Raw genomic sequence first — 72,089 nt, 5'->3', positions numbered from 1 at the left:
TTCCACCGAAATTGTTGAAATTTGGTATTTAGTCTTTACTCCAGAATTTTGTCGATATAGGTCCGTGCCTTCATATACACGCAGAGAAGAGATATTGTTGGAGCACTCATATTCTAAGAAAAATAGTGTATTGTAAAAATCTGAAAACACATATTGTTGGCCCAACAATATATTTTGTGTCAATATGGTTCCAGACACAAAACATATGGTTGAAACAACAAAATATATTTTCAGATTTTTAAAATACTATTTTGTTCTTAAAATATGATACATATGTTCTTAAAATATGATTGCTCCTACAATATCTTTTTTCTGCGTGTAGCGCCCATTGTACAGTGTCTCCCGATTTTCCATATTTTGAACGTTATGGCCAAAATAATCGATCGAAATGTACGAAATTTGTAGTTTAGTCTTCGTTGGGTGTATTCAACTTTTCCCTCTAAATTTGTCGGTATATATCCACGCCTTCATATAACCCCCATAGAACAATACCTCCTGATTTTCGGTATTTTGAAGGTTGTGGCAAAAATAATCCACCTAAATGGCTAAAATTTGGTATTTTGGCTTCGTTGGAGGTAGAAAAATTTTCATATGAAATTTGTCGGCATAGGTCCACGCCTTCATATAGCCCCCATAAAACGGTACGTCTTCGTTTGGGGTATAAAACTTTCCTCAGAATTTCGTCGGTATAGATCCATGCCTTCATATAGCCCCCATAGAACGGTACCTCCCGATTATCGGTATTTGGTATTTAGTCTTCGTTGGTGGTATACAATATTCCACCTGCAATTTTTAGGTATAGGTCCACGCCTTAATATAGCCCCAATAGAGCGGTACCTTCCGAGTTTCGTAATTCTGAAGGTTGTGGCGTCAATATCCCACCGAATTGACTGAAATTTTTTATTTGGTCTTCCATGGGGTTATAAAATATTCCAGAAGAGAATTGTTAGTATAGGTTCACGTCTTCCTATATCCCCCATAGAAGCGTACATCTTGATTTTCGGTATTTTGAAGGTTTTAGCCGCGTTAACTTACCGAAATATCGGAAGTATGGTATTTAGTCTCAATTGAGTCTAAAAACTTTCCGCCAGAAACTTGTCAGTATAGATCGAAGTTTTGATATAACCCCCTGAATTTCGGTATTTTGAAATTGCTGAAATTTGGTATTTAGTCTTCTTCTTAAACGAAAGGAAACTAATTGTTCCATTTTACTTCAATACAACTCTTGGTGGAGGGTATAACAAGTTCGGCCCGGCTGAACTTAACGCCGTTCTTAATTGTTCAATATTTAAATGGAATAAAAGTTATTTTAGTTATTAATAGGCAAGAGTTCATTCATTCTCGCTACAGGAAATCATTTTTGAGAAAAAAACTCAAAACCCTAATGGACACATCCTGATTTCAGGTGTTCAAATGTTTGTCTTTTTTCGTTAGTCATACAATTTCTGCAAAGTATTGTTGATAAAGGTTTCTGTTTAAAAAATTTCCATATCACGAAAGTTCAGTAAATTAACATTCGGAGATTCAATGATTTGAAAAGCAACCTACATTCCTACCAAAAACTCAAGAGAAATATTCACAGAATTTATGAAAGAAAAAATATAAAAGAATATTTTTTATTTAAATAATAATTGCAAATTGTATTTTTGTTTAATTCTCGTTAATTATACACAGAGAAAGGCAATGGAAAAATACAATTCGCATTATTCGAATCGAACAGGAAGTTTAATTATATGTACATAAGTGAATACAAACACTTGTCTGCACATGAATAAATTCACTTGTACAAAGTTTGGAATATTCAGACAGTAGAACCTCTCAATTTGCAGCATATTCAGCATTGTCCCATTAGGGAAAGCTTTGTTTTAAACGAGAAGGTTTCACTGTACCTTCTTGTATCATACTGTGTACATTTGTACGTATGTAGGTCTTACTGTGAACCTTTTTTTATTCGTTTTAAATTTCCCTCGTTGGTCGTTTTTTATGGTTTCAATAGGCATTTAATGAATTTGAACAAAATCAATGTTGAATTTTATATGAGTTGTTGTTGATGAAAATGACAAAGAGGGAAAAATGCTAAACAATAAAATCGATTCGTTGGAAACATATCGATTGGAAGTGAATGACTAGTCGCCTGATGGACTGACTGGCTGAAACGTAGTGAAACCAAAAATTAAGAATGCATTTACATCCCAAAAAAGGTTAAACACGACAAATGAGGAGATTTTTTTTGTTTGGAGTTGTTTTTTTTTTTTTTTGCTTTTTGGGTAAAAACTCACACACAATGAACACGGTGGTGCACTAGCTCATTCAGATTTCTGTTGAAAAATGTCAATATTTACATAAATTAGCTGTTAAACGCTAAATAAGGCTTAACAACATAAAAACAACAGCAACGATGAATAGAAGCATAAACAAGCCAATGCTGATGGCAATTTATGCGCATGCACGCACGTTTCCAAAACGTCAACGAAATGAATTAACATACCACATTTAAAAGTCATGCAAGAAGCTTTTCAGGCCCAACTGCTGTGTCACTAATTTTATGGGTCTGGTAACGACAAAATGAACCAAAAACTGTCCAGTGACCCAACATAACGTCCGCGCCCAAATGTCTACACAAGTGAAAATTTCAACAAATTTCAATTTCGTTGATTAGGTTTAGCAGATTTATAAGTTATGTACGTGATTGTAGAATAAAGGCATATAAAATTTGTGCATTTGTTTGACGGGGTAGGGGTTATTGGAAGTATTTGCATTGGTTTGAGGCGCGAAGTCAGAGAGTCAGAGGTACAGACAACGTATCAGGGTATGAAAAAATAACAGCTTTCCAAGTTACCAACACCTGTTAGTAGCGATGACGACGATACTACAGAATCCATCCATAATACCATCTGAATGTTTACCGCCCAGGCTGAAAATAATATGTTATACAAGCCGCTGCTTTGTCAGTAGAGCTGTTTAAGGCTGAAGGCGACACTCGGATATAGAAAATGTATCAGCTGTTTAGCACCGTCTGGCAGGAGGAATTTTCTTGACACATACGGTGACATTTTTAGGGGAAAAATTTTGTAAATATACCAAAACACGAATCTAGGTTGAACATTTTTGGTAAAGAAGTTTTTTGATCAATGGGAACTTTATATGTCGAATAACAGGCCTTTTGGTCAAAATTGTTCCTAAAATAATCAAAAACGTGGTCCTATGTTGACAACTTTTGGGGGAGAAGTTTCGTGACTGCAGGGAACACCAAATGTCAAACTACGGGTAGTTACTTAAAAATTAGCTAAACAACTGAAAATTGGAAAGTACAGTTATATGGGGGTTAGTCCAAAACAAGGACCTATGTTCACAATTTTTAGTGAAGAAGTTTTGTGACCACTAACAATCTCAAGAGTCAAATGACAGGTAGTTCGGTAAAAAACGATAGCTAAATTTTTAGATATACCGAAAATCTGGAGGTTCCGTTATATGTAGGCTGTACCAAAAAAATGGACCCATATTGCATAGGACCAATATTTTTTCCGATCATTTTTCACAACTTCCGACGTGAATAATCACGGCAAGAGTGCATCGATCAAATTTATTCGTGGTATGTTGATAAAGGATCATCTTATAGCACTATGAAAAAGTGGTATAATGACTTCAATCGTGGCCGACACTCGCAAAAACAAAAACGAAGGTCTTGAGGGTAGCCCAAATGGTATAATGACTTCAATCGTGGCCGACACTCGCCAAAAAAAAAAACGAAGGTCTTGAGGGTAGCCCAAAATCGGCCGTTGTGACAGAAAAAAATTAATCCGTGCGTGAACGGATAATTCAAGATCGCAATGTTATATACCGTGAGATAGAGGCATCCTTGGCCATTCTTTCTACCAACTAACATTTGATATTAAATGAACACCTGGCCGCAAAAATGAATTTTTCTCGTTAGATCCAGCACAATTGGACAATCGCTCAAAAAGAGGCTCTTGTGGATTGGTGCAAAGAAATTGTGAATAAAAACGGTCTTTGTGGTTCGAACGACGTTTATAAGATTGTCACAGACGACGAACTTGGATATATGCTTAGGAACCCAAAACAGGAATCAACCATTTAGGTGTTCGAAAGCAAACCAAATCCAACGGATGTTCTTCATGTAAAAAGCACTTCGAAGCAAATGGTCGCCTGTTTCTACACCAAAACTGACCGTGTTAATTCTGAGTGTTGCACTACAATTTGTTTGCCATAGAAATTCCTGCGCTTGTTTGACAAAACGTAGAAATGATGGGCCATCCGCCGTACAGCCCTGACTGGGGATCCAATGACTTCATTTGATTTCAGCCGATCAAGAAAAAAGGTGTGGTCAACGATTTTCATCGCCGACGAAGCTGTTGCAGCTTTTAAAAACCATGTTTTGGTGGTGTCTCAAACGAAGTGGAAAAAGTGCTTGAACAATTGGTTTGAACACATGAAAAAGTGTATAAATCATTCTGGAGACTACTTAAGAAAACAATAATTTTTTTTTGATGGTAAATATTGGCGTTTGTGTCCAAACAAATATATGTTTGTAAAATTTTGTAACACATCTCAATTTTATTTGTTTGGGTATCAACATACATATGTTAGAACATATTTTTTATGGTTGGAGAGAGGATTTTTGTCAAAGAGAGTAACAACAGGGCTCTCGCGGCTGTGGAATGCTGTTTTATAATAAAGAGCTGTGCGTATGGTGTAATAGGAGACACAATAAACAACGTAGCAAGCGAATAGGAAAAGAAAAAAATGGTATTAATAATGTTGTTATTTTTTCAGTTCTCTAAATACAATCGTTGCGTAAAGACAGTAAAGTGAGTGAATAAATCAGTGTCTTGTCTTTTCTTAAAGAATTTGTGATTTTTAGTAAATTTAATGCCCAATACATTTTATAATTGAATCAAAAAGGTGAATGAAAATATTTTATTGGACAAGGAAGAAACCGCATTTAATATTGCTAATTACATCAATACATTTTTCATATATATACATACATACATATGTATATCGTCTGCTCCGTCGGAAAAGGTCGTAAGTCCCTCTCAATAAATTTTTCAGGAGGAAGAAAAAACATTCCAGCGCTTTCTGTATTAAAGATTTTATTATCGTGGTAAAGGCAGTATTCTTCGTTTATTTATTCCGCTTCAATACCTGTACTTTGTTTGATAAAGTTCCGTCGCGTTTGGGTGTAAAGTTTTCTATTTTTGTTGGGACTTACGACCTTTTCCTACAATTTACGGACGTTTTTAAAATAAAATATTTATACTTTACAAAACAATGTGGAAAGGGTATTATAAGTTTGTTTTGTCCAATATTCGTGTAACATCGCGAAGTATTCGTCGTAGATCCCCTCCCCTTGCCATTTTTTCATATCTTGACGAGATAAAGCTATCTAGCTATGTGTGTCCGTCCATCCATTAACAATTGTAATAAAACTCCAGGCCTCAATTTTGGACCGACCGTCACTAAATTTTGTGGAGAGGTCGTGTTCGGACCAGAACTGACCCCATTAGATGTTGGTTATGATCGAAAGGTGTGAAATGGACCAAACACACATTTTTTACCCGACTTTGTAGCTGTCCTGTAGATCGCAGTAATATTCCGATCGGAATAAGCTTGCAATTTTGCATGGTGATGAGATAATTATTAGCGGGTTTAATGGACCAAAACTGTTGGGTGAAATCTTATGTATATATAAAATACAATGTGTGTATGTTCCGCATAGACTCAAAAACGGCTGAACCGATTTTTTTTTGAAAATTTCAGAGAATATACAAGGAACAACCGGAGTGAAAATAGGCTCCATATTTTTTTGAATTTGGAAGGGGCGGGGCAGGCCCTATTTTTTTTTTAAAAACCTTTTTTGCTAATGTTATGAAAATTTCGGTCAGAAAATTAATTTGCGAGGCAACTGTTGTTGAATCTCCGACCCTAAGTACTTATTCCATGTAATTTTCAGATTATGCACAGGGATGTCCCTTGGTGGAAGTAGGCTATATATTTTGTTGAATTTCGGAGGAAAGGGTTACACCTGTGCCCTATTTATTAAATGCGCTATATACATATATAAAACTTACGAACGATTCTGTTTCCCCAATCCTGGCTACATATTTTAGCAATAAGACCCGACCACCCCCACTTTCTTAAATATGCTACAAATCAATGGAAATACCAGATGTTATGCAAACCGAAGCTTTGGTCTTATTGGAAAGCAAGTGTTTAAATTAGAAGGCAACATATCGATAGCTATAGTTTCATCAGGTATATAAGATACATTTTAAGAAGGTGGACACCGTCGGCATGCCTCATGTCATCAGTTATTTGGCGGTATGTTAAAATTGCATATCGTTACCAATATTTCTGAAGATTTTTATACCCTCCACCATAATATGGATCATAATATGATCAGAGTAAAATTCTAAGTCGGTATAACCATGACCGTCTGTCCGTCTTTTGAAATTAAGATACAGCTCGCAATTTTTAAGATAGATCTTCGTGATTTGGTATAGAAGTTTCTTCTACTTCTGGGATGTTTGGTATTGACGCCTTCATATAGCCCCCATAGAACGGTACCTCCCGATTTCCGGTATTTTGAAGGTGTGGCCTCAATATTACTCAGAAATGGCTGAAATTTGGTATTTATTCTTCGTTTGGGGTTTTTTGTTTTTGTCTTGCAATCCATGTAGAATCTTCAGCATGTAATGTCTTCCTGGGCTTAGGAAGTTTATCATCAGAGCTTTCAGAATCACCGTGAAAACCATAGAAAACTAGACCCATGACACACCATCGTCTAATTCCATTGCAAATTTATACTGCTCTTTGTTAGCAAAAACCATGATGTCTTCTTAGTTTAATGAAATTTCAATCAATTATTATTTTAGAATCATTTAATAATATAAACATTGCACTTACCCGTCCGTTAGAAGGTATTACTTTATTCAATTTAGAATACAAACTAATCTCGTTATGTGAATAAATGTCCCTAGAGAAACCACAAATTACCAGTTAATAAAGTTAAGAAATCATACGACAGTAAAACAGTAAAAATCTTGTTTTTTACAATTTTTTCAATATATGAGGTATTTAAACACATACAGCATGCCAATTTGTATCAATGAAAAGGTAAGAAGTCCATATTTCATAATCAGTTCGCTTATAGGGGAAAATAGATTTCAAATGTAAATTTTCGTTGCAATATAGAAATTATCACATCTTTGTTCAAAAGTTCGGTCCAAAGGCCCCGCCAAATTTCATCCGATTATCATCCAAAGGTGTAGGCTAGTTCTTTACATTGTACCCCAACCATGGATGACGGTAAACATTATATCTGAACAACATTAGCTGTAGTAATCTTTTAAATTATACATTTTCCTGTGGACTTACGACCTTTTCGTACTCAAATTTGTACGTTTTGTGGACTTACGACCTTTTCCGACAAGGGCAAAACATGTAGAAAAACGCGACATATTACCATTTTCTTTGTATCATACGACGTGTTTTGACGTGTACTATCATCCTGTAACAAAAACGCGATTTCCAAAAAAAGTGGACTTACGACCTTTTCCGACGGAGCAGACGATATATATTTCAAATATGGATATACCTATTTATTACATTATGTAATTATTTGATTCCAGATGCCGATTTCCCGCTGATGATTTTAACTTTGAGGAAAATGTGTTTTATTTCACAACTAAATATCACCAATATTTTTGAAAATTTAACATAGCGCGACTTGTGATTGTATATTATACAAATTAAATGTTTATGGATAAAATGAAATGTTTTTGGACGTGGCAAAAAATATTGGCCTCAAAAGTTAGTTTGCGTGGAAGCTGTGGCTATATTTATGTTAGAAAATGGGTAAAAATGGGTTGAAGCCAACGTGTCTTTTTTTGTTTTCTCTCGATTTGTGAGTAAACCACACTTCTCACGATTTTCCTGTCAAAGTAAAAGTAGAAGCCAACTAAATAATGATAATCTCACTAATGTATAACTTTTCAAAATTTCATCAGCGTCTACCAATAAATGACGCTGACATTTTGAAGCCAAATTTACAGTGTTTTTTGACATTTTCTTCTAGTCGCGTTCCGCAAACTGATTTTTCAAAAAGGCTTTAATAGCATTATAGTACTTGCGATTTTGAGCTTTTTGATACGTATATCGTGAATGTAGCCTCCACAGCTTCACAGAAATATGTATCGAAATTAAGAAATTTTGTGTGAATATTTTTCTAAAAATCATATTATTCGGGCCTAATTTTTACAATTGTCATTCGATTTCCTCGTACTTGATTGCACATTTTAGTTTTTTACGTTCCGGATCTAATAAATCATTCTCCGTGAAAATCCATCCACTAAAACGCGAGTTACAGGAAAATCCAAAGTAGAAAAATCACCTAAAATTGTTTTTGGAAATATCGCGTATTTTATCGCGTTTTCTGCGGTTCGTTTCCACTGCAATGAAACAACTAATACAGCATCTTTGTTTTAGCGGAAACAGAGATTTGAAAACTTCACTGATAAGGGAGCTACATTCATTTTATCCCAAAAAATAGTGTGTGATGCTACATCCACGGTTCTTCGTTGACCGCCTTGAAATAGATATATATGGATGTAGATTTTTATGGTGGACACTGAAATCGGATGCGGACAAAAAGCATACGCACTCCGCGCAAGTTAGCGACGTTATATAGGTTTTTAGGCACTAAGATGCAGCCGATGCTACATCTTAGCCTCCAAATTAAATTTCGAAAACTATATTCAAATTAAAAGATACGGTATTACTGTACATGAAAATCATATGCGGACAAACTGATTTTGATAATTACGCGATTTACACGTATTTAAAAATGCATATAAATAAAAATGGGTTATTTGACCCCTATTTCCATTTCAGAAGCTTTGACATATATCCCCATCAACCCAATTAGCTTCCCTAATGTGAAAGCTTTAATATGAATGTCAATAAAGCAAAATCCGTCTATTTTGTTGGGAGATTTAAGCAAAATGAAGGAAGTATTCCTATAAATTTTTACAATATTTTCTACTACATAATGCATGTGAAAAATATTTTTTTAAACAAAAAATTATTTCTTTGACCGAAATATGTGCTTATTTTGGCTGTAACATCCAAACTATAACACCAATCTGTATGATTGTAGTCTCATTTGATTTGCCGTGAAGTTTGGATCTACAACAAATTTTTTTTTGTAATTTTATGGCCACTAAAGTGGCCTTAATTTATAAAAAAGTGGACTTATATTCAATAATTTATCAATTTTTTGTACATTCCGCGAATTCTGTGTAACATTTTGCAGGTATTATGCAATCTACTCGCTGAAGTAACTTCGAGAGAACTTTTTTGTAATAATTGTGCTCATTAAAATAATTAGCGTTTTTATAATATTTTCTTTCTTAAAAAGCGAAATAAAAGCGCCATAACTTTTGTCCGCAACAACCAAAAATTGGCTCGCGACCAGATTCGTACGCGGAATTTTTTTCTTAACCTACATATCAAAAATCGTTGATGTAGCGCGAAAAAAATTTATCCTTTTTTTCTGAAATGGAATATGAAATAATTGACAATATTCCTGATATAAATAAATTATTTCATTCAGCTATTTTATTAAAGTCTGTTATGTATTTCTTTGGAATTTTTTATGTACCTATCTATGTGTTTGTTGTTGCTTTGCTTTTTTTCTATGCCTTTCAATAAACCACCACCAATTATAAATGTGTGTTTGAGATAGCCAATGAGCGCTTACTGAGAGCAAGTGAGCATACATTTCAATGTGATTCACATTGAAATTGACGTTCCCTTGCTCTCAGAAAGCGCCCCATGGTGCATGTATTGGTTTTTTGTGGCTTTTGGGTTTGTATTTGTTTGTACTCAAACATATAATTTGTTTGCAACCAAACATATATTTGTTTGCAGGACCCAAACATATGTTATGTTTGGGACTGATTGCAAACAAATATATGTTTGCTGCAAAATATGTTTGGGACATATGTTAGAGAAGCGTTTTTTTCCTCCGTATATACATCTGCACTGCAAATGTAAAAAAGTACTTGGCGTGTTTTCGACAGATTGTTACAGATCAACCTATGTTAACTGTCAATATGGGTGCTGCACATTGGTACAGAATCGTTTCTTCCTGACTAAAATTCTAGAGCTTCTGCACGGATAGAGATTAAAAAATTTGGTTGTCCTACAGGAAACATCTTATGCTGTAAAAAATTAGAACTATCCGAGCATTTAACATTTTGTGTAGGGTGTTCCCTAAGGAGTGAACCGATATTGTCCACATTCGAACCTGATCTATGTCTGTATGAAGTATTTCGAGAAACATATTTTAGGCCAAATCGTTTTCTCAGGAATTATGCCCGTAAAATAAATTTTACCAGCGCAAAACGCGAGGATAAGCGTTTGCAAAAAAGTTAAAGCTATTTGAGGGTTGGGCTTAAGCGGAACTTTGCCGAAAAATTTAGTTAAATTATGTGTGGGAGGTATCCGAAGGAGCGGCTTAAACTTATCTAAATTTGGATTAAACATTATGAGAAACTAAAACAAATCGGTTGATGCCTTCTAGATCGTGCACATCAATTATAAGGACCGATATGGTTCATATTAGAACTTGATCAACGTTTGGACGAAATATTACCAAGACAAAATTTTGGTCCCAATCGGTTGATCCTTTCGAGAGTTATCGTGAGCTCCAGCCAACTAAGCATACAGACGGACGGACATTGCTTAATCGACTCCAAATTGTCTGAAACGGATTTTGCCCAAATATAACAGGGGTCTAAAACCACTATTTTGGCCGTATGAAAGTGTATATGGGAAATGTTGCCAATTATTTCATATTCCATTTCCAAAAAATTGATTTTTTTCTTTTCGCGCTACATTAACGATTTTTGGTACATAGGTTAAGAAAAAATTCCCAGTACAAATCCGCTCGAGGGCAAATTTTTGGTTGTTGCGGACAAATGTTATCGCGGTTTTACTTCTGCTTTTAAGAAAAAATTATTTTAAAAACGCTAATATTTTATTGAGCACAATTGTCACTAAAAAGTTATCTCGAAGTGACGTCATTAAGTAGATTGCATAATATTTGTAAAATGTTACTAAGCATTCGCGGAATTTACAAAAAATTGACAAAATCTTAAATGTAATCCGAATTTTTTTTAAAATATAGGTCCATTTACCCTTCAAAAAATACAAAAAAAAACAATTTTAAATAAAGACTCCACGGGGAATCAAATGAGACCAAACTTATAATCATCATTATAGCCAAAATAAACACATATCTGTGTTACAAAAAACAAATTTTGGTTTGGAATAATAGTTTTCACATGCATTCTGGATTTGAAAATATTGGAAAAATTCTATAGGAGTACTTCTTTTATTTTTCTTGAAACCCCCAAGAAAATGGGCGGATGTTGTTTTTTCTACATTCACATAGAAGGTTTCCCATTGAGGAAAGTTATCGGGTTGATGAAATAAATCATTAGACTTCTTAAACGGAAACAGAGTTCAAATAAACCGCTTAAACGTATATGCATTATTAAAATATGCGTAAATCTCGTAATTATCAAAATCGTTTTGTCCGCATGTGATTTCATGTACAGAAGACCATATCTTTTTATTTGTATACATTTTTCGAAATATAACTTGGACGCTTAGATGTAGCACCGGCTGCATCTAAGCATTAAAAAACCTATAAAACATCTCTAATTTAAGGTTTCAGCGTCACCACGAAAGTCTACTTCGATATATATCTATTTCAAGGCGATCAATCAGGAACCGTGGATGTAGCATCACACACTATTTTTTGGGATAAAATTAATGTAGCTCCCTTATCAGTGAAGTTTTTAAATCTCTGTTTCCACAAAAACGAAGATGCTGCACTAGTTTTTTCATTGCAGTGGAAACGGCCACCAGAATACGCAATAAAATGCGCGATATTTTCGAAAACAATTTTAGGTGATTTTCCTACCTTGGAATTTCTCGTATCTCGCGTTTTAGTAGATGGCATTTCACTAGTAAAGATTTATTAGATCCGCAACGTAAAAATCTAAAATTTGCAATCAAGTACGAGTAAATCTTAAAAATTAGGCTCGAAAAATATGATTTTTAGAAAAATGTTCGCACAAAATTTTCGTATTTGGATGCAGATTTCTGTGAAGCTGTGTAGGCTACATTCACGACACATATATCAAATAACTCAGAATCGCGAGTTCTACAATCATATATACGAAACAAATCTGTTTGCGGAACGAAATTAGAAGAATATTTCAAAAAACACTTTTAATCTGGCTTCAAAATGTCAGCATCATTTAATGGTAGATGCAGATCAAATTTTGAGAAGTTATACACTAGTGAGATGATCTTTATTTAGTTGCCTTCTACTTTTACTTTGACAGGAAAATCGTGAAAAGTGTGTTTGAATCACAAATCGAGAGAAAACAAAAAAGACAAGTTGGCTTCAACCCATTTTTACCCATTATTTAACATAAATATAGCCACAGCTTCCAAGCAAATCAACTTTGAAGGACAATATTTTTTGCCAAGTCTAAAAACATTTCATTTTATCCAAAACCATTTTAATTGTAAAATATAAAACCACCATTCGCGAGCTATAAAAGGTTAAACCTTGGCTTCAACGATGTTAAATTTTCAAAAATATTGCCCATATACCCTCGTTAGACTACAGGCTGAAATTGTGTGGTATGCAGATGCTATATCAAAACGTGGGCCCATTAACACAATTTTGATAGTATAGGTGTGTGATCAAGGGGCAAAAAATGGCTAATTCGTTGAGAAAGTTAGCTCAAAACACCTTAAATCGGTCGGTACTGTTATACGGGGCTACCATATCTAAGTCCACAATATTTAGTCGAGAAGTTTGTTGACCACTTTGAACGCTAACTGTCAATTTAAATCCAATACGCATATGTGTTAAATTTTATCGCCCTATCTCAATTTGTCTGGATGCAAGAGTGATTACCACAGATGGACTGTCGGGCGGAAGAAAATGCACGTATTGGCTCAGAATTGTATGCTTTTCAAAAATATATACTTTAAAGGATCGCAAATGATTGTTACAAGCTAAATATGCCGTTCATAACATTGTGGAGGGTATAAAAGTTTGAGCAGACAGGTCGGGACAGGTATAGAAGCATAACTTGACTGAAAGAGGGCACTCTCAGGTATTCGTATATTTTATTCAACTATCTGGTTCTTGTTTCTCTGTATCCAGATTCAAAAATTCTGCAACCTGGGCTGGTTGCGTACATAAAGAAGTAGGAGACCACGCGTTGCGTGGTCCCAGTTCACATGCAAATCATGTGTTGGGTATCGTGGCATCGGACCTTAGGCCGGCGTTCCTTTGGACCGATGGATGGGGGATGGTCTCCGAATGCGGCATTCACACTGTACATTTGTACTGCCTGCGTATCAGCATGAATGCTATTCAAGCCTTTCTGATAGGCTCGTTGATCTAGGTGTTCTCGTTTATATCTTTGAACCTTCCACTAGATCTTTGCAAGAATGCTCACGGCGATAACATCCAAAAAGGTACTGCATCGACAAAATCTTGTTGTGTTGAAGTACCGTCTCCTCATAAAGATGAACCACTGGTGTCATGAGGAGATACCCTGTTGCATCAGGGCGGCTTTATGGCAGTTTTGAATATTCTTCCACTATGTAACATTAATATTTGCGTACCACACTAGCCCCTCGTATCTTACCACAGACCGGTCTATTGCACTATAAAATGTCAACAAGGTTTCCTTGTCAGCACCCCTGTCGGCCAGCTACTTGAGACATTGTTCCTACTTCGAGAGTAATTTATTCGTTGCCCACAATTTACGTAATTCTCTACCAATTTTACATTGTTTTAGGTGATATAGCTACCTACTTTTTCCGGTTTTGTTTGCCTACTAGCCTGTTGACTTCAAGAGTAAGTTGTCTTACTCTTAGGTCTTCAGGGTTCGAACGACGGAGCTTATCATGCTCATTTGCTATTGTCATCGCCTCTGCTCAAAAATTTAATCTGATTTCAAGCATTTGACTCGGAAAATTCTCTCAGCTACCCGAGGATTTGACAGCTATTTGAGCCAGTGATTGGTAAAATTTTTTTTCAAAAAAAAATTTTTCAAGAAAATTACTTTTATTCCAAAACTGAAAAAAATACTCCTTGGGTTTTCATAAAACTCTTATAACTCTCTACAGAAACTAAAATCATGAAATTAGATACGAAAACGCAGTATTTTACCAAATTTTAAATGACTACGAATAAAATTACCGTTTTCGGATACGGGGCAAGTTAAAATAAGATCAATTTTGGTCCATATTTTGCAAAATCTCTCATATGTTGTGACATCATATTTTCGGTATTTGACAACTTTTAGAGCAGTGTGTTGTATAACTTTTTGCAGAAAATCATAAATGCTGGATCGAAATCCAAACTTTAAGATGGATTAACCCACGATTTCAGCGGATAATCTTGAGATTTGCGTCTTCCTCGAAAAAGCTATAATTTATGCATTCTTCACTGTTTTGCACAAGCAACTCCAACGACCGATTTGACGTATAAAAAGTTGAGTCCGCGTGGTTCCACCGCTTTTCTGGCATTCTTTTTGATTTTCTGTTTGACAGAAAAAACAAAATTTTGATTTCGAAATAAAATTTTATTTACCCAAATAAACACTCAAAAAAGATATTTATTTGGTACTAGCAGATCCCGGTCCGCGTTGCTGGCCCGTCGTAATGAGTTTTAATGACAACTTTTTATCGACTTTAGGATTTATTACACTGTGCAGCAGCATTTTTGGGGGGTGGAAAATTTCTTTTGAATACGAAAGCCCTTGATGAGTATACTAGGAACCCAAAAGGAAATTTTCGGCATAGGTCAAGTTTCTGAGATATCGCGCGATGAAGTTTTTGATTTTTTCCCTATAATACTTGGGAAAATAGCTCCATATCTCTGTTTGGCGATATTGTAGCTTCGTTTTGTGGTGACATTTCTTCAGTGAAATCGATTGGCGAATCTTTTTGTAGAACATTACATTCTTCTAACTCAATGTCTTTCATGTCCTTTTCGTCCTTTATTTCTTGAACCGTAGTGAAAGTACCACAAGATGAGATTTTTCAGCATCCAAATATTCTACAAAAATGTTGCTCAGAAGATTTTAGGTACGGTTCCCCTTGACAACTAATCAATTTTGTCACGTTTTCATTGTCCTTTTTGACATTTAATCGGTTTTGGTTCAGAAATAAACTATGTTTTGTTTTTCTGTATATTCGTCATTGGGTATTTATTGGTATGTACACATAACTGTTGGTTATTGCTTATGTAGACATCTGGGGGGCTTCTGAAATTTTTACCACAAATAGCTTTTGAAATGACGAACACGTTAATAACAAATTTTCTTGGAGGATAGATCCGGTTATCTCAATTTTGGAACCGGATATTCCGAAGAAGGAAATATTACGAACCCGGAAGGGCAGTTATGCCGTAGGTCAAACTTCTGAGTTATAGCGAAATGAATTCTTTCTTGACAAACTATACATACCTACATGACAAAAACCCTAACGAAATTTGATCGCGCCATAACTCAGAAGCTTGACCTACGGCATAACTGCCCTTCCGGGTTCGTAATATTTCCTTCATCGACTTTCATCGCCAAAAAGAATTGTTCGCCCCCCAGCCTTTGATCTCCATATTTGCGCGTATTGATATTTTTCCTTAAAAGCGGTTTAAGAAAACGTTTTTTTTTCTAGAATTGCAACTAACAAAGTTTTCAGAAGCGAATTAATTTAATTTGATTGACAACTCTATAACCTTTTTAACGGTATACATATTAGTTTAATCGGTTACTTAAAACCGGTTCAAAAATCGGTTTTAATGTCGGAATATCCGGTTCCAAAATTGAGATAACCGGATCTATCCTCCAAGAAAATTTGTTATTAACGTGTTCGTCATTTCAAAAGCTATTTGTGGTAAAAATTTCAGAAGCCCCCCAGATGTCTACATAAGCAATAACCAACAGTTATGTGTACATACCAATAAATACCCAATGACGAATATACAGAAAAACAAAACATAGTTTATTTCTGAACCAAAACCGATTAAATGTCAAAAAGGACAATGAAAACGTGACAAAATTGATTAGTTGTCAAGGGGAACCGTACCTAAAATCTTCTGAGCAACATTTTTGTAGAATATTTGGATGCTGAAAAATCTCATCTTGTGGTACTTTCACTACGGTTCAAGAAATAAAGGACGAAAAGGACATGAAAGACATTGAGTTAGAAGAATGTAATGTTCTACAAAAAGATTCGCCAATCGATTTCACTGAAGAAATGTCACCACAAAACGAAGCTACAATATCGCCAAACAGAGATATGGAGCTATTTTCCCAAGTATTATAGGGAAAAAATCAAAAACTTCATCGCGCGATATCTCAGAAACTTGACTTATGCCGAAAATTTCCTTTTGGGTTCCTAGTATACTCATCAAGGGCTTTCGTATTCAAAAGAAATTTTCCACCCCCCAGACTTTGAGTTCCATTTTGTGTCACAGTGTTATCGTCCATGTCCCTGTCTTTATCCTAAAGCGATCTAATTATAAAAGTTAAAAAAAAAATGGTTAAATCGAATTCTCCCGCTTATTGAAACTTATGTATATGTTTTAGCTTTTCATGGCTGATGGACCGTTGATCCTCACCATTCAAGTAAATTTGTAAATATATAATTTTTCTTGATCGGGGGCGAAACCACCGTTTTCACGAAAACTCATTTGCAATCCGATGCACTCATAAGTTTAGCAAATATAGTGATTATAAAATAATAGACCCCGAAATTCGTCTACACATGTATAGCATTTTGGACCACGGGACATTCCTGAACATTTTCAGAATATTAGGTTCAGTAGTTTTGGAAAAATAATGTTTTAAAAAGAGTGGGCGTGATCATCAGTTTTCAAGATATAACATATTAAAAAAAAGTAGGCCTGGTCCGGTATTTTGGCTCCAAATATGTACCAAGGGTGCACACAACTTCATTGCCTACCAAAATGTATGCTGAAACCGATATAATCATACGTTTGGCTTGTATGTATAGCGTTTAACAGAAAGGCATGGGGAAGGTACCCCACCTCTTCCGTAATTCATAAAATATACATAACAACGCAAACATTGAGTCTTTGTCGCAAATTTTGTGGAAATCCCATCAGTTATGACATATTAAAAAAACAGGCGTGGTCGGGCCTATAGGCCCTAAAGAAGTACCTAGATTGTAGATTAATCCGTAAATGTTTAATCCGATACATGCATAATTTTTGCAAATATAACGTTTTTTAAAAATATCGCATAGGGGAGGTACCCCGCTCCCTCTGGAATTCAATAAAATATGTAACTTGTTTTCGGTAGGCGTGGTAAACTTTTCTTTCCAAAAAACCTAAGTTGGGTTATGACTGCATTTGATTTTTATTCATAAAGGTAAGGCGTTTTTTTTTTTCAAATATACCCCTTCAAAATTCAAGAAAATATGCCCGCACATTCCCTGACATTTTCAGGAAAATCGGTTCAGTAGATGTAACATATTTTAAAAAGTGGGTGTGGTCAAGTCATTAGATTCTAAAAAAGTGGGTAACGTCTTCCGATTAGATACATTCGTAATTATTGTAAATATAACATTTTTAGAAAAGTAGGGTATAGGGGAAGTACCCCGCACCTTCCAAATTCAACTGAATTTGTAGCCTCTTTTAAGCGGGGGCCATCCTTGTACATTTCCTGGCAATTTCAGGAAAGTCGGTTCAGTAGTTCTTGGTCGTAAATTTTCTTTGCATAAAACCCCAAATCGGGTTATGGCGCACATTTTACAGAAAAAATTATCGAAATCGGTCCAGCCGTTCTCAACTGATGCCATGACCAACGAACGACATTTGATTGTTATTTTTAAAGACTTAAAAGTTTAGACAAATCGCGATTTCCTTGAAAATCCCTACAGTAGTTTTGTAGATATAACCTAATTAGAAAGTGAGCGTGGTCGGATCTTAAGTCCCAAACTAAGTACGTAAGGTTGGAGACACAATCGCCATTGACTCGCAAATAAATTCCGAAACCGATACATTCGTATTTGCTGCAAATATTGCATTTTTACAAAAATAGGGCATAGGGGAGGTACCCGCCCGATCCGAAAGTGCAAAAATGTGTAGACTATTTTTTATCGGGGACCAACCCTGTACAGTCGCTGAAAGTTTCAGGAAAATCGATTCAGTAGTTTCGTAGATATAACATTTTTAAAAAAGTGGTCGTTGTCCAGCCTTAATGTCCCAAATACGCACGTAAGGTCGGAGACACAATCGCCATTAACTCGGAAATTGATTTTCAAAGCGATGCATTTGTAATTGTTGCAAATATTGCATTTTTAAAAAATAGGGTATAGGGGACGTACCCCGCCCGACCCGAAATTCAACCAAATATGTAGCCTATTTCAACCGGGGGCCATCACTCTACGTTCCCTGAAAATTTCAGGAAAATCTGTTGAGTAGTTTCGTAGATATAACATATTTATAAAAGTGGTCGGAAAAGTGGGCGTGGCCAATTTTTCTTTGCATAAAAACCTAAACTGGACTATGACTAACATTACCACAAAAAAATATCCAAATCGCTCCAGCCGTTTTCAACTGATTCAATTACCAACAAACGACAATTGAGTTTTACATATAACGATTTACCTTGTATTTACCCAAGTTTTGGGTAAATACCGGGTAGAATCCCTTCTATACATATATTAAAAAAATCCATTTGTGTGAAAAAGCTATTTTTACCCACGTAATTTTAAAACAAGTAAGAAAACGTTAAGTTCGGCCGGACCGAACTTTGTATACCCTCCACTAAAATTAAATTGAAAGAGAATGGAATAATTAGTTTCCTTTCATCTACGAAAGTACTTAGCTCCGCCTAATTACTAAATTTCAACCAACCTTCAAAATACCGAATATCGGGAGGTACCGTTGTATGGAGACTATATTAAGACGTAGACCTATACCAAAAAATTTTAGGTGGAACGTTTTATATCCTCAACGAAGACTAATTACCAAATTTCAACCATTTTGATGGGATAATGAAGCTAAAACCTTCAAAATACCGAATATCGGGAGGTACTGTTCTATGGGGGCTATATGAAGTCGTTAACCTATACCAACAAATTTCAGGTGGAAAATTCTATACACCCAGCGATAACTAAATACCAAACTTCGGCCATTTTGGTAGGATAATGAAGCTAAAACCTTAAAAATACCGAAAATCGGGAGGTACCGTTCTATGGGGGCTATATCAAAACGTGGACCGATATATCCCCTTTTCAATACCAACCATCCTGCAAGTAATAAAAACTTCTGTACCAAATATTGACACTCTATCTTTAAAATTGCTAGCTGTATCTTGATTTCAACAGACAGACCCACGGACGGACCGACAGACGAACATGGTTAAATAGACATTCGTCTCCGACGAATATATCGATGTGTTACAAACGGAATCACAAATTTAATTATACCCTCCATATGGTGGAGGGTATAAAAATTAAAAAAAATTTAAACGGTCGGAAGTGGCCGGGTATATATGGGCTGAAAGGGGACACTATCGGGCAGCATTCTGTGAAAACGTTACTTTGTTCCAAGCCGGTATCTAAAAGTTCTAGTCTACTGAACTTGCAATTTCACTAAAATTTAGTAACTGAGGAAAAATAAAATAGCTCACTTCGTGTAAACGCTACGGTAACGTTACTTTGTTTCAAGTCGGTCCCTAAAAGTTCTAGTCTACTAAACTTGGAATTTCACTAAAATTTAGTACCTGAGTAAAAATTAAACACCTCACTTCGTGTAAACGCTACGGTAATTTATTAAAACGACTCTTAAAGGTAAAAATCCTACCTATATAACAAAACAACAATGAACACAATATCTGTTATAGCTTTTGAGAAATAGCTGTTTCTTTCTCAAGAATTTTACACAAATACGTATTTTCCAAGAAACATTTTTCGTCTTTAGGAACACGCCACGACCACACCTTTCAATATTTTGATTTAATTTTTTGCTTTCCTTTGTTTCAATATGTTTATTATCGAATCCCATAGAAACTAGCAATCGATGACAACAAAAAATGGGCGTTATTTATCAGACCGTGTATCACAATGGTGATGTCTGCCGATCTGTGCAATCTCATCTTAGGAGTGTCTTCATTCACTATGCAAAATGTAGAGTTATCAATTTGCTCGGTCATCGCTTTACTCCACTGTTCATTTCCAATGCCCTCCAATAGCGAAATATAATAGCGGAAATATAACGCAGGGCACAGCTTTTCATTGGCGGTATTGACACATTCAGCAAATCTAGCTCGGCAATCCCACACTTTACTGCTACCCCCATACATTCCACACTTGTCCATATGAAAGGCAAGATCTCCTCCTCCGCTTCCTTTATGACCCTCTCGTAAAACGTTGTTACCATTGTAACGTCGCTCACTAGAGTTGGCGGTGAGGTTTATTTCCCGGATCGCTGCGACCATGATGTTCTTTCGACTCATTGATTATTTCGCTGACTTTGTTGCAGAAACCGTTGTAATTGAATTACAGGAATGATGCATATCCGGGGGTTTCTTGGTGTTTGATGTTGTTGACGACGAAGTTGGAGACGCGTGGGAAGATGCTCTGGCGCAACAAGCAGCAACATAACTCCTATCGCAGTAGTCATGGAGTCGACTTAGACCTGAGCAGCATCCATTCTCTACATCCATTACATCACACCGAAAGTGAAATATGGTGGATGCGGATCTGGCATAGACTCTGAGTCCGGCACGGAACTAAAGAGCTCGAAGCTGGCATTTCGGGATATATAGCCGCTCCCATGGCGAAAATAGTATGGGAAAACAAACACACATTTGTTGAGCTGACGTTCCGAGGTCGAAGATTTCTCCAAGTCAATTCGGTACATAGAATCGGCCGCCGTGGGATTTTTCAGATGGGCAAATGTTTTATATCGTGACACCTATTTAAGTAAAAATATTATGTTCGTGATTAGTAATATAATCGCAAAGAACAATTTGGTAATCTTCTTGCAGAAAAATTTGGTATGCCCCATTCAATATATGGATTATGCATTCGTGATAACACTAACACTATTGACGAGCGGAATGTAGTTATTGACGATCTTAATTTCAGCATTCCTGGATTGGCATTCTTTTAACCTCCAACGAAATATCGGAATGTAAAAGAGCAATTGGAGGTGGTATATTGGGTACCAATCTAAGTGATAAATATTGTTATAAGTGCAAGAGACTGAAACGAGTGTCATCATGGTGTAACGGTAAACACGCCAGCCCTACGCGGAGGATATCGATTGATAGATTTTTTTACCATACTAGCCTATGATAAACATAATATCGCTGTAAACAGGGTCACTAAGAAACCCCCGGTAAAAATATCCAAAGGATTCTCTAACGGACTCTTACCAAACAAAAACGTTGAACATTTGTGTTGTAGGTACCCCAAGGATTGGACCGATAAGACACAAATTTGAACATGAACTAAGTTTGGACAAAATATTTCGATATCCAAAGTTTGGACCAAATCGGTTGCTCCGTTTGTGAGATATTGCGAATATTTTCGAACTTTTGTGGGGGAGGTACCGGAAGGAGTGGACCTATAAGCACCACCTCCGAGTTTCATCTCATATTCGAAGAAATATTACGATATAGAAAGTGTGGACGAACGTATTATTGCGTTCAAGCCACTACATATGGTGCCATGGGGGGTTTTTACACCTTTCGGACTGTCTTCTCAAAAAGTATGAACTTGCCCAAGTTGCCCGTGCGCACACATTTTCCGAACATTTTTGAACTTTTGTGGGGGACTTATCTGAAGGAGTGGACCAATAATGCTTATCTTCAAACTTTTACTAAGTTTGCACAATATATTACGAAGGCCACATTTTGAACCGAATCGGTAGATCCGTTCGAGAGTAATATTGCGTTCCAACCACTACACACGGTGTCATAGATGTTCTTTGCAACTTCCAGGCTCTTTTCTCAGGAAGTATGGACTTGTCCCTAATGAAACTTGTACCGTCGTATTGGGGGAAGTGAACACAAGTTGCTACAACAAAAATCAAAGCGATTCGAGAGCAGTCCCTAAACTAAACTTTTCCGAAATTTTGTGTAAAAGGTACCCGAAGGAGTGGACCAATTGAGTCCATATTGGAACCTCATCTAAGTCTGGTAGAAATTTCACCATGTGCAAAGTATGGACCAAATTGGTTACTCCCTTCAAAAGTTATCGTGCGCACAAATTTTCCGATCATTTTCGAACTTTTGTGGGGGAGGTACCGGAAGGAGTGGACAGATATAACCCATCTTCGAACTTAAACTAAGTTTGGACAAAATATTACGAAAGCCACATTTTGGACCGAATCGGTTGATCGGTTTGAGAGTTATCGTGCGCTCCAGCCAGACAGACGGACGGACGGACGGACATGGCTAAATCAACTCCAAATTGTCTGAAACAGATTTCGTCTAAACGTACTTGGGGTCTAAAACCATTATTTCGATGACGGGCATTTTGCCCGTATGAAAGTGTATATGAGGAAATACCAAAATTTTTTAGTTTTCCATAAAAAAAATTTAAAAAAAAATGTAAGCTACATGAAAGATTTTTGGTACTTAGATTGGGAAAAAATTCCGATTTTCAAATCTGTTCGAGATACTAATTTTGGTTGTTGCGCGCAAAGTTATGGCGGTTTTAATTCTGATAATAAAAAATAAATCTTAAAACAACGATACTCATTATATTGCGAAACATTGTTAATTAAGGGCTTCCTACGTACTATATGATTACTGAGGTCCCATAACATTAGTGACAAAGTTGTAAAATTTCGCGGAAATTAAAAAAGAATTAAAAAAATTGCTTGCTTGCAACTTGTTTTATTAAAATTTAAGCTGTTTATGCATCGGAAAAATATTTTAAAAATATGTACGTAATCTAAACATCGCGACGATTCAAATGGAACCAAAAATATAAAATTCTGTTTAGCGGTTTGCACATTTTGGCAAAAACAAAAAATATATATTGAGGGAAGTTATAAAATTTTTGTAAGAGAAAATATTTTTCAAATTTTTTTGTGAGTTAGTTGAAAAAATTGTAAAAAAATTAGGTCGGAGTTATTCTTCTATTTCAATAAATTTCACGCAAAAAATCACGTTTTTTATTCTAATCACTTCTCGAGTACACGCTAACATCTAGCGGAAGATATGGGTAACGTTCAAATAAATGTTGGGTTCCTTTCAATGCGGTATAATCTTCAAATAAAACTGTATCATTTGAAATGCGTGTAAATCGCGAAATCCTCAAAATCGCTTGATGCGCATGCGGTTTATCAATACGGTTAATTATTCTCTTTTAATTTGTACACATTTGCCAAGATTTACTTTGGCCGCTAAGATGTAGCGTCGTCTGCAGTTTAGTGTGCAACAATCTGTATAACGCTTATGATTTGCACAAAGTGCATACACTTTTTATGCGCATCCGATTTCACTACCAACCGTGGAAAAATACATCGATCTAATCCTACTTCGATCAAATCCATCGTGGATGTAGCAACACACACTATTTTTGTGATAAATCGGATACAGCTCCCATGCCACTAAATTTTTTAAACCGCTGTTTTCGCACCGCGAGTTATGTGTCAGTTTTTTCATTGACAAGAAAACGATCCACAGAAAATGCGACTAAATCCGCGATATTTTCAAAAACATTTTTCGCTCATTCTTCGGTTTTTGCAGTTGCTATTTTCGCCGTTCTAGAGGATGGATTTCCACGATCTATGATTTATATGATCCGGACCGCCGAAAAACTAAAATATCGCGGGGTACCAGCACACTCAAAAGGATATTGTAAATACTGTACCAAAAAATATGTTTTTTAGAAAAAATATCGCACTAAATTTTGGCCTTTGGCAGTAGATTACTCTGCTGTTGTGTGGGCTACATAGCCAATATACATATCAAATTATGCGTAATTGCGAGTACTTTAATCCTATTAATTGTTTTTCGAAATACTCGAATGCGCGTTCCAGTTAAATTTAAAATACGAAAAACACCTAAAATCCGGCTTCAAAATGTCAGCATCCATAAAAGGTGGAAGCAGTGGAAATTTCGAAAAGTGATACATTAGAAGTGTAATCTTCATTTTGTATTCTTCTACTTTTACTTTGGACATATGTCCGTCATTTGAACGGTTTAATCAGCAATCAAATAGTAAGGTAAAAAACCTAGTTAGCTTCAACGTTTTTTTCCTATTTTTATTCATTTACGCGGTCATAACTTCCAACCAAATTAAATTATTTTGCCAAATTTTTGAGCTTTGTTCAAAAACACTTGAATTGATCTAGCCATGGTCGTAGTTACTGGTAAATTGCAATAGTTCGCGTATTATAATAGTGCAAACCTTGGCTTCATGGAAACTAAATTTTTTTGATATTCACTCATATACCCTCGTTAGCATAAATGCTGAGTTTATAAAAATTTGACTAATTGATATCCTATTTATGGGCTATTCATTTTGAAATAAAGTGCATCTTTTTTAGATTCAGACATTCTACCGATATTCGTCGCTAAAATTCTTGTATCGATAGCATTGAGTTCCAGAATATCACTTTCGGTATTTCAAACGAACATTTTCGTTAATTAACGATATCTGTTCGGTAGAAAAATTGTTTCAGAATCCAACTACAGGGTAAAATTCTATGCCGATATAATCATGTCCGTCCGTTCCCCCCACCCCCACAATTTTCTCGGTATATGTCCACGCCTTCATACAGCCCCAATAGAACGGTACCTCCCGATTTTCGGTATTTTGAAAGTTGTGGCCACAATAATCCACGTAAATGGCTAAAATTTGGTATTTAGCTTTCGTTGGGGGTATAACAATTTCCATATGAAATTTTTCGGTATAGGTCCGCCCGGCCCTCATATAGCCCCCATAGAACGCTACCTCCGGGTTTCCGGTATTTTGGATTTTGTGCCATCAATATTCCACCGAAATTGTTGAAATTTGGTATTAAGTCTTCTTTGAAGGTATAAAACTTACCCCAGAAATTTGTCGGTACCGGTTCCCGCCTTAATATAGCCCCCATAGAACGATACGATATTTTGAAGGTTGTGACCACATTAATCTATCGAAATGGCTGATATTTAGAATTTAGTCTTCGTTGGGAGTATTCAACTTTACCCTGTATAGGTCCACGCCTTCATACAGTCCCAACGAACAGTTCATCCCAACTTTCGATATTTTGAAGGTTGTGTCCTCAATATTCCACCGAAATGGCTAAAATTTGGTATTTAGTCTTCGTGACCCTTATGGAACGGTACATCCCAATCACCAACAGTAAAAAAACCTTTCCGACTGAAATTCGTCGGTATAGATCCACGTTTCGATTTTAGTCATATTATCTTACCGAAATATCGGAAGTTTGGTATTTAGTCTTTTTTGAGTCTAAAAACTTTCCGGCAGACTCTTCTCAATATAGATCGAAGTTTTGATATAGCCCCCATAGAATGGTACCTCCTGTATTTCTGTATTTTGAAATTACTTAAATTTAGTATTTAGTCTTCTTCATAAACGAAAGGAAACTAATTGTTCCATTTTACTTCAGTACAACTCGTGGTGGAGGCTATAACCAGTTCGGCCCGGCCGAACTTAACTCCGTTCTTCCTTGTTAAAACTAAGATCGAAACAATTTCTATGCAATTTAACATTCGTCTTCCTCAGTGAGAGCAAAATATCCTTTAAAAATATTATAACCATCGGTCTGGGTGCAGAGTGCAATAAATTCGTCTTCATTCCACTTGATTCGGTTTCCTCTTATTGCATTTTGTTGTTTATTGTGAATATTTTAAATTCTCTTAAATTATTTGTCGTATGACGGTCGTCCGAGCGAACGGTTTGTTGCATGGTATACAACGGTGTTTAATTTTTGGGTTCATTGCATTTTACATTACAATGCAACACATTGCATAAAATGCATTTAATTACTTTTTGTTTTACTTACAACCTCTCGTTAAATAAACAAAATTTATCAGCACAGTGAAATATGTGGCCCCCAATGATAAAGATATTCCGACATAAAGTATTTCAATGTATGAAAAAAATATAAACTTTTTACCTCAGTTAAAAGGGACTCGAATCAAGGGATTAAATATGGTCCTTCATTACTGAACGGTTTAAATTCGGCCCAAGGAAAAAATCCATACACACCATCGAACAGTGTTGCAACATTGACGTTTTTTTCAATTATTTAAAAATATGGTTGGACGTGGAAAATTAGATATCCAGTCTAGGACCTACTGGTATCAAGATAAATCATGACGAATGAAAGCATTAAGAATATCTACTTTACTAATATAAATTTAAATTTTTCACTATGCCTATCCTTGCTGAAATGGTGTACGGATCGTAATAATCGCCCGCTCCTAATATACTAACTTTATGATCACCTAAATGCCTGAATATAAAACAAACAATTGTAATATACATAAACATCTTCTTTAAAATTGCACATTCATCCTTCCTTAGAAGAAAATTGTCATTTAATTTCGACAAACATCCCTTAGGTGTATATTATGGCCTACTCTGCGGGATGTTGTCGTTGTTGATGTGGCATGAAAATTTGTAAAGTCCACTTGTGTGTAATTTTAAGCTTCATGTATTCGATGAATATGTGGCAACCTTATGTAAAGAAAAGTTAAGTAATGTTAATTCATCGGTCAGGACACCACAAATAACAGAAATTCTCTTTTGCAGTTTTCAACACTCAAACACACACGCATACACTCAAAAAGCCGCATGCATATAAAATATAATTTAAATTTTATGGAAAAAAAAAAATTAAAGCATTTGATATATTTGGGCTATTTTAATTCAATTTAAAAGCAAAAAGTATTCAATTTAATTATTTTCATTTTTATCTTTTTATTTGTATTTTGGGCGGTTTATAATTGCTTGATCTGGTCTTCGAGTAAGCATAGCAGACTTCAATCCTGACAGGGATGCTAACTGCGGCATTCTGGCACTTTAGAATATTCTTCCACAGCTTAGCGCTAACAAGTGCATACCACGCAGACGTCGCATAGTTTACCACAGATCGGACTATTGCTTTGTAAGAGATCAATTCAGTTTCTTTGTCAATTGGGCCCAATACGAATTGAGGCGTCTGCATCGTCCGGATCGACTTGCCTGGGTCAGGGACGCCTATTCATTAAATCCTAACAGGGATGCAAACTGCGATTAAATCCAAGCAGGTACTGCATTGGTAACATTCTGTTGTGCTGATGCACCATTAAAACCTTCGGCATTCTGGCAGTTTTGAATAATCTTCCACTGCTTAGCGGTAACAATTGCATTCCACGCAGACGCCTTTTTTAAGTGGTCCTTTTTCACTTTTACCCGAATCTGGCTAAGAAACCCCTATATCTATTTACATATTTCAATTTATTCCTTTGAACCCATTGATGATCTACAATTCCCAGAGTCGTTACAAATATTGAGAGCAATTGGATCTCGCTTTTCCGAGCACGTTAATATCATTATTTTTGGAATACAGATCCGGATATCCGAATTTTGGAACCGGTTATTTTGATACTAAAATCGAAATTTTTGTTCGCTTTTTATGAACCGATTAACAGTATATCTATATCATTAGGAAGCTATTAAAATTGTCAATCAGATACGATTAACATGCGCCATACATATTACGCGGTTATGTTATTATGATCTAGGTCGGGGGGGTGAACTATACCTTTTAAGGTTCATAGATTATCTTGAGTATATTTAGTAACCCGGGCTTTCATCCTTAAAAAGAATTTTCCACCCCCCAGACTTTGAGCTCCGTTTGGTTGCACAGTGTTATCCAACCTCCAACATCCATCCTCGACAGCTTGACATGGATGGCGGTATCGAAGGCCTTCGATAAAGAGCTCCGAAATACTCGCTCGAATTCTACTCGCGAGTGAAATTCGAGCAAGTTCGAGCGGGAGTACTCCTCCCCCATAAAAAATCGCCCCCATCCAAAAAGTTGACAGCCTCCACAAATTGCCCCACCCTCTACTTGCCAACCCCTCAACTTCCGCCCCCTCAACTTGCCCCTCCCCCCTCATCAACTTCCTCACCCTCAACTTGGCTCCCCTCAACTTGCCCCACTCCCACTCGCGAGTACTTTTTACTCGCGAGTAAAAACGAGCAAATCGGAGCTCTGCTTCGATAGGTCGAATGCCAGCATAAATGTTCGGTGGAATAGCCTGTTCTGGTTCAGTCTAGAGTTGTGTAGTTCCGGAACGAACTAGTTCCAAGGAACTATTCCGGACAAGGAACTATTGGAACTATATCCGGCTCTTTCATTTATATAGTTCCTTTAGTTCATATAGTTCCAGCCGTGCATATAATTCCTTTCATTTATATAATTCATTTTCTTTCTTCGATCTTTCACGTTTGGTTACTTCATTATTCAGATGCGGCCACATTGTTAAATAAATGTAAATTACATCCTCGTTACATTGCTGCAATTTATTTATTTTTGTGTCAATTCATCCACCAAAAAATGAAAACAAAAAGAAAGAGAAAGATGCGTTAAACTACTTCATTCTCGGAACTATTTGGAATTAAGGAAATAAAAAGAACGAGGAACGAGAAAGATGCATTGAACTATAACGGTCCCGGAACTATTTGGAATGAACGAAATAAAAAGAACATGGAACGAGAAAGATGCATTGAACTATATCGCTCTCGGAACTATTTGGAACTATGGAACTATATTAAGGAACTAGTTCCTTTTGGCAAAAGGAACTAGAAAGATCGATCCGCTCCAGGAACTATATTGCCCAACTCTAGTTCAGTCCTCTACTGATATGTGTGGATATGGCTTGCAATGATGTTGTACTACGCATTTTCCAGAATACATGTTGATATTGGGCAACTGGAAAACCACTTCTCATCGTGCGGAGGAGTAGTGCATCTAGAGCCTTTGCTACTTGCGACAGGAGTGAAATCGGCCTGTATTCACCTCTGCTGGCTTCCTGGCCAGGCTTCAGTGGCGGAACCACAGAGCCAACATTCCAGGCTTCTGGTACAATATGGGTAGCTAAAGATAAGTTGAGGACACTTGTTAAATAATCAACTCCAGCTTCATCCAATTGCTTAAGCATTACCATTGGTATTCCGTGTGGGTCCAACACGTTCTAGGATTTCACGTTTCGGATGACGTCTGAAACAACGCCCATCGCCCTATCACTCTCGGAGTGCTCTATAAACTTTCGATTAAAATAATACTCGCACCTGTTTGGGTCAGTTACTGCCATGCCGTTGAAAGTAACAGCCACTCTATCATCCTGTTGACTTCAACAGTAAGTTCGTAAGACGAAACTCATAACGCTTATTTGCTTGTCCCGTCGCTTCTGCTGGGTAGTTTGGTCTGGTTTTCGGGTATTCGACCAGCAGGTATATAGCGAGTGGCTGCTGCAGTGATGATGTTCCGGAAAGTTCTCTCAGCTACCCGAGGGTCTGACTGAATGGGCAGCTCTCTGAAGCGGGGATTGGTAAATTCTCTGAACCCTGCCAATCAGTTTTCCTATGGTTTAGAAAAGTATGGCGTTCAGATTTTATGAAGCCACCCGACTTTAATTATTTATAGACGATGATAGGAAGGTGAGTCAAGGAAAATAACAGACCTTGTGCCACAATGGTGATATTCTCTTATTCTCGTAGTAGCGTCTTCATACACCGTACAAAACGTTGAGCAATCAATTTGATCGGCCAGCGCTGTACCCCTCTGTCCATTACCTAGGGCAGAATGCCAATGCTCATGATGGGAATTGAATACTCTTAGAACCAGACTGTTATTTGCCTCTAAAATCGAACTACTCGTAATATCTGGCATATAACGCAGGACACAGTTATTCATCGGCGCCATGTACACATTGGCGCTATGTACACAGCTCTACCTAGGCAGTAACACACTTTACTGCTATCCCCATACATTCCATGTGACTAGAGTCAAGCTCAAGCGAGACAGGTCTACACTGGATCTCGGCGATGATGCTTTTCCGAATGATGAAGTCAACAATTTCACTTACCTTATTGCGGAGACCGTTGCGATTGAATTGCAGGTATTTGTTTGTGACCGACATAGCCTCTTTTGGAGGTGGATCTGATTTTGGGAGTTTCTCCTTTCGATAGAAATCGTGTCCACCAATTATTCATTTGGTCCTCATTTAAGTTAGAACTTTTGAAGCATTATGTCAGCAAGCATGGAAGTGTCCACGAAAAACATAATATCGCTGTACACAGGACAGCAAGGAATAGCTTCCGTAAACATTTCAGATCCACGAACAGACCTTACACTACACTTAAACAGAAATATTTAACTTTTGTGAGGGAAGGAGCCTAAGGAGGGACCAATATGTCCACTTTTCAGACGTAGACTAAGTATGGATGAAATATAAAGAGATCCAACGTTTGGACCAAATCGTTTTCCCAGTTCAAGAAATATCGCGCGTATCATTTTAGTTTCATTTTTTTGGAAGGAGTGGGGCCGAACCGGATGAAGTGAACAGTTAAGCACCACCTTCGGATTTTATGGAAGATTCGCAGATATCGCGCCCACCATCTTTAATGCATTTAGAGCTTTAGGAACATTGTGTCAAGAAGCATGGACGTGCCAGTGGAAAATATGATATATACAGCGCTGTAAAATATAAAATATAATAGGGGTAGCTTCGGTAAACCTTTCCAAACGATTCTGGTAGGTAGCCTAAGGAGTAGAACTTTTGTTATACGCTCCATCATATTATGGAGGGTATAATTAAGTTTGTCATTCCTTTTGTAACACATCGAAATATCGGAGACCCTATAAAGTATATATTCTTGATCAGGGTAAAATTCTAAGTCGATATAACCATGTCGGTCTGTCCGTCCGTCTGTTGAAATCAAGATACAGGTCGCAATTTTTAGGATAGAGCTATGTAATTTCGTTTAGAAGTTTCTATTACCACTAGGATGTTTGGGCTGATATTGCCCAGCCCCCGTTTTGATATAGCCTATATAGAACGGTATCTCCCTATTTGCGGTATTTTGAAGGTTACGGCCTCAATATCCCACCGAAAAGTCTATGTTGAAGTAAAAAACCTTTCCGACTGCAATTCGTCGTTTCAGATTTTCGTAATTCCACCAATATCACTGAAGAAAATTATCAGTATAGGCCCACGTCTTCCTGTATCCCCATAGAAGCGTGCCTCTTGATTTTGAAGTTTTTAGCCAGACTATCTTACCGAAATATCGGAAATGTGGTATTCGGTATGCGGAATCCGCAGAAGTAGACCGATAAGCACTATCTTAGGATTTTATTCGCAGAATTTTACGACGCAGTATCGTGGCGGCCGAGAGGGTTTTAAAGCTGTCGGGCCATATTCTCACAAAGTAGCGATTGTCCGCTATAAAAAATGTGTGCCGTAGTGTGCAAAATCAAAACTATTCGAGAGCAAGTCTTAGACTGCATTTTACCGATATATTGTGTGGGAGGTAACCGAAGAAGTTGACTAATATAGTCAATATTCGAACTTGATCTATAACTAGTAGGAATTTTATGATGTGCTATGATTTTTAACGTTTGTGGGGTAAGTATCCGTTCCAGAGTTACCGTGCATTGATCCGTTCGAGGGTTATCGTGCGCTCCATCCAGACAGAAAACAGATGCCAAACTTGGGATCCAAACCCATTATTTGGATGAGGCACATTTTCATCGTATCAAGGTGGTTTAAGGTTATAATTAATTAGCCTAAAGGGTGAGGATATAAAAACAACAAAAATAGTGTGTTATGTCTACGTAAAATACCGAATATAATTCCAAACCTTAGAGAATTTCTTCATCTTTTTGGTTGGTAAGCGTTTCAATATTGGCGGCATTGCAATAGCTCAAATGCTACTGTCGGTCTAGTTTGATACTTCACTTTTGTTATAGTACATTATAGGTAAAAAACTATCTGCGTAATGATGCATGCACACTACCCTATTTCTCCTCAAAATATATTATAGTCGCCCCAGGAGTGACCATCGGTGTTGCTAGTAATTTCCTATTGTTTTTATCCACATCGACACTTTAACATTTCAAAATTTTAACCCCAAGTGTTGAATAAAATACCTACTACATGTGTTGTATTAATTAAGAGAATCTCTTGCCGAGCTCCCAACACACACACGAGCACATCATGAAGAAAATGACCTCATTGTGACATATTTTTACAGAAGAATTTGATATCATTCTTGTGAAATTTTATGGGCGAAATAACAAATGCCCCGACTCTTTGCTGATATTGCTGGTACTGACTGTGGTGCTGATGGCGATGATGATGCTGCTGCCTACTGATGTAGCTGCCGCTAGCTATGTGGCGCCTTCTTAACGCCAATTTAATTTATGGCAATTTTTTCTCATCGTCAATGACGCGGCGGTGGCAGCAGAGGAAGAATGGACAAGAAAAACAAATATTTAATTGCACATTTGTTCTTTACTAAAGAGAATTCATGTTGTATTTTCGAAAGAAAGCATTAATCTTGTTTTGTCATCCAAACTCAAAGATTTAAGAAAACGAATGTGTTTTTAAATGATTTATAGAGAGGATTTTCTTTGAAAATTAAATTGAAGCTTTTTTATGGGGAAAAGAAAACATAAAAGATCAAAAATCAAATACCATCATGGCCTCGAGTGGCTAACATATTGAATTGTGACAGATGTTCAGTGGGAATTTTGAAAAAATATTAATGAATCATTTGTATCAAATTTGTCTTCTATAGAAATCAAAGTTTGCATTGCAATGAACAGGTGGGTTCAGATAAAATGCTTTTTCATAAAATTTGATAATTTTAAATCTATTTTTGGCATCGAGATACGTTTATTACTATTTCTAGTTTTATTCCTGTGGTAATTTAGGAATTTAAACAGTGTTGAGCATTCATTGTCGGATATATCACCATATAGGCTAAATCTTTCGACATTCGTGCCAAAGACAACTTCTATCGAACTTTGGCTCATAATCACCTAGAACTATTGTAATGTCATTGTAGTATTTTCTATGCGCTTTATATATATATGTATATATATTGAAAAAAAAATAAATATAAAATAATAATAAATATAAAAAATAATAATGCCGTATATGAAATATATTGATTTTGTATCGCTAGTTTGCTGTACGTACGGTAATGAGGGGCTGTACCAAATCATTGACATATACTAAACATTTTTAGTTTCCAAACGTCTTCATATAGGCCTCAAAAAATTTAATTTCAACGAAATTTTTGAAAAAGTTTTAAGGTAATCTTGCACTATAGCCATTTTAGTATTTGCCACCAGGTATTGATTTATCAAAAGAATCAAAACGATGCGAGAGGAGCTCTTAAACTTCACTTTTTTCCGAATTTTGCGTGGGAGGTACCCGAAGGAGTCGACAGATATAGTCTATATTCCAACCTGATACATGACTGGATGAAATAATACGATAAGCAAAGTCTGCACCAATCAGAAACTCTCTGCGAGAATTATCTTGCGGATTTGTCATTTTGTTTGGTGTCGTCAGGGTTTCTTAGAGCTTTTAGGCCAATATCTCAGGAAGTATGGACTTACGCAAGAGAACAATTGTACCGTCGTAAAGGGAGCCGCATGGAGGTACCCGAAGGAATGTACCGATATAGTCCATATTCGAACCCGATCTACAGTGCTGCTCAAAACATTTGCAACTCGAATAACTACTTCACTTTTTATATAGTTCTGATGTAATTTATGGATTTGAAATGCAGATATTTTTAAAGTTTGATTGTTTATTGACCCCTTCCCGAAGATTTAAAAAATAATTTGCAATAATTGCACTTATTATACAAAAAAGTATAAAACAAAGCTCGGACTCACTTTTGGTCCTGCTCAAAATATTTGCTACTGAGAAAATTTGATTCAAAATCTGATTAAATTATTTTTGTTGTCATAATATATTGTGAGTTAAACTTTTTATTTATTATCTGGACATATCATAAAGGTATCCAGTTAACTAAATAAATTAATATATCCTTATAACCTTAGAGACACTAAGGATCATTGTTAAATACTAAGGTTTAATTCGATAATTAAAAGTTTAGAGTCCATTTTTGGATCCCAGAACCTCCTATATGAATTAGATCACTTAAGCTGATCGGGTCCAATAAGAACACAACAAATATTTGCATATTCGATTATCATTCGACATGGTGATCAAGTACAGTATTTCAAGTCATATAACTTAAATATTGCTTTTTGCAAAATTTATATGAAAATTGAATTTTTCCTGGAAATTACTATTTTCCTAAAATTTGCCTATATTGGTACACCGGAATGCAAGGTATGTATCGGAGGGTTTTGTATAGATTTATCAGTGTTAAGCCTTTATTTGGCATCTGTTGATAACATCAGAGAGATCTGCTTAATAATTTGCATCATTATTTGATTATCCCCTGCAGTGGATATATTTGTTCATTCAGCTTCTTCTCATCTTATGGCGATTTTAGTTCTTTTTAAATATTGTACTGTCCTTATGTTTATTTTTGGACTACGTTGGATCTACAATTTTCAGAAATAAATATTTTTTTATTTCTTTTGTATTTCTTAAAAAATTATCGTCATACTTGTCTGTCAAAATTAAACATAGGCAGGATAAAATGTATCCGTCTTTATGAAAGCTTTTTGCGATCTTCTTCTGATTAAAAACAATCTTATGCCAATCAGCACAAAAAACGCATCTTCTTTTTTATTTGCCAATTCGGTTTTCGAATTATAGGCGACCAAAACAAAAATTAATTATATGCTTAAGATATTATAATTTCATATGTTTTTCAGGATCTCTGCAAAGGCATCCCTGTTTTTAGCATCACTTAGAAGTCTTACAGAATCCCGAATTCCAGTCCATGCTTGGATATTGTCTAGCCATATAGTTTCTTTTCTTCCTCTTTCGGGTCTGCCAGCAATAGTTGTCCGTAGTATATTTTGTAGCAATTTGTATTTGGGGTTTCTCATAATATGTACTAGGTATGCTGTCTTCCTTCTCTTTATCAAATCGATCAAATCTCTCTCGCAATGCATTTTTCTCAGGATTTCGGCATGGTATCAAAAAACGCATCAAAAATAAAGTAATTGATATTCGAACCATGGAGTTGCAAATGTTTTGAGCAGGCCAAAAAAGCACGTGATCCTCCGATATTTCACACAGTTTTGTAACATAAGTGTTAAAAACTGTTCTGACGATCACTGTATATCTGGAAGGAATAATACGATGTGCAAAGCTTGGACCAAATCGATTGCTCTCTTCGAAAGTTATCGTTCACACCATTTTCAAGAAAAATGTTGAACTTTTCTGGGGGAGGTACCCGAAGTAGTGGACCGAAATGGGCCATTTTCGAACTCGAACATAGTTTGGACAAAATATTACTATACCCAAAATTTGGTTCGAATCGGTTGATACGTTCGAGAATTATCGTGCGCACCAAGCAGACAGACGGACGGACATGGTAAAATCGACTCCAAATTTTCTGAAACGAATTTCGTCCAAACATTCTTGGGGTCTAAAACCGTTATTTCGATGGGGCACATTTTTGATCATATCGAAGTTTATGTACCCTTTCTAGCCTATAGACTGAGGGTATAAATATTAAAATAATATCCATACTAAAATATGCGGCTGCTACAGTTTTTTGATCATTGGCAATCTCAAATGTCAAATTACATCTAGTTCGAATACAACATATACCAATATTCTCCAAATTACCGATAACAGGAATTTTTCGTTATATGGGGGGCTATACCAAAATATTTCCTTCTGTTGACAATATTTGTAGATAAGCTTTTTGACCACTAGGAATCTCAAATGTCTAATTACAGCCAGTTCAAAAAAAATTGTAGCTAAAACCCCTAAAATATTGAAAATCCGTTATATGGGGGCTATACCAAAACATGGACCTCTGTTGGCAATTTTTGGTGGAGCAATTTTGTGACCACTAGGATTCTTAAACGTCAAATTCAGCTAGTTCGGTCATCAGATGTAGTTAAAATCCTAAAAATATCTAAATTGACGTGTCCCCTTCACATATCTCCCATAGAGCGGTACATCCCAATTTTTGTTTTTTTTTTCAATTTTGAGGCCTCAATATCCCACCGAAATGTCTGACATTTAGTATTTAGACTTCGTTGGTATAAAACTTTCCACCTAAAATTTGTCGGTATATAGCCCCCCTAGAACGGCATTTACAGATTTTCGATATTTTGACAAAATATTATAACTAACAGGTACAAAAAAATCAGACAGCATACATCGACGTTTTGCTAAAGGCCCCATGTAAGGGTACCGCCCGATTTAAGATTTTTTTAAGATCTCTGTCATATTTTCTTACCGAATTGGTAGTTAATTGGAATTTTGTGTTCCTAGAAGATAGAAAACTTAGTCACATAAAACTATCCATATATGTACATTGTACATATAGGTTTTAGTCTAACCCCTATGAACCGGTATTGCCTAATTGTATGTATTTCGAGAGGTTTTTGTCAAATGTTCGAACCGAGATTGCTGTAATTTGGGATTGTGTTTAGACTGGGGATAGATAGAACAACGATGAGCTCCTTTAAAGAGTGTTGCTACATTTGCCTTCTGAAGTGGATGTAACTTGGTATTTTGGGATCTCAATGGGTAGAAAACCTCCACCCAGAAAATGATCAATTCTCCTCCAAGGAATTATACTTAATGTAGAGAAAGAGCTTAGTAGTTTCTAATTGTTCATATTTACTTCAACGGTGGTGGTGGAGGGTATGAAATGGCCGGCCCGGGACTTACTTGTTAGTAGGTAAATTTTCTGACCAATCGGAACCTCACATGCCAATTTCATTCGGCCTGAAAATGACGCCAACATCGTCAAAATACCCGAAATTAGGCTACACCGTTATATGATGGCTATACCAAAACGTGAACCGATATACATAGCTCATCTTCCAACTTTACCTGTCTGCAGACATAAATCGCACCTTTCCATAAATTCAGCGTTCTATCTCAGTTTTGTGCAAAGACATACGCAGAAGTCTGCATCGCCGGGAGCCGAGCGAAATGTTGGCTTGTACTGACTTTTTATGTTGGCTTGCACCGACTCGATTACTTCTGGCGAAATAATAAAGTTTAGATGTTTTTATGATATAAAGGAAAGAAATTTCAAAATCCAGAAAATCGGACAGAACTTTCGTTTGGGGTCTATAACGAACATAGTCCGATATGGTTTATTTTCAATTCTAAATATTCAAGGAATAATACATTATACTCTGTACCAAACTTCAAACTTGCATCTTAAACGTTTTGAACTCTCTCTATTAAATGTATACACTTTTTGCCAATATTTCATAAAAACAGTAAGTAAGTAAGGAAAGGATCAAAGTCGGGCGGGGCCGACTATATGATACCTTACACCACGACGATTTCAATCAGGGTTTCGGAGTCGGAGTCTACGAGTCGGAGTCGAGCAATTTTGCTGGAGTCGGAGTCTGAGTCAAAAAAAATAACTCGACTCCGACTCCGGGCAAAATTTTTTTCTACGTTATAGATATATAACCTTAAATTTGGAACAAGAACATTTCTTTAAAATGATTATTTATTTTAAAAGAAAGGTAAAAGAAAATATATATGCAAATTATATATTATACGAAGTTAAAGGACAATTCACAGGATATTTACTATCCTCTGAAGAGTAGTCTATTCATCCCTATTTTGTTGATCCAATTGATTCTTCACATTTTTGCAAACAATAGTAAAGTTCTATCAATCGAATTAAGATTGGACCTTTAACCTCTTTCGTCAGAAGTCTTACTGGTCTTCTCACAAATGTCTATTGGTATTCTCATCTTGTTTTTTTATGAAAAGTCATCATTGTCTTCTATTAAAGACATTGTGGTCTCTATGGGAAATCTTACTGAATACACTGTGACACAAAGCGGAAGTTAATATCTGGGGGAGGAAAATTCCTTTTGGGAATGAGAGCCCCAATTGAGAACCCCAAATGATCCCATAGCTGAAATTTCTGAGTCATGACATAATGATTTTTTTGATTGACCCTCATCAATCATTGAGAAAATAGCTTTATATCTCTGTTTGGAGATATTGTTTCATCATTTTTAGATTACATGTTTTCAGTTAAATGGAATGACGAACCTTTATGTCAAATATGCTGTCCTTCTAGCTTAGTTTCTTCCATGTCCTTTTTGTTCTTGAACTCATAAAGTAAAACAAAATGAAATTTTCTACAAAAATGTTCCACCGAAAATAGGTTTCCCATATCCAAGAAATCGATATTGTCACGTTTTAATTGTCTGTTATCAGTTTTACCCGTTACTTTCTCAAAAAAACTATGTTTATGTATTTCGGTTAAGTTCGCATAATCTATTAACTATATACCAAATTCGGATGATTACACTTCTGAATTAGGCATCATAAATTCGTTGTTGGTTAACAGAAGCCTCACAAACGGAGAATCTTTCATCTAGGATTCATTAAATACTCAATGAGGGCTTTTGATGTAGATATTCAAATAACAGAATTTGTCAGAGTTTTTTGCACATTCAATTGCATATACGAAATTCAATGAAATACATAATCAAAGAGTTTTCATAAGAAAGGATCGGGTAAAAGTGATAAAGGACAATAAAAACATGACAACATCGATTTCTTGTCCTAGTGAAGCGACACTACATAAAATTTTCCTAGCAACATTTTTGTAGTACAGTCGAAATCGCTTATAACGTCGGTCATGGGACCGACCAAAATCGGACGCTATAAGCGATAGTCGTTATAAACGATATTTACAAAAGAGGTGAAATTATATTATGCAGAGTGACTTTGGGTATAAATACATTGTTTTATTACTTTTTCATCTATATGCATACGTATGAATGACTTAAAACAAAATAATAAAAAATAACTATATTAAATATATTCTTCAGCAGATATAATTACGAAAATATGGGATATGGTTATCTGGTTATCTTTAAAATAGCCTGTTACATATTTTAGTTTGGGCTTTTGAATTCCAACATAAGCTTTAAATTTAACTCAGATCTGAGTTTTGAAAGGGTCTTTTAAAACACATTCTTTACTTGTAACATCTTCCGAGTAAATAAATTTTTGAAGTGTTTCTACAGCTAGACATGCCTCTGACTCTGACGGTAATTGAAATTCTGGTTCTGTAGTATCCTCAATTTCTTCGTTAGAATTGTCTCCATCTTCCAACATTAAGTCGTCATTGAAAACATTGTCATCAATGGGAACTTATTCATCAATATCTTCTACGTGCTGGGAGAAATGAGAATGAAGATAAATTTCTTCAGAATCGTTTAAAGAGCCATTGACAATCGCGCATGATGAAAACAAATAGCAATGACAGACGACGTTACATTTTTCCGCCCTTCATCTAACAATAACACGGCATCGTAATTTGATCCTTTTCTATTTTTGCAAGATAGTGGATATTTTCCGATTCCGGCAATGCGATTTTAATACACCTTGGTCCATGGGTTGAAAACAAATGTGACATTGGGTGGCAACAATTTAAGCTTTATTGACTTCAGAGTGTCTCCATATGAGTCGTAATTCAGTGGTTTAACCCCTTTTCGAACATGTTGCGCATATGTTTGGTATTTTGTTGTTGTATGAGTTTGAAAAAATATACATACAACAAAATATTGAGATAATTTTTTCTTCTTCGTATGGTTCGACGTTATAACCAATAGCAAAATTCAAATATTTTACAAAAATCCGACGTTACAACCGATATGACGTTATAAGCGATATATATTTGTGTGGAATATAAAGGGCAGAAATTCGGGACTTTTGGATTTCGTCGTTATAAGCGATATGGCGTTATAAACAACGACGTTATAAGCGATTTTGACTGTATATTTTCATGCACAAAATCTCATCGTTTGCTAATTTTCAGTTCCAGAAAACATCCATCTGCCTTCATGCTGAGTGGTGTACACAATATATCTCAAATATTTCAATAAAATTATCCACTCCACACCAAAGTTCAAAACGTGAGCGCTGAATTTTAGTTTAAGGGGTGATCCCTATTTATAAATTTCAGAAAAAGGTAGAAAGTATAAATAGCGTAGAATATGTGGTCAAATTTTTAAATCAATCGGAACAATATTACCTCAGTATGAGCGTTGGATGGGAACAATTTATTTTATTTTGTATGCAGAAGGTTTTTAACGAAATCGGCCACAAAAATATATGACAATTGGTTTATTAGTTTTCGAGATAGAGTTGGCACCGCAAAATGCTTTAATGAAAACAAATTTTCGTAGACGACCTCAAACCTTCGTAAAATTTTTCTCTTTCAGATGAAAAAAAAAAAAATTCTGCCAAAAAGTTACGTAGTTTTCTCGGAAAAAAAATCATGAAAAATGGCTTTTATTGAGCTTTACAATTGGTCTCCTTTTAAGGCTAAGCACACTAAATCGTAAATTGCTTATAGTTTTTATTGCATGTAGTCCTTACGATTTCTATTGCCCCACCATTTTCAAATATTTTGAAGGCTTAAAGATTTTCTCACGCGGAAGAAATCCGTCCAGAATATACTCGTGCAAGAAAATGAAAACCGACAAAAACTTTCAAACTTTGCTATTTTTCAATGTAAGATTCGGCAGAAACAGTATTGATATGTTCGAATGTATTCGAACCAATGCCCTTTCTAATGACTAAGTAAGGAAAAACTAACACATTAGCCTATATAGGCCAAAATATAGGAAAAAGTTAAAAATTTGTGCACATTTTATTCATTTTTAGTGGTATAGGAATTCACTCTCGGAGTCGACCCGTAGTCTGAGTCGGAGTCGTGAAAAAAACTCGCCTGGAGTCGGAGTCGAGTCAAAAATACCTCGACTCCGAAACCCTGATTTCAATATAATTTGGAGAAATTTTTTCTAGGCCAAATTGCGGTACATTTACCAAATTTCATACAAATGTATGTCCAATTTTCTGTTTGTTGTGTCAAATACATGAAATCGGCCTAAAATTGGAGATATATTCAAATCTGAACTGATTTCAATATAATTTGACAAATTTATTTCTATGCCATAATCCGTCACACATTCCAAATTTAACTGAAATTTGACATACATAGCGTGTTTGGTGAATTAAATACATGAACTCGGCCGAAAATATAGATGGGAGCGGTTTTCACCAAAGGCTATAGCGATCTTCCTATGGGTAAAAAATGATATTCCCCAATTTTTAGCTGAATCGGACAATAAATGCATAAATCGACTCAGAAAATGATGCTATGTATATCCCTAAAAGGAACTCTGAATCTATGTCGTTTCCTTTGCATGTTACATACAAATGTACAAAAACATAATACCCTTTACCACTATGTGGAAAAAAAGCTTTACGTAACGCTACACAACCTTTTATAGTTTCATGATTTTTTTCCACTTATCCAAAACCCTAAATATGACATTTTATGGCGATCGTGCCACCTAAGCGATCATTGTTTCCATAGTAATTTGTAATGTCCAATCATTTGTTCCATAGCCCGAACTAAGAAAAGATCTCCAATTCTGTCTGTTTGTTGCTTCGCAATCTGGAATACCGCGCCTTTTCATCTCATCATCCACTTGTTTGTGCCATCTATTCCTTGGCCTGCCAATTCTGCGTGCACCGCCAAGCGGTCCGTATTTATACGCCTTTTTAGCGGGTTCATCATCGCTCATTCTTATGATATGGCCTAGCCAACGCAGTCGCTGCATCTCGATAAGTTTAACTATATTGATGTCGTTATATAGCAGATACAGCTCGTGGTTCATGCGACGTCGATATTCACCGCCAACGCAGATTGGTCCGTAGATCTTTCGAAGAATTTTTCTCCCAAACACACCAAGCACTGCCATGTCTGCTTGCGCAAGTACCCAGGCTTCGGAGCCTTACATCAGCACGGGTAGTATCAGTGTTTTGTAGAGCGTTATTTTTGTTTGACGAGATGTGGCTTTGTTTTTAAACTGCTTACTTAAACCAAAGTAGCATCTGTTGGCCAATACAATTCTTCTTTTTATTTCACAACCGATGTCGTTTGTTGTGTTTACGGAGGTGCCGAGGTAGACGAAGCCTTTTACTACCTCAATATTATAGGAACCAACTTCCACTGTCGGTCCGAGCTAAATGGACGCATTGCGCGTCGACACCACTTGGTCTTCTCACCGTTTACCGCCAGACCCACTTTAGCAGATTCTCCTTCGATCTTCATAAAGGTATCGGTTACTTCTTTTACTGATCGGCCCATGATGTCTATATCATCAGCATAAGCAAGTAACATGTGACTATTTGTGTAGATTGTGCCACTTCTTTTGACGTTTGCCTCTTGTATAACATTTTCTAGCAGGATGTTGAAGAGATCACACGAAGGGCTGTCTCCTTGTCTGAAACCTCTTTTGGTACCAAACTCTTCGGAGAGGTTCTTTCCTATTTTAACTGAGGACCTCGTGTCAGTTAAAGTCATTTTACAAAGCCGGATAAGCTTTGCGGGGATACCAAATTCAGACATGGTTTGGAATACCTTTGAACGCAGCGGGCTGTCGAAGGCTGCTTTATAATCGACAAAAATGTGGTAGGTGTCGATCTGCATCTCTTGGGCCTTCTCCAGGATTTGCCGCAGGGTAAATATCTGATCAGTGGCGGACTTGCCAGGTCTAAAGCCGCATTGGTATGGTCCAATTATCTCGTTGACCATAGACTTTAGTCGTTCGCACAATATCCCTTACACGATCTTGTAGGCAATAGGGAGCAGACTTATGCCCCTATAGTTAGAGCATACAGTCTTATCTCCCTTCTTGTGGACGGGGCACAGGATACTCAGGTTCCAATCGTCGGGTACTCGTTCTTCCTGCCAGATGGTGCTAACCAGCTGATGCATACACCTTATCAGCGTGTCGCCTCCCGTTTTGAACAGCTCGGCTGGCAAGCCGGTTTATTCATCCTGGCTGGGCGATATACATTCAATACCATTTTCTGGGATTGGATCTGTGGTATCTTCGTTGTCTTCGTTAATATTGGATACCAGCAGTTTTGAAAAATGTTCTTGCCAATATCCTGAGTACACTATCTGTATCAGTTACCAAATTACCTTGCTGGTCTCTACAGGAGGATGTGCCTGTACCAAAGCCATCAGTTTGATGTTTGACTCTTTGGTAGAATTTTCGGACTTCATTCAGGCTCCTGTACATCTCGATTTTTTCACACTCTCGCTTTTCTATCTCTCTCTTTTTCCTGCGGAAAAGACGTTTCTCCTCTCTCCTTTTCCCCCTGTATCTCTCTCGTGCGCTACGCATTGCTACGGATTGTAAAGTAGCCCTATATGCCGCATTTTTATCTTCGGTGGCAGAACGACACTCCTCTTTGGTAGAATTTTCGGACTTCATTCAGGCTCCTGTACATCTCGATTTTTTCACACTCCCGCTTTACTATCTCTCTCTTTTTCCTCTCTCCTTTTCCCCCTGTATCTCTCTCGTGCGCTACGCATTGCTACGGATTGTAAAGTAGCCCTATATGCCCCATTTTTATCTTCGGTGGCAGCACGACACTCCTAATCATACCATGGATTCCTTGATGGAGGTTTCTGGTATCCAAGTATGGATTTTGCGGCTGTTTCCATGGATTGGGCAATGCTTTGCCATTGCGCTGAAATGTTATCGGGATGAGGAGTGCTTTGATTAAGCAATTGGGCTAGTTGAGTGGAATATGCTGTGGCTATCTGTTTTGATTGCAGCTCGTACATCCAACACGCTCGATGAATGTCTTCCATCTATCACAACATGTTCAATTTGATTACTTGTTCTTTGATCTGGAGACAGCCAGGTGCCCTTATGAATATCGAGATGATTAAATCTGGTACTGCTAACTACAGCTGCAAAGTCTATCAGCCTCATACCATTTTCAGATGTTTCACTGTGGAGACTGAATTTCCCGACTGTTGGGCCAAAGATATTCTCCTTTCCAATTTTGGCATTAAAATCGCCTAGATTGATTTTAATGTCATGGGCAGGGCAATGGTCATATGTTTCTTCTAAGCGCTCGAAAAATATATCTTTGGTCAGTTCGTCCATGTCTTCAGTGGGAGCATGAGCGCAAATAAAGCTGATGTTGAAGAATTTAGCTTTTATTCGAATTGCAGCAAGTCCTTCATTCACTGGGGTGAAGCTTGACACCAGATGTTTTAGCCTCCGACTAACTACGAATCCGCAACCAAACTCATGCTTTACGTCATCGCAGGTATAATACAGTGCGTCACCTTTAGGTGTTGTTGTGACGCCTTTTCCAATCCATCGTATTTCCTGTATGGCAGTAATATCGGCCTTGTACTTTTCAAGTACGTCTGCCAATGCGAAGACTGCACCCTCTCTATAAAGAGTGCGAACATTCCAGGTGCAGATTCGCAGATCATGGTCCTTAAAACGTTTGCGGGGTTCGTCAACTTTAGAGGGGTTTGTTTTTCTTTTCTTTCGTTTTTTCATAGTAGGCTGTTTTTTCTAGGGGAAGGTTACTAACCCGACGCCCAAACCCAAGTTTTTAACGTTCTTATGGGTGAACGCGCGGTACATGTTAGCTCACTACCTTTAACGGGTGTTAAAGGCAGTTCCCCAGATGACACCACGTGGAGGTCAGTGTCCACTTGAGATGAAAGAGGGACCAAGATAAATCCTGGGCTTTGCCATGTTAAAACCGGTCAGGACCGTTCCTTGGTATCTTCCATCCCCTACGTCACCCTTACGAGTTCATTGCTGTTGACAAAAAAATAATTTAAAACACCACATACTTTCCTTGCCTAAAGTATTTTTTTTCCTTCCAGATTTCGGGGTCGATTTTATTTTACACATTACTATGGAAGCGTTTCACGCTGAAGAGTTTTAGAGCACGTTGTTTTATCAGATATAAAACATAACAATGCATCATAATCATAATGGCGTTTACTTAATAGACAATCTACTCTGGTATAATTTAATAAGTTAAACGTCACTAATAGCTCCTTCTCTTAACTCTACTTTTCAAAAAATCATATCTCAATTTACGTATAAGGACCCAGTATATTATCGACTTTTGCCTGTCAATCAGTATTGACATAATTCGTCCTTATATCATTGACTTTTAATTACCCTGAACTATTGGCTCACAACACAAAACCATTCAAAGGATAACGACGATGAAGATGATGATGAGAAAGTGTTAATTAGTTTGTGAACATGTATTCACATGTGGTGGTTGAATAGCAATGCTCGTAACACCATACCACACAGCACCTCTTAAATAATGATGTAGCCCCCCAAATGTACTCCACATAATGTGATTATAGCCCTACGTTGTATGCAAAACAGACCTCCCCCAACCTAACATCCTGGCAAACACTATTCATTGTAATTAACTTGGTTATCCTTTGATCTTTTTCGAACACACATAAAAATTAATGACATGACTTTTTGAAATATAATAAAGTTTGTTGTTTTTGTCGGCTCTTTTTTCTGCTGCTGTCGTCACATTTTTTCCCTTCCTTTTGTGGGTCTTCGACAAAACGGTGTTAAATAACATTAAATTAGCCCTTATTTCATATTCAAAAGCACTTGGTAAGCACCACCACCCCTTTCGATATGGAAATTGTAAGTATGTTCTGACTTTGGTAATGCATGCTGAAGTGGCAACACACTGGCAGGCAGGCGGCCAGTGGAATATCTATTTATTAGCTGTTGCCTGCCGCCACATTCCTCAACCCATTTAGAGTGCCACCCTCACACTCCTACACATATCCTTGAGGGCTGTTACATTTTTGTATTGGAGGGATAACGCTGCAGGCAACTCCTTTAGTTAATAATGTTTTTCTTTGCCCTCGAGCTGGCTCGTTTCGTGGACAGGCCACACTGAAGACTGTCATAAACAAGAACGAAAACCATGTGTTATAGATGTTGGTCATTCATTCATTCATTCGGTCGTATGTGGTCCAAAATAATGGTCAGTCGTTGGGTGAAATGATTGTTTGGTTGTTGGTCGGTTGTTTGGTTTACCCAGTTACTTGTAACATATTTGTATGATGAGAATGAGAAACATCCATTGAGGTTTGGGCCTAAAAAACAGCTCATGGTCATACGAATAGCGCCATTTATGGAAAAATGTGAAATGTTCAGAACAAAGTAGCCGAGGCTTATGCAAAAGTCAACCTAAATTTAAATGTTCCCAAAAAAAAACAAATTTAACATCTATGTGTTCTTGTTTTGCAAACAGGCCAAAAATGTACAGTATGTATGTCCAATTGAAAACCATACCTCTTTAATCTATTTGTTATACACATTTAAAGACTGTTCTGATAGTTGTTAAGAAAGAATTGAGAAAAAATTAAAATGTGTACGAAGTTGAACAGAAAAATGAATATTGAATCTGGCAATGGTATCAGATAAAGATAAAATGTTACATACAAGGTTACTGGCAAGGAGGCCGCAACTTCGTATGCGGAAAGGACATAAAAACAAATATTTAATAAGGAAATTGCGAACGCTAAAAATTTTGTTGTACTAATACCAATTTTAATTAATAATTACTTTTATTTAAGTACTGTTCCTACTCTTACACGTCAACAGCGAGCCACATTTTTGAGGCATTTTAATTAAGAACATTCTGTCCTGTAAAACATACTTGTGAAATACAATCCCAAGACAAATTTAAGTACCATTTAGTACTTTTTGTAGCGTTTAGTTATACCAAAATGGTACTTTTCGTACACCTGGACATAACCTTAAAAACTTACCTTCTTATATCAACCATATATACCAACCAACCATCGGTTCCCTAAAAACCAATTATAGTATTTTACATATAAATACATAAGTATGAATTTCCGAAACCTACAGATTACGTATGTACGTATTTCGACAACTACATATCTTAACCCTACACTGATATTAATACAAAATAAAAACTGTAATCTAAATTCCAAATCTCAGGATTCCAGCCCTATACAAATTGTACCATTTAGTACTCTTCGTACCACTAAGTACGATTTTCCAAAACTACCTCAATACTTCACTTTAAAAGTAATCTTAATTCCAAATTGCGGGATTCCAGCTCTATCCGTTCACCCAAGTCCTAATTGTACAAATTTTGTACCTTCCGTACCCATACCGAAAGTAATCTCAATTTCATATCTCAGGATTCCTGCTTTATCTGTTCACCCGAATCCAAATTGTACCAAACTTACTACCAATTACTACCATTTAGTAATTTTCGTACACATAAGTACGATTTTCCAAAACTTCCTGAATCCTACACTTCGACAGTTATCTTAATTCCAAATTTCAGGATTCCAGCTCTATTCGCTTATCCACATCCATATTGTACCAAATTTAGTACCATTTAGTACTTTTCGTAATCATAAGTACGAATTTTCAAAACCACCTCAATCCAACACTTCAACAGTAATCTCAATTTCATATCTCAGGATCTGTTCACCCAAATCCAAATTGTACCAAACGTACTATCAATTAGTATTTTTCGTACCCTATTCCAAATTTCAGGGTTCCATCTCTATTCGTTCACCCAAATCCAAATTGTACCAAATTTAGTACTTTTCTTGCCTATAAGTACGAAGTTTCAAAACTTCCTCAATCCTACAGTCCGAAAGCTATATTAATTCCAAAATTCAGGAATCCAGCTCGTATGTGGTCCAAAATAATGGTCAGTCGTTGGGTGAAATGATTGTTTGGTTGTTGGTCGGTTGTTTGGTTTACCCAGTTACTTGTAACATATTTGTATGATGAGAATGAGAAACATCCATTGAGGTTTGGGCCTAAAAAACAGCTCATGGTCATACGAATAGCGCCATTTATGGAAAAATGTGAAATGTTCAGAACAAAGTAGCCGAGGCTTATGCAAAAGTCAACCTAAATTTAAATGTTCCCAAAAAAAAACAAATTTAACATCTATGTGTTCTTGTTTTGCAAACAGGCCAAAAATGTACAGTATGTATGTCCAATTGAAAACCATACCTCTTTAATCTATTTGTTATACACATTTAAAGACTGTTCTGATAGTTGTTAAGAAAGAATTGAGAAAAAATTAAAATGTGTACGAAGTTGAACAGAAAAATGAATATTGAATCTGGCAATGGTATCAGATAAAGATAAAATGTTACATACAAGGTTACTGGCAAGGAGGCCGCAACTTCGTATGCGGAAAGGACATAAAAACAAATATTTAATAAGGAAATTGCGAACGCTAAAAATTTTGTTGTACTAATACCAATTTTAATTAATAATTACTTTTATTTAAGTACTGTTCCTACTCTTACACGTCAACAGCGAGCCACATTTTTGAGGCATTTTAATTAAGAACATTCTGTCCTGTAAAACATACTTGTGAAATACAATCCCAAGACAAATTTAAGTACCATTTAGTACTTTTTGTAGCGTTTAGTTATACCAAAATGGTACTTTTCGTACACCTGGACATAACCTTAAAAACTTACCTTCTTATATCAACCATATATACCAACCAACCATCGGTTCCCTAAAAACCAATTATAGTATTTTACATATAAATACATAAGTATGAATTTCCGAAACCTACAGATTACGTATGTACGTATTTCGACAACTACATATCTTAACCCTACACTGATATTAATACAAAATAAAAACTGTAATCTAAATTCCAAATCTCAGGATTCCAGCCCTATACAAATTGTACCATTTAGTACTCTTCGTACCACTAAGTACGATTTTCCAAAACTACCTCAATACTTCACTTTAAAAGTAATCTTAATTCCAAATTGCGGGATTCCAGCTCTATCCGTTCACCCAAGTCCTAATTGTACAAATTTTGTACCTTCCGTACCCATACCGAAAGTAATCTCAATTTCATATCTCAGGATTCCTGCTTTATCTGTTCACCCGAATCCAAATTGTACCAAACTTACTACCAATTACTACCATTTAGTAATTTTCGTACACATAAGTACGATTTTCCAAAACTTCCTGAATCCTACACTTCGACAGTTATCTTAATTCCAAATTTCAGGATTCCAGCTCTATTCGCTTATCCACATCCATATTGTACCAAATTTAGTACCATTTAGTACTTTTCGTAATCATAAGTACGAATTTTCAAAACCACCTCAATCCAACACTTCAACAGTAATCTCAATTTCATATCTCAGGATCTGTTCACCCAAATCCAAATTGTACCAAACGTACTATCAATTAGTATTTTTCGTACCCTATTCCAAATTTCAGGGTTCCATCTCTATTCGTTCACCCAAATCCAAATTGTACCAAATTTAGTACTTTTCTTGCCTATAAGTACGAAGTTTCAAAACTTCCTCAATCCTACAGTCCGAAAGCTATATTAATTCCAAAATTCAGGAATCCAGCTCTATCCGTTCGCTCAGCCGCAAATGGTACCAAATTTAGTACTTTCCGTACCATTAACAACGAATTTCCAAAAACTACCTCAATTCTACACTCCAACAGTATTCTTAATCCAAAGTTTAGGGTTCCAGCCCTAGCCGTTCGCGCAATTCCAAATTTACTACCATTTAGTATATTTCGTGCCCATAAGTGCGAATCTTCCCAACTTCCCCAATCCTACAGTCCAGCAGTAATCTGATTTTAAGGTTTCCAGATCTGTCCGTTCACCCAAATCCTAATTGTAAAATTTTTTTACCTTCCGTACCCATAAGTACGAATTTTCAAAAATACCTCAATCCTAAACTTAAAAAGTAATCTTCATTCCAAATTTCAGGATTCCAGCTCTATCCGTTAACCGAAATCCAAATTGTACCAAATTTTTTACTTTTCGTTCCCATACGTATGAATTTCTACAACTCCCTCAATCCTACACTCCCACAGTAATCCTAATTCCGAATTTCAGGGTTCCAGTTCTACCCGTTCACCCAAATCCAAATTGTACCAAATTTAGTACCATTAAGTACGTTTCGTACCCATAAATACGAATTTCCAAAAATTCCTCAATCAAACACTCCCACAGTAAACTTAATTCCAAATTTCAGGGTTCCAGTTCTATCCGTTCAAACAAATCCAAATTATTCCGAATTTAGTACTTTTCGTACTCATAAGTACAAATTTCCGAAATTACCCCCATTCCTATTAATTCCAAATTTTAAGTTTCAAGCTCTATCGGTTCATTCTAATCCATATTGTTCTAAATTTATTACGATTTAGTACTTTTCGTACTTATAAGTACGAATTTCAAAAATTCTTTCCAAACATCAGCACCACTTCCTAACCTTTATTCCATACAAAATTTCATGATATATCCGTTCAATATGTTCAGTTGGTAGTAAATTTAGTAATTTTTCGTCGACTTATAGGTCGAAACCTTTCGGTACATCGTTGTAACTCTCCATCTGCGACCATCATTCCAAATTTCAGAATTTTAGCTCTTCCCGTTTGCGTAATAAAAAAAGGTACCATATTTAGTACTTTTCTTACCCTATAATAATTATAATAATAATTGTTCCACAAACATCCCAGGCGGGACAGGGGAGTCTTCTCTCATATCAATGAGTGCACCCCGATTCATATTAGCTCAATGATATGGGACCTACAGTTTATCGCCGAGTCCGAACGGCGCACAGAGGGGAAACATAGGCCTAAAGTTGCTCAAAACTCAAAATATGAAAATCGTTTTTTTATGAAAAAATTTTGATAAACGGCAACCAGACTCTTTTCTACATTTGCTATAACCTTCTAACATTTGAACGCTTCTACAACATCTTCTGGCTACGAAAATCGTTGACCACGCCTTTTTTTTGATATGCTGGCATCAAATAAAGTCATTGGATCCCCAGTCAGGACTGTGACCATCAATTTCACGTTTCGTCCGGTCAAACAGGCGCTGGTTTGAATCGATGTGTGAGAGCTCGAATTGTCATGATGCAGAATGATTCGTCTTCTCTTGTTCGTTTTTCGAATTTCTCAGGAGACTTCTGGCAAACAAATTGTAGCGTACGACTTAGAAATAGCCGCCCTAAATTTCTGAAGCCGTATAGTCTCCACAGGTTTAGTTCTGCCGAAGGAACAGGCGACCATTTGCTTCGAAATGCTTCTTTCATGAACAACTTTCGTTGGATTTGGCTCACTTTCGAAGACCTAAACGATTGAATCCTGTTTTTTTTGGGCTCCTAAGCATAGATCCAAGATTCCTCATCTGTGGCGATCTTATAAACGCCGTTTGAAGCACAACGATCGTTTTTATTCACTACTAGCAAATGCCCGCTACTTCGTATGCGGAAAGGGAAAAGAATATATAATCAATGTTTAATACGGGAATGGTGAATGCTGGAGATTCTGTTGTATTAAGACCTATTTTTTTATTATCAATATTTTTTTCGATTGTAGCCAGAATTTACAAAAAAAAAAAAAATCTGCCGTATCGCATCCCTACACAACTACCATGTTTTTTATTTGGAATTTCCAAAACTACGTATCATATTGCAAATTTCAGATTTGACTTCTGGTTTTAACCCTTCCAACATATATTCTAACCCCAATTCACTTTTCCAGCCTTATCTGTTCCCCTGAAACCCATTATAGTACTATTTAGTACTTTTTGTATAAATAAGTATGAATTTTAAAAACCTCCTCCCTACCTCCACTCTAAACACAAATTGCTAATCTAATGCCGAATTTCAAAATTCCAGTTCTACCCCTTACAAAATCACAAATTGTACAAAATTCTATACCATATAGCAAATACCAAAAGGTACCAAATTTGGTACCATTTAGCAATTTTCGTACACGATTTTCCAAAATGTACTTTCATATCTATCCGTTCACCTAAACCCAATTTATAGCCAATGTTGTTCCATTTAGCACTTTTAAATAAGTACGAATTTCCAAAACTACCTCAATCCTACACTCCAACAGTAATCTGTTCACGCAAATAGAAATTGTAGCGAATTCCGTACCATTTAGTACTGCTTCGTGCACGTTAGTACGATTTTCCAAAGCTACCTCTATATCTCAATTCTATATTCCAACAGTAATCTTAATTCCATATTTCAGGATTCCAGCTCTTCAAATCCAAATCATACTAAGCTCACTACCATTTAGGACTTTTCGACCTTTGGTACATCTTTCTTACTCTTCATCAGTGACCCCCATTCCAAATTTCAGGATTCCAACTCTATCCGTTCACCCAAATCCAAATTGTACTAAATTTAGTACCATTAAGAACTTTTCGTGCACTTATGTATAGTTCGAATTTCCAAAAACCTTTCTTTGTTACTCTCGACCAGTGACCCTAATTTCAAATTTCAGGATTCCAGCCCTATCCGTTCACCCAAATCCAAATTGTACTAAATTTAGTACCATTTAGTACTTTTCGTACCCTTATAGTTCGAATTTACAAAAACTTTCATTGTAACTCTTCATCAGTGACCCTCATTCCAAATGTCTGTATTCCAGCTCAATCCGTTCACCCAATTCAAAATTGTATTAAATTTAGTACCATTTAGTACTTTTCGTACCCTTATAGTTCGAATTTCCAAAAACCTTTCATTGTTACTCTTCATCAGTGACCCTCATTGCAAATGTTTGTATTCCAGCTCTATCCGTTCACCCAAATCCAAATTGTACTATATTTAGTACCATTTAGTACTTTTCGTATAATTTTAATTCGAATTTCCAAAACCTTTCTTTTTTACTCTCCATCAGTGACCTTAATTCCAAATATCAGGATTCCAGCTCAATTCGTTCACCCAAACCCAAATTGTACTAAATTTAGTACAATTTATTACTTTTCGTACACTTATAGTTCGAATTCCAAAAACCTTTCATTTTTACCCTTCATCAGTGATCCTCATTCCAAATTTCACGATTCCAGCTCTATCCGTTCACCCAAATCCAAATTGTACTAAATTTAGTACCATTTAGTTCTTTTCGTGTACTTATAGTTCGAATTTCTAAAAACTTTTCTTTGTTACTCTCCATCAGTGACCCTCATTACAAATTTCAGGATTCCAGCTCAATCCGTTCACCCAAATCCAAATTGTACTAAATTTAGTACCATTTAGAACTTTTCGTGCACTTATAGTTCGGATTTCCAAAAACCTTTCTTTGTTACTCTCCACCACTGACCCTAATTTCAAATTTCAGGATTCCAGTTCTATCCGTTCACCCAAATCCAAATTGTACTAAATTTAGTACCATTTAGTACTTTTCGTACACTTATAGTTCGAATTCCAAAAACCTTTCATTTTTACTCTTCATCAGTGACCCTCATTCCAAATTTCAGGATTCCAGCTCAATCCGTTCACCCAAATCCAAATTGTACTAAATTTAGTACCATTTAGAACTTTTCGTGCACTTATAGTTCGGATTTCCAAAAATCTTTCTTGGTTACCCTCCACCACTGACCCTAATTTCAAATTTCAGGATTCCAGTTCTATCCGTTCACCCAAATCCAAATTGTACTAAATTTAGTACCATTTAGTACTTTTCGTGCACTTATAGTTCGAATTTCTAAAAACTTTCATTGTTACTCTTCTTCAGTGACCCTCATTCCAAATGTCTGTATTCCAGCTCAATTTGTTCACCCAAATCAAAATTGTACTAAATTTAGTACCATTTAGTACTTTTCGTACCCTTGTAGTTCGAATTTCCAAAAACCCTTTGGTACATCTTTCTAACTCTCCATCAGTTACCCTCATTCCAAATTTCAGAATTCTAGCTCTTCCCGTTTGCCTAATACCAAGGGTACCATATTTAGTACCTTTTAGTACTTTTCGTACACTTCTAGGTCGAATTTCCAAAACCCCAGCCTTATCTCACCCCTACACACCAACAGCAACCTACACCCAAAATTTCAAGTTTCTATCTTCAGCCGTTTCGTCTGGGCGTTGATGAATCAGTCAGTCAGTCAGTCACTCACCTCACTACTCTTTATATATAGATTTCTTTGTACCAATCCACAAGAGCCTCTTTTTGAGCGACTGTCCAATTTTCTGGATCTAAAGAGAACAATCCATTTTTGCGGCCAGGTGTCCATGCAATATCAAATGTTATTTGGTGGATAAAATGCCCAAGGATGTCTCTATCCCACGATATATAAATTGGCTGTAATTCGTCATTTAAGGTTCTCAAACTTCCCCACCAAAAATAGGATACTTAGCCTCACGTTTTGTACAGCTTGTGTATAACGGCAACACCTCACATTTTTGAAGACTTTTGAATCAACTGTAATTTGGGATTCGGTGTTCAAAGTGGTCAAAACACTTCTTTACCTAAAAGTATATGTAGGTCCACGTGTTGTAATAAACCCCACATAATTGTACCGCCTGATTTCAGATATCTTGAAGTTTTTATCGACATTTTCGATCCAAATTGAGTGTATTCTACACCAAAAATCGTGAACTAAGGTACCGCTTGATTTCAGGTATTTTGAAATGTTTAGCTTAAGATTCTTATTGAATATATAATTCAACATTTAGAATTCCCAGTGGTTCGACAACTTCCTCATCACAACTTGGTAACAGAAAGAAATATTTTATTTTAGTTCAGAATATTTCGTGGCGGAGGTATTAAAAGTTCGGCCCGGCCGAAATTAACTCTATTTAATTGTTTGATTATAATAAGAGTTGTATAATACTCTTTTCTTTCATATAGCGCAGCGAAGAAATAGGTTCGTCGGAGGGCTTAAAGAGGTATTTAACTTCGAAAATCGAAAATCCATTACTCATACACCCATTTAACATTAAAGGTTTTGAAAGCAGCCTCACAGGAACGGTGACTATATATATGTTGATAGTCAGACGACCCTTTAGGCTCTCAAGTCATGGGCCATAAAGTCTAAACTATCCTTGATTGCAGAAATGCTCTGTATTTTATGCGTAATATGAATCAACTTTGCGGGGCCATAGTAATGTAATGGGAATTTAATTAGCAGGTAAAATATTCGAGGTGACTTTAAGTCTAATTGGTGAATCTCCTCGTCCACCAATGTGGTAATACATCGGCAAACTGAGCCCATACTGAGGTTATCATTCCACACTAGATCTTAGCCGCTGGTTCGGCTTCCATTTGTTACCTTCGCAAGGAAAGCCTAAATCTTCAAGTTTTTGCTTTTCCTAAGGAAAACTACTAATTCCCTATCCAATCCTGATGTTCTCAAAAATACTTCGACCTTGTCACTACATCCGGTTCTAAGTGATATTTGCTAAACTTAGGACTTACACTCTGATAAGAGGTTGACGCTGTCGCCAACCAAGCACATTTTTTTCATCCACAACAGTCTTTATGTTTGTTTGGCAACATTCGCTTTTATTTATGCTAAAAACTGGCCGTTTGTAACACTTTATATTCTTCTCGATGGTGTGAGTAATCCATTCGTCAGTCCCTAAAGAACCATAATTGCTAGTAAAGCTTATTAAAGGCCGCGTTATTCGCTTTGAAAACGTTATAAGTAGATAATATATTACATAACCTACCACCCCAAATTCGCATTTCAGTGTTTTTTTCTCTTGTCGGTTTCGTTAGCTTTCACTTTTTTTGAGGCGCAAATTGTATTTTGATTGCGTGTGGAAAAGAAAAAGTGAAAACAAGAACACAACAACACAGCAATAAATGTAGAATATTTCAACAATTAAAACATTACATTGAAATACTTTTTACCAAATAAAAAACTTGTAGTTCTATAATTTGTAAAATTCAAATCATGTTGGAATTCCAAATAAAAAAAGTTTATTCATTTATTCGGCTGAAATTTTTCTGACCAGATCAAAGTTATATATTATTTTGTGTGTTACATTTTTTGTGATAAATAAATACGAGGGCGGTTCAGAAACTTCTTAGCCTATCAATGAAAGAGAAGAGTTAGTTTTTCAAAAATATTTTTATTTTCAATATAATCTCCTGAAACTTCAATACACTCAGTCCAACGCTTTTCTAGCAATTCTATGCCTTGATTAAAATAGTTTTCCTCAAGGTCTTCAAAATAGTGGTTTACAACTGTAATTGCATCTTCATTTGAGGTAAAACGCTTGCCAGCAAGGAATTTTTTAGATTTGGGAACAAGTACAAGTCACTGGAAGCTAAATCAGGGGCATAAGGTGGGTGGTCAAGCAACTCGTACTTTAATTCGTTGATTTTAGCCATTGTTAAAACACTCTTGTGCGCTGGTGCGTTGTCTTCATGAAAAATTATTTTTTGTGTTGTAAGCTAGGACGTTTTTCTCGAATTTGTACATTTAATTGATCCAAAAGGTTGCAATAGTACTCTGAATTTATTGTTTTACCCTTTTGCGTATGGTCAATTAATAAAATACCTTTGAAGTCCCAAAAAACCTTTACCATAACCTTACCAGCTGATTGAATTGGTTTTGCCTTCTTTGGGGCACTTCCTCCAGCTTCAGTCCATTGTTTGGATTGTTCTTTTGTCTCTGGAGTATAGTGGTGGATCCATGTCTCATCAACAGTTATGAAACGACGCTTAAAATTTATTTTATTTCGCTTAAAACGATCCAAACAAGCTTGAGAAATGTTCATTTTTATACGTTTTTGATCGAACAAATGCGGCACCCATCTTGCAAAAAGCTTTTTCATCTGTAGTTCTTCATGCAAAATTAAATGGACTCGATCATTTGAGATTGCCATGATATTCGCAATTTCATGCACTTTTATTCGTCGATCATTTAATACCATATCATGCACTTTGGCTACAATTTCTGTTGTTGTTGCTGTTTTTGGACGTCCACTACGTAGTTCATCTTCAATGCTTATACGACCACGTTTAAATTCAGCAACCCAATTTTTTACTGTTGCATATGAAGGAGCACTTTCACCTAACACATTCACCATATCATTATGAATTTCTTGTCCCGATAAACCTTTTTTATGTAAATATTTAATGACAGCACGCATTTCTAATTTTTCCATTGCAAAAAAATTGCGGATGCGTCTTTTTTGAACACCTGTTTCTATATGAAGGAGCTGCCAGATCGAAACAAAATTTAACATGTGTTCATAACAGAGATGGAAGTTTCCAAAACACTTAACTTTTTCTGTTTATACCGCGCTTTTTGTGCTAGGCTAAGAAGTTTCCGAACTGCCCTCGTATGTATTTGTATGTACATTTGTATATTGTTTCATTTTATACCCTCCACCATAGTATGGAGGGTATATTAAGTTGCTTTTTCTGTTTGTAACACATCAAACTGGGTGACGTAAGGGATGAAAGATACAAAGAAACGGTCCTGACCGGCTTTAACATGGCAAAGCCCAGGATTTCTCTTGGTCCCTCTTTCATCTCATGTGGACACTGACCTCCTCGTGGTGTCACCTGGGGAGCTGCCTTTAACACCTGTTAAAGGTAGCAAGCTAACATGTGCCGCGCGTTCACCATTACCGAACGTTTAAAACTTGGGTTTGGCCGTCGGGTTAGTAACCATCCCCTAGAAAAAGCAGCCTACTATGAAAAAACGAAAGAAAAGAAAAACAAACCCCTCTAAAGTTGACGAACCCCGCAAACGTGTTAAGGACCCTGATCTGCGAATCTGCACCTGGAATGTTCGCACACTTTATAGGGAAGGTGCAGTATATGCATGGGCAGATGTACTTGAAAAACACAAGGCAATCATTACTGCCATACAGGATATACGATGGATTGGAAAAAGCGTCACAACAACACCTGAAGGCGACGCGCTGTGTTATGACACAAAGCATGAGTTTGGTTGCGGATTTGTAGTCGGTCGGAGGTTAAAATATCTGGTCTCCAGCTTCACCCCAGTGAATGAAAGAGTCGCTACAATTCGATTAAAAGCAAAATTCTTCAACATCAGCTTTATTTGCGCTCATGCTCCCACTGAAGACAAGGACAAACAGACCAAAGACATATTTTACGAGCGCTTAGAATAAACTTATGACTGTTGCCCTGCCCATGACATTAAAACTATTCTAGGCGATTTTAATGCCAAAATTGGAAAGGAGGATATCTTCAAACAGTCGGGATATTCAACTCAACTAGCCCAATTGCTTAATGAAAGCACTCTTCGTCCCGATAACATATCAGCAAAATGGCAAAATAGTGCCCACTCCATGCAGATAGCCGCCAAATCCATAATTGGATACTAGAGACCTCCACCAAGGAATCCATGGTATGGCCAGGAGTGTCGTGCTGCTACGGAAGGTAAAAATGCGGCATATAGGGATACTCTACAATCAGTAGCAAAACGTAGTGCACGAGAGAGATATCGGGAGAAAAGGAGAGAAGAGAAACGTCTTATCTGCAGGAAAAGAGAGAAATGGAAAAGCGAGAGTGTGAAGAAATCGAGATGTACAGGAGCCAGAATGAAGACCGAAAGTTCTACCAAAGAGTAAAACATCAAACTTATAGCTTTGGTACAGGCACAACCTCGTATAGAGACCAGCAATGTAATTTGGTAACTGATACAGATAGTGTGCTTAGGATATGGAAAGAACATTTTTCCAGACTGTTGGTGTCCAATAGTAGCGAAGACAACGAAGATACCACAGATCCAATCCCAGAAGATGGTATTGAATGTATACCGCCCAGCGAAGATGAGGTCAAAACAGCAATAAACCGTCTGAATAATAATGAGACAGCAGGAGCCGAAGGCTTACCAGCCGAGCTGTTCAAAACGTGGGCGACATTCTGATAAGGTGTATTCATCAGCTAGTTATCACCATCTGGCAGGAAGAACGAGTACCCGACGATTGGAACCTGAGTATCCTGTGCCCCGTCCACAAGAAGGGAGATAAGACTGTATGCTCTAACTATAGGGGCATAAGTCTACTCCCCATTGCCTACAAGATATTGTCATGGATATTATGCGAACGACTGAAGCCTATGGTCAATGAAATAATTTGACCAGACATTTACCCTGCTGCAAATATGCAGAAGACCCAATAGATGCAGATCAACACCTACCACCTTTTTGTCGATTACAAAGCAGACTTCGACAGTCCCTACGTTCACAGGTATTCCAAGCCATGTCTGAATTTGTTATCCCTGCAAAGCTCATTCGGCTTTGTAGAATGGCATTAACTGATGCTCGGTCCTCAGTTAAAATAGGAAAGAACGTCTGCTAAGAGTTTAGTACCAAAAGGGGTTTCAGACGGCCTCTCGTGTGATTTATTCAACATTCTGCTGGAAAAGGTTATACGAGATGCGAAGGTCAAAAGAAATGGCACAATATATACAAACAGCCATATGTTACTTGCTTATGCCGATGACATTGACATCATGGGTCGATCGTAAAGGAAGTAACTGATACCTTTGCAAAAGTCGAAAGGGAATCTGCTAAAGTGGCGAGAAGATCAAATTGATGGTGTCGACGCGCAATGCGTCCATAGAGATCGGGCCAAATGTTGAGGTTGGTTCCTATAATTTTGAGATAGTAAAGGAGGAATAAAGCCACATCTCGTCAAACAAAAACAACGCTTTACAAAAAACTGATACTACCCGTGCTGATGTGTGGTTCCGAAGCCTGGGTACTTGCGCAAGCAGACAAGGCCGTGCTTGGTGTGTTTGAGAGAAAAATACTTCGAAAGATCTATGGACCAATCTGCGTTGACGGTGAATATCGACGTCGTATGAACCACAAGCTGTATCTTCTATACAACGACATCAATATAGTTAAACGAATCGAGATGCAACGGCTGCGTTGGCTAGGCCATATCATATGAATAAGCGTTGATGAACCCGCTAAAAAGGCGTATAAATACGTGCCACATGGCGGTGGACGCAGAATTGGCAGTCCTAAGCTTAGATGAAGCAAACAAGTGAATGAAGAGTTGAAAAGCGCATTTTCAATTCTGATTATTAGAAAAAATCTTATAAAAACGCTATTCATTATATTGAGAAACATTGTTAATTTATGGCTTCCTACATACTATATGTTTACTGAGGTCCCATAACTTTAGTGAAAAAGTTGTAAATTTTCGCGGAAATTAGGTAGTTGGCAACTTGTTTTAATAAAATTCAAGCTGTTTATGAATTTGAAAAATATTTATAAAAAATATGTTCGTAATCTAAACACCGAGAAGATTCAAATGAAACTAAAACTATACAAATCCGTTTATCGGTTTGCATATTATAGCAAAAAACAAAAAAAGATATTGAGGAAATTTATAAAAATTTTGTAAGAGAAAATATTTATTAAAATTTATTTCGTGAGTTAGCTGAAGAAAATGTAAGAAAAATAGGTCGGAGTTATTCTTCTATTTTAGTTAAATTTCACGCAAAAAAATTAAATTTTTTATTCTAATCACTTCTCGAATACACGCTGACATCTAGCAGAAGATATGGGTATCATTCAAATAAATGTTGGGTTCCTTTAAATGGGGTATAATCTTGAAATAAAACTGTATCGGGTAATGTTCATTTTGAAATGCGTGTAAATCGCGAAATCCTCAAAATCACTTGATGCGCATGCGGTTTACCAATACAGCGAATTCTCATACTTTAATTTGTACACATTTGCCAGGATTTACTTTGGCCGCTAAGATGTAGCATCGTCTGCAGTTTAGTATGCAACAAACCGTATAACGCTTATAATTTGCATACGATTTCACTATCATCCATGAAAAAATACATCGATCTAAACATATTTCGATAAAATCCATCAAGAACCGTGGATGTAGCATCACACACTATTTTTGTGATAAATCGGATACAGCTCCCATATTGTAAATACTGTACCCAAAAAATAGGGTTTTTCGAAAAAATATCGCACTAAGTTTTGGCATTTGGCAGTGGATTACTGTGATGCTGTCTGGGCTACATAGTCAATATACATATCAAATTATGCGTAATCGCGAGTACTTTGATTCTGTTATATGTTTTCTGAAATACCCGAATGCGCGTCGCAGTTAGATCAAAAATACAAAAAACACCTAAAATCTGGCTTCAAAATGTTAGCATCCATTAAAGGTGGATGTAATGGAGATTTTGAAATGTGATACATTAGAAGTGTAATCTTAATTTTGTATTCTTCTACGTTTACTTTGGACAGATATCAGTAATCTAAACGGTTTTACCTCCAATCGAATAACAACGTAAAAAAACTCGTTTGCTTCAACGTGTTTTTACCCATTTTTATTCATTTACGCGGTCATAGCTTCCGCGCAAATAAACTTTTTTAGTCACATTTTTGAGTTTTGGTTAAAAACACTTAGTTTGATACAACTATGGTCATATTTCGTGGTACACTGCAATATTTCGCGAATTATAACAGCGCAAACCTTGGCTTCATCAATGTTAAATTTTTTGACTTTTCGTCATATATATTTTTGATCAGGATAAAATTCTAAGACGATCTAGTCATGTCCCTCTGTTGTAATCACTATAGCGTCCGCAATAATTGAGATAGAATGCACCCGAGTGTCTTCTTCCATAGTCAGGTCAAATTCGAAGATGGACTATATATGTACGTCCACGTTTTGGTATAGCCCCCATACAATTATACCGCCCGAATTAAGGTATTTTGAGGATTTTAGCTCCAGTTTTGACCGAATTAGCTGAAATTTGACATCTAAGTTTCCCAAAGACCAAAAAACTTCTCCACTAAAAATTAGCAATTTGGGCAATACGTGGACCTCCACGTTTCGGTATAGCCCCCATATAACGGTTCCGCCCGATTTCATGTATTTTGACTTTTTTAGGTACATTTGCAGACTGAATTAGCTATATTTTATCATTTAGGGTTCCCAGTGATCAAGAAACATCTCCAAAAATTATGGACATAGGTCCACGTTTTATTGTAGCCCCCAATATAACGGTACCGACCGGTCGATCAGAGTATTTAATGGTGAAGGGAATAAAAAGTTCGGCTCTGCCGCACTTACCGCTTTTTTACTTGTTATATTTTAAAATGTATGTATTGTATGCATGTATGTATTTGTTTTTTATACACATAGTCAAAATATGGGTTTTCACTATCTTTTTGAGAGCTTGTTTTAACATTGATATCAAATTATCGTTTTCATTGATGAACATTCAATAATTGACATGGAAATAATGGGTTGTATTAATGATTAAAAGGTTTGAGCAAAAACAAAACAACAAATGGATCAATTACATTTTTGGAATAAAAAATATTTTATATAAGAAATTAAATACAATGAATATATATATATATATATATATATATATATATATATATATTTTTTTTTTTTTTTTTTTCTTTTTTGTTGAAAAAATTTATGAAATGAAAAAAATTAATTTACCAAAATTATTTTCTGTTGCACTAATGAATAAACTTAAGCCTACTAATAACTGAAATAACGTTCATTCCATTCAAATATTGAAAAAGGACATGCACAAACCACTTTGAAAAAATTAATTATTTTCTTCTTGTTAAAAAGCGTATACGACATTTTTATGATTCTCAGAATTAATGAATCAAATGTTATGTCAGTTTGGTTATCTCATGTGGCTCTAAAGTTTATTTTTAATTATATGTATATCTGCTTACAGCGCTTTAAAAAATTGCCCATAATTCTAAAAAAATTTAAATTTTAAAATTATTTTGTGCCTGAAGTTTTTTACCGAGTCACGTTATGATTAAGATTTTATGTAATCTGCATCTGTTATGATAAAAAGTCATAACCCTAATATACACTTTGATAAGACCAACAATTTGATTCATAGAAATAATTGTTTTAGGCATCAAGAATGTTTGTACAAAATTCGTTTCAGATTTGGAGAACATTTAGACATGTCTGTCCGTCTGCCTATCTGGCTGGCTGGTGCGCACGATAACTCTCGAACGGATCAACCGAATTTTGTTCTGGGGCAAGTATATACTTCCTGAAATAATGACCAAAAAGCTCCAAGAAACCATGATGGCGCCAACTAAAATTGCAAATCCGCAAGATAATTCTCGGAGGGAGTTTCTGATCGGAGCAGACTTTACACACCGTAATTTTTCATCTAGTCATGTATCAGATTGGTACCTCCCACACAAAATTTGGAAGTTTAAAAGCTCCTCTCGAATCGTTTTTAATCTTTTTTATTAGGTTGTTCTAGCGGCCTCATTTACAGCGGTAAATTTTTCCGGAGTATAACAATACTTCCTGAGATAATGGCCCAAAAGCTCCAAAACCCTGCCGACACATACTAAATTGAAGTGAAGTTTAAGAGCTCCTCGCATCGTTTTGATTCTATTTTATTAGGTTGTTCTAGCGGCCTCATTTACAACGGTAAATTTTTTCCGGAGTAAGCCAATACTTCCTGAGATAATCGCCCAAAAGCTACAAAACCCTGCCGACACATACTAAAATGGCTATTGTGCAAGACAACTCTAAAACTTTTTCAAACATTTCTATAAATCTTAGTTTATCGTAAGTTAATATTTCGAGTCCCTTATGAAGAAGTTTGGTTACTAAAATTTTTTGGCATATCGTCGGTGTCATGCTTAAGTATTCCATACGCCATTTTCCCATTTTTAGATAATCTCATTTAAATGTTTTCTTTACAACCGCGTGGAGCTGACTGAAGAAAATTTTTATATCTTTGACTTTAATTATTAGTGTTGGGGTATAAAAGTAATATACATTTTTTAAATATAGAACTTTTGTCCATTTGTTCCATATCACTGTGCAACATTTTTAAGGTGATCTTGTGCAAACAATTCGAACTGAGGATTTTTTGAAAGTACAGACCCAAACGACAAGAAACCCTAGTTGGGCTTTGTTGTGTCAGATCCAGCTCGGATTTTATGGCCCCATCTAAACATGGTTAAAGATTGAGTTTTTAAAGAAATTCGGGGCTATATCCCTGAAACCAATGCGAATCTTCTTCTGACCTCTGAAGCAAATTTGTAGATAAGGACAAGTATAAAATATTTGGAGAAATAATGAACTCGAAAAACTACATTTATTGTCTCAAATTTCAAAATATATGCAAAAATTCCACAATTTTTATACATTTCGCAACGTATCTCCAAAACCGTTAATTTTTTGTGAATATTTTCTGTTGGAAAAATATTCCCTGGAATGTAATACACAACTCTTCAGAACATGTCATTGTTGTAAAATGCCTCTGTGTCGTTGTTTTCAGTACATTTTTCAACGACGATTTAATAAAAATGTCTTGGTTCAACTCCCAATAGTTTAGTTGATATTGACCAGAATTTCAGCAACAATGTAAAATTTTATATATTTTATAGATTTTCATGCCCTATATAAAGTTTTTCTTATGTGGTCTGTTTGAAAGATAAATTCAACTAGTTTAGGGCTACAATATTTCTAAAGACTGCAAGACCAAATTTCCATTCGTTTCTGAGATAAAGGCCCGATAAATGCAAAAAACTGTATTTTTAGCCCGGTTTAGATGAGGCTGTAAAATCCGATCTGGATCTGACAGGGCAAAACCCTACTAGGGTTTTTGTAGTCTCAATATGTACTTTCAAAAAATGCATACTAGAAGTTGTTTGCATTTTCAGTGTTGCATAGTGTATCCAACACTTATGACATGTAATATAATTGTAAATCACATAAAATATTGTAAATCACATGGAACAAAGTGACAAAAGCATTTTCCCATCTTTACCTCAATAAAATCAAACCATCTAAATCGAATATTATAGTTCTGATTTTTTAAGTGTGTTTCTATACTTGTAAGCTATTAAAACATTAATTACATACCTGAAGAAAACGTAAGATCTCGCGTCAAAACGTATATATCTCGGAAACTGGAGCAGATAAGAAAAAAACCGACTACAAATTCAGAAAGAGCATGTGCTAAAACCCTTGAAACCGCCTATGTCTCAAAAAGTCAAGAATGTCGGATGGAACATTTAAGCATGGCACCGACGATATGTCAATGATTTAGTACAGCCCCATATTACGGTACCTACAGATTTTAAAGCAAACTTGTGACACAAAATAAATATATTTTATATACGGCATACTTTCTTACTACCCTGTAGGATGCCTGGGGTCAAGTGTCGACATGTCACCACTTTGCCTACTATTATGGTGACTTTGTCAACATTTTGTCTACAGGTTGTCAACAATCGTTTGAAATGTTCATTGTCTTATAGAAATGGATTTCAAATGTCAATTCTATTACTTATACGTCAAGTAAATCCTGGTCATATAACCAGTGGATTTTATTGGACGTATAACTATGGAATCGATTATATTATTATATAATATAAACGTACTATAACGAATCTGGCTTTTAAATCAACCAAAAAATCTAATAGTGAAACTCGGGTACCAATGCCTCCATGAGCTCCTGCATGAACTATTGACTCACTACATCCAATGTCTCTCCAATGTCTATACTGACTTACTATCTCCATTGCTAACACTTTTTACTGATTTACTACCGACATACTAGTTCCAATGTCACTACTAGCTTTCGAATGACACGTTCATACAAAATGTCTATAGGAAAGTAGATGAGTTGTCCACACTTTGTCAGTAGTACTGTTGACAATGTCAGTAGTAAGTCAGTATAGATTCACTATTGACATTTCCTACAGGGTTGTTATTTATTCAATCTATTAATAGCAACATACTAAAACATGTTATACTGAATACTTCATCATGTCAATGAATGTAAAATAAAAGTGTGTCTTTATACGAAAGCTTTGATGCAATTTTTTAACTATGTACAGAACCGATTGAATGGAAACTGTTGAGAAATAGCAAACAGTTTTACATGAATGTGTTGAAAATCACCCTCCTTTTAACAAACAATTCAAACATATTTCCCAATGATTAGAAATGCATGCTGTTAATTTGAATTTAAGCGAATAAATGGAATGACCTGCATATTTCAACTGTACTGCTGGCTGATTGATGTGTGTTTTGTCTAACTAACAACTTCTTACTTTATTCACCTCAAAATTGCCTACCCCTGTGCAATGCAATGAAAGTTAAGTACAACCAACTCTTATTGCAGGCATAGCATTCTCAAAAGATATCAAAGGGTAATTTACAAAGTGTTATTATGTTTGTATTTATTTTCTGCCACTGTCCGTTTGTAATGTTTCGAACTTGTTGGTTGTTGGTACTTGGAACGAATGTTCAGTATTTGTACTTGTACCTTTTTTATGAGGTCAAAGGTATAGGGGTAATAAATTAAATACCACAACGAACGAGTGAAGCGATAATGAACGAAGTTACCAATGCCGGTCCACATACATACATATGTATATACAAGAGAAGGATGGACGGACGGAAAAACGGATGCCCAAACAAAGTGAATTAAAGGCATACCATGAATGAGTGAAATGAAATTTATAAACAATCTCAACAGGTCATTAGTTTAATGGGGTTTTATTTAGTCGTTTGAAATTTTGCCGAAAATTAAAAATAATTTGCACCAAACACACGAAGGCATACAAAGAGTAAGAGCTATTTGCTTGTATACCCGTTTTTAAGTAGTACTACTTACACAGTTTTTGCAGAGTATATTTGTGTTTTTACACTCTGGGCCATCATGAAAAGTGAAAAGTGCTAACGAAGTTCTTGTTGAAAATTAAGTTAACACAGAAACATACTCAGCGATGCCAACTGTATTAGAGAACATTGAACGTGAAACAAGGGGATGCAGTAATGAAGCTAATAAATAAAGTGGAATTATTTTTTAAGAATTACCGGAAGTAATGCAACAAATACGAGAACTGGAATGAAATGCTGGTAGGAGGAGAAAATGATGAATTGGTTTATGTTGAATATGTGGATTAGGTTAAATCGTCTACTAGAAAATTGTTTCATATTAAAGTGTACAAGTTATTTGAAAAGGGCAAATAATTAAGTAACAAATAATTATCTACTATGTACTCACTACTGAGTAAAGTAAGTAGTTATGTGTAAGCCATTATATATGTACTGCCTGATAATGCGGAGAGTAATGGCCTCTCATTACTCGGTAATGCATGAAGTATTACATGTGCATACCAAATTTTTGCTGGGAAATAACGGTCGGTGAAAAACTTATTGTTTTGGTTGCTTTGGATGTAAAAAACTTGGCTTTACATTTGTTTGCAAGTAAATAGTGATCATATGTTGTTTACAGATACCCAGACCTGTACTTCTTTGTCCATCAATTTTGTGAAGCAAATTTTAAAATTAGTGGTGTTGGAAAACATTTGTATAATGGTGTATATCGATATTATTTGCTGGTGCTGTTGCAGAGGTTTGCGGACGAATATGTTATTTATCTTTTTCAGTGACCACCTCATTAAGGGGTTACCTCCTTTTTTAACAAAGCGTTTTGCGGTGTCGACTAAAGCTCCAAAACTAATGCACCGATCAACGTCATCATTTTTGTGGGCTTATTAAGTACCTAATAATCTAGTCTTTAAACGAGGAAATTTTAAAAATATCCATTTAAATAAGTATATAATTAAAAAAATTAAGTAACAGTGTTTTATTTATAAATTCACTTAAAAGTAGAAAATAATTTTGATGATGGAATCTCTCAAATAAAGAGCTTGCATTTGAATTAATAATTGTGACTATATTGAACGGCAATCGTTTTATTTGAGAGATTACATCATGAAAAATTATTTTCTACTTTTAAGTGCATTTATAAATAAAACACTGTTACTTAATTTTTTTAATTATATACTTATTTTCTAGTTTTTAGTGCATTTAAAAATAGAACACTGAAATTTATTAATTTTATAATTATTTTTAATTTTTTTGTAAACACATTTTTAAGATTTTCAATTTTATTTGTATATAATGGTGGGCTTACATTTATTAATTAAATGTATAATGTTAGTAAAAATGTATTTAGGTTGGTAGTTTCTCATCCTGTTGATGTTAACAATTGAGTTTTCCAATCTTTATGTATTTAATTCTTTGGGTATATCTGTTTCGTACATTCGTTCTCTGAGGTAGTGAGGCCAAATTATGTTAGTTTTAAATCCTATTGCTCCAACAAAAATTTCCAAAGTTTTTGGTAATCCGGCGGTCTTTTTGATGTCACTAGAGAGGCGTGTTGCGTCCACTAACTGATCTTGTGCTTTGATAGTATATATTTTAACATTTCGATTTTTGAACCATTGCAGCACAGCTGTGTTGTGATCTTCTACTTGCTTATACGTTGGATATACTCTTAACGCCTTTTCAATCGAAAATTCTAACCATAACCAATTTAGGCCGAAAATGTAGATACAAACTTTAAAATGCCTGAAATTGGATGGTACCATTTATAGGGGCTATATCAAAACCTGCACCTATGTCCACAATTTTTGGTGGAGAAATTTTTGTACCACTGGGATCCCCAAATGCCAAGTTACAAGCAATTCGGTATAAAAATGAAGATAAAATCCTTAAAACACTTGAAATCGGGCGGTACCGCTATATGGGGGCTATACCAAAACCTGTACCATTCTGTACCATTGGAAACCCTAGTTGTCAAAAAACAGCCAATACGCGCTTAAAATGATGATAAAATACCTTACATCGAGTTGTACCGCTGGATGGGAGCTACAGGAAAAAAATGGACCCATATTCGTTTTGGTTTCATATTCATGTATTGTCATCCAAATCTGAAAAGTGTACAAAGTTTTAGTTCGATTGGTAAACTACAACTGTGTGAAAAATGAGTTACCAGATTTGAAAAGCAAATTAGATAAAAAACTGTAAAACAGTGTAAAAATGGACCAATATTGATTTTGATTTCATATTCATGTATTGTCATCCATATCTGAAAAAGTTTTAGTTTGATGGGTCAATTACAACTGTGTTAAAAATGAGTTACCAGATTTGAAATGGACCAATATTGGTTTTGATTTCATATTCATGTATTGTCATCCAAATCTTAAAAGTTTGCAAAGTTTTAGTTCGATTGGTCAACTGCAACTGTGTGAAAAATGAGTTACCAGATTTGAAAAGCAAAACACCGGAAATCTTGTGGTACCATTATATGGGGGCTATAGGAAAAAATGGACCCATATTGATTTTGGTTCCATATTCACGTATTGTCAATTAAATCTGAAAAGTGTACAAAGTTTTAGTTCGATTGGTCAACTGCAACCGTTTTAAAAATCAGTTACCAGATTTGAAAAGGGGGACAAGTTAGACACCGTAAAACACCGTAAGAATGGACCAATATCGGTTTGATTTCATATTCATGTATTGTCATCCAAATCTAAAAAGTGTTCGATTGGTAAACTGCAACTATGTGAAAAATGAGTTACCAGATTTGAAAAGCAAATTAGATAAAACACTGTAAAACAGTGTAAAAATGGACCAATATTGGTTTGGATTTCATATTCGTGTATTGTCATCCAAATCTGAGAAGTGTGCAAAGTTTTAGTTCGATTGGTCAACTGCAACCGTGTTAAAAATGAGTTACCAGATTTGAACTAAACACACACCAAGGAAAGTTAAATAAAACACTGTAAAAATAAGTGAGCCAAGGCTATAGCCGGGTTGCGGCCGACTATGTGATACCGTACACCACTACCCCTGTGCATAAGCTTTTGACTGGTAAAATTCAAAATATTAAAATTGGGATAGCTTAGCGCCTCTGCACTGAATGTCTTCATTAATACAAGTCAATTTTGTTGAAACGCATTTAAGTACATCGTCAGTACAACTCAAATAAAAATAGAAAAGTGGGATGTACACCAACCATCAATAGGCTTCTTTCTCTGTGAGACCCCCATCCAACCTGTAGTGTGATTGCACAAAAAATGGAAAAAGGGATGCCTTACCGACTATTGCGATATCTCCAGTGTTTGACCACCTTTGACAACCTACTTCACATCGTTGTAAAGGTTATATTTTCAACTTTCCTTGCCATTTTTTTGCTTTCGATATACCTCTTACAGGAGAAAGATATTCGCTTTGAAATAAAACGTTGGCCTTTTCTCCAAATAAGTTTTTTTTTCACATTCCGACCACTGAATAATATTCGACCATTACCAAAATCAATAGGTTTTTTCCTCACCCAAAATTTCGTGCAGATCCAATCAAAATTGCGACGTGTATCGTGATTACAAAAAAAAATAAAAAAAATGGGATAGATTACCGACTAAAGGTTTTTCCTCTGTGGGTCCCCCATTAACACCTAAAATTTGGTGACGATCCGATCAATATTGCGACCTGTAGCGTGATTACAATTAAATATAAATATGGGATGTTTTACCGACTATTGCGATATCTTCGTTGTTTGACTACCTACCATACATAGTTAGACAGGTGATATTTTGTTTCATTGTCATGTTTTGTTCTTGGTATACCCCTTATAGAAGCTGAGATATCGCGACATAGAGGTACTGTTAAATGGGGGCTATACCAGAGCATAGACCTATATTGACCATTTTTGATGGAGATGGTTTGTGCCCTCTGGGAATCTCAAATGTTAAATGACAGGTAGTTCGGTGAAAAAAAAAAATTATCTAAAAACCTCAAACTACCAACAATTGGTGGGTATCGTTATATATGGAAACCTTTCTTTGTAGATGCTTTGTGACATCTGAGAAATTGAAGTGTCAAATTACAGGTAGTTCAGTCAAAAAAAAATGTAGATAGAATCCTCAAAATGCCGAAAATCGGCAGGTGCCGTTAAATGGGGACTATACCAAAACTAATGGGTGATCCAACAAGAGGTAACTTTTTCAACAGACTTCACGCGTGAGTCGTATCACGTGTTCATGTTATTCTTGTTTAGTACTTTTTGACGTTTTATCATGGAAAAGCTTGCGCCTCTACAACGTTTTCAAATCGTTCAACTTTATTACGAAAATTCGCGTTATTTGGGAAGTGTGTTTCGAGCCTAATTTTGTTCAGTCATGAGGCACATTTCTGGCTTTATAGGTATGTACCGAAGCAAAATTGCCACCTTTAACGAGATTGAAGAGCTGCCACTTGATCCAGAAAAAATAAAGGTTTGTGGTGCGATGGAATCGTCGGACCCTATTTCTTCAAAATGATGCCGTTTAGGACTTCATCGTCAATGGCGCCCGCTATTGCGTCGTGACATTTGGTTTAAACAAAACGGACCATTTCCCACACATCGGTTCAATCAATGGATTTATTGAAAGGACACTTCGGTGAGTACGTTTTGGACCAGTCGACTGGCCATCAAGATTGGCTCATGTCACTCCGTTAGACTTTTTCCTGTGAGAATATGTAGTGTCAAAATTGTATGCGGATAAAGCCGCTTCGATTCCGGTCTTGGGGGAAAACATCAGACGTGCCATTCGCCAGTTACCAGTCGAAAAGCTTGAACGAGTCATTGAAAATTGGAAGCAACGGATGGACCGTCTGAGACGTAGCCTCAGCCAATATTTGTTAGACATAATATGCAAAAAATAAATGTCATTGAATGTTTTTTTTTTTTCAGATGATAATAAACATCCCCCATTCAATTTGATTTTTCTGTCTTTTTTTCTTAAAAAAAAAGTAGGAACCTCTAAATGGATCACCCATTATATTCTGGCGTCGCCTTAACTCTTTCATTTCTTAGTGTATGGCTGAATTTCAAAATTTCTTTTAGCATTCTCTAATACTTAAAACATTTATGAAACTGTCACCCTTTTTCTCTATTTGAGTCACAATTGTTTAGTCTTTTTTCTGTCCTTGTTATCAATTTCAATTTCTAACCCATTTACTAATAAACAGAAAAGCGATATAAAAACTCTCATTAAACTTTCAAAACGTAACCACTTGCTGACTATTTAGTGCATTGACATCAAATAATGATGATAATAATAATCCCAAAATAAAAATAAACATTTATGAAAAGAAAATAAAAAACATCTGAACAATGATCCCACATTTACAAAAGAACATAAAAACCATTTATGGTCCCCTTTTAGGTGACAATCGTAAAAGTCAATGAGAAAATTGTGTGTGTGGTCAATATTAATGATACAGGAAAAAAATGACACACAAAAAAGCGGATAGAAAAACGAATTGGATTAAAGTGATGT

This window comes from Musca autumnalis, unplaced genomic scaffold (assembly GCF_047663935.1).
Source record: "Musca autumnalis isolate F117 unplaced genomic scaffold, ASM4766393v1 scaffold_3, whole genome shotgun sequence".
Classification (NCBI taxonomy): domain Eukaryota; kingdom Metazoa; phylum Arthropoda; class Insecta; order Diptera; family Muscidae; genus Musca; species Musca autumnalis.
Note: the sequence above shows the minus strand (reverse complement) of the source record.